General features: G+C 36.4%; 2 protein-coding genes across 2 annotated transcripts; one reads left to right on the top strand and one right to left on the bottom strand.

Annotated features, from left to right (window-relative positions):
- Positions 1–10,540: 10,540 nt before the first annotated feature.
- On the bottom strand, positions 10,541–39,264 carry LOC132559731 (WD repeat-containing protein 75-like). The gene is made up of 19 exons (XM_060224357.1): positions 39,161–39,264; positions 38,212–38,341; positions 37,660–37,725; positions 37,091–37,181; positions 36,533–36,645; positions 31,004–31,080; positions 28,996–29,085; positions 27,746–27,837; positions 27,310–27,465; positions 25,251–25,447; positions 22,966–23,153; positions 20,023–20,183; positions 18,502–18,682; positions 17,600–17,691; positions 14,385–14,471; positions 13,846–14,066; positions 11,503–11,640; positions 11,222–11,313; positions 10,541–10,780 (listed from the first exon to the last, which is right to left on the bottom strand). Exons 1-19 carry the CDS (start codon positions 39,262–39,264, stop codon positions 10,558–10,560), a joined length of 2,499 nt encoding a protein of 832 aa, XP_060080340.1. The 3' UTR covers positions 10,541–10,557.
- Positions 39,265–40,754: 1,490 nt separating this feature from the next.
- LOC132559727 (neuropilin and tolloid-like protein 2) lies at positions 40,755–51,604 on the top strand. Its single transcript, XM_060224355.1, has 5 exons — positions 40,755–41,016; positions 42,521–42,646; positions 44,061–44,214; positions 44,646–44,718; positions 51,254–51,604. Exons 1-5 carry the CDS (start codon positions 40,755–40,757, stop codon positions 51,602–51,604), a joined length of 966 nt encoding a protein of 321 aa, XP_060080338.1.
- The last annotated feature ends 9,344 nt before the right edge of the window (positions 51,605–60,948 follow it).

The raw sequence follows: 60,948 nt of genomic DNA, 5'->3' as shown, positions 1-60,948 counted from the left end.
GTAAGTAATGGACAGATCAATCAATATGCCTACTGCATTATATGACTTAAACCCATATTGGTAGAAACTAGTTGATGTATCTCATTTTATTCCCCTTTAGTGAAAAAAAATCCACTGTATGTTTTTCACTTAAGTAAAATTAATATTTCCATTATTTGCTTTTTCGACCTAAGTGAACAAAAAATCATTTCCATTATTTATTCGAGTTCTGGCTGGAGAGATAGTAAACACCACATGATTTGTTTATTATTGAACTAGTCCAAAGCTATTGAAGAGGGTTGGAGTTTACACACCCAAATGTTTGTTTAATTTCACTTAAGTGGAAAAGATTTTCACTAATGTGAAAAGAAAAATCTCGTAAAACTTACAAAATTTATTTCACTAAGTGAAATTCTTTTTCAGTTATGTGAAATAAAACAGAAAATAAATTTAATGTACATTTCACCTCAAGAGGAAACAGGACTAAATGTTAAAACGGTTTGCAAAAACTGCGAGTGAAATCACCAAACAAATATCAAACATAGGACTGAAAAAACAACATTAGAGCTTACAATTATCTCTGAAGGAATATTAATCAACACTATAGAATTATCAGTTCACTAATTCAAGTGTTGGTTGCCAAATCGATGTCGCAATTAGATCTATCAAAAACACACACGTTCATCAGAAAATCAGGCAGTTTACTGTCCTCTCCTATTTAACATATACTGCTTTCTTAGAATGTCAGTCAGCAAGTTGGCTTGTTCATGGCGGACATTCATCTGTTCATGAAAATATATACTCCATATTACTTAACTAACAAGCTTAATTTTAAAGAAAACTACCAAGATGAAAAATAATATCCTAGAAAAGGGACACAAAATTAACCCTTAGGAAACTGACAAGATTTAAATCACTCCAACATTTGTTTGTCACAGTTACCTCATACAAATTATGGTATATATAGATATAGTAACGCTGCAGTTAGATAGGAGCTGAAGAGTTTTTGAAACTTATCCAAAATGTAAAAAAAAAAAAAAAAAAGAAATGATAGCAATCAAAAGAGAGAACAAAAGCGTTTTACTTTCAAAACTGAAAAAAAGAAACCCCGGATGTATTAAGAAGTTGGAGCAAAAGTTTGACCGTCGGAACAATGTTACTTCATCTTGTTATCATTTTGTGAACGTGACACTACTCACTTGGGATGACCAAGGTTTACCTGGCGGGTGTCGTCGATAGAGCCAGAAGACGCTTACTCTTCCGGAACATCTAGTATTATTGTCCTTGTACTTTTCAGGAGTCTCCGTGTCATTTTTCATATTTTGCCCTAGTTTTATGGAATTTGAGTTAGAATTGTAATTATGTTGCCGTGTTGGTATTTTCGTGATTTTTCCCCCAGTCGATTACCGACTTTTGCGTCCTTGAAAATAACACGAACTTGACGTTTCACGCTAGCCTAAATTCACAAACCAAAGGTTTTCTTATATGGTCCTTCTAATTACCAAACACTATATAATAACTCTGCTACATAAACTACTGATTAAATTAGCACTTTAGAACCCTGACAGACTAATGATATTAAAACTGAACTTTTCATCAAATAGATCTCGTTCCAACATACACTGAAATACTTTTTGGACAGCTGTAAATCTCCAAATCTTACAAAACACCAGTTAAAAAACAGAGAGTCTCATGATCACTCCCTCCACCCGGCCTCCGGTGTGAGTGGAAGACAGTCCGAAAGAATCTTCACACTGGCAGTCGGTGATAGGTACAGATCTATCTGTCTTCGCAAATCAGCACGATCCCGGAAACATTGATTAAGTGTCTCCGCAAATCCGCACGATCCCGGAAACACTGATTAAGTCTCTCTGCAAATCAGCACGATCCCGGAAACACTGATTAAGTCTCTTCGCAAATCAGCACGCTCCCGGAAACATTGATTAAGTCCTTGATGCCTGAAAACGGACATGAAAGTGCAGAACTCACAGCGTGGTATAAAAGACCCTGTCTGGTCGAAGGCTACACACACAGACTACAGAAGGCTACACACACAGACTACCTGTACGTGATATCACTGATGTCGTTTATATTTTATCATTATTCATCTCATTAATAGCATATACAATTCTTAATGTCGAAGATATCAAATGTACATTGATCAGAAAACAATATAATTATTTACTGTTTATCCAATGACGCATTGGTTTTTATCTTTTTCCTGTGATAAAACTTGTCCTTCCGACTCGTACCCATTATGGATGTATTACATAAAAACAGCAGTCCGTCTTAATACTCATCGATACACATACTTTGATGCCGTGTTTACCTGTACAGCGATGCGACTTAAAACAATTTCAATGAAATGAAATTATGTGCCATTTTCACCTAAAAATGACACCACTGATTTTTAATTCAAGTTTGTCTATTAATGTGTTAGAAAGTCACTGTCCTTGATAGTCAGTGGTTACTTCGAGATTTATACAGAATATTGCTTTTATTTCACACTGAAGTTGTCAAAATAATCGTTTTGCTAAAAATGTGGTAAGACTATGAAGAAGATTCATGTGTAAGTTTCAACTAAAAATGACACAACTAATTTTCATCTAGAAAATAAAAGAATTATATATTAGTAACGAAGAAATGTTAAATTTACCTTTTAAATTGTTAATCTACAAAACGATTTATCAATATTTTTCTGAAATGCTGAAATAGTTTCATATTCAATCAAATCGCCTGTTTTAGCTTTATTTTTTTTTTCAATTAAGATGTTATCATTTTGCTTAATTTCGGAGTAAATAAAAAATTCAAGTTGAGCCAAATCGGCAACAAAGTGATATTGAGGCCTATGTTGATACCACAATGATCCTTTATACTTAATTAAGACAATGACCGTTAAGTTAGTGTCTCCTTTTTCTGTGCGTGACATAAAGCATGTAAATTCAAAATGTATACAATATGTCAACCAAATGGAAAATGTTTATTGTAAATGTGGGTCTACAAAACCAAATATCCTGACAAGGTATAACTTAACCATGTTACACATATTCCATAAGGCTTTGGAACTATCGATACTCAGATACTATATTTTACAGTGAAGACAACATCACCTCATATCAATTAAAAGATGGGCAACATGCTAATCTTCATTAAGTAATATAGAAGACAGTCGAAAGGACTCGTTACGGATGAGATTTAACGAGGTGACCAGTCACGTGTTACATGTCTTCAAAGCGGAATACTTGGGCTGACCATGTCTAACGTGTGTATTATAGCAATTGCGAAACAAAAGTTATCTTATTGATACTAATCATGCTTGATGGCCCGGATGTAAGCGTGAGCGGTCTTAATATAGGAGGATAACGGAGTACCGGGGGATAACCCAGATTCGGCCATGTGACTCCTTACCTTCTCACGTTCGGGGGATCAAACCCAGAACGTCGTGGTTGAAGGCGTTATCATTGTGCCATCCGCCCGCCCCCTGCAGTAAACAGTAGTACAGGAGGCAGACAATTATCATGTGATCTCGTTTGTCACGAGACCCTTGCTTGGAAGTGATATTCTAACAAAACTTTACATATTTTTCAAACTTTATGTGTATAGGTTACCCTTCGTCCCAAGTTGTACACATTCAGTGTTGGAATCTCTTGGTGTTGTCCACTAAAGTGACCGATAATACAGTTCACGACTATTTGGATCGTTTTGGAACATCATCATGTTTTTCGATTTTCATTTGTTTTGGCCTCTACGGTACAAGAAGAAACTTCTCACAGCAATATATGTCGTAATATTAATTATAACGACTAAGATAACGTAAAAATCTATATATAGTTGTAACATAAACAGGCTGAACAAGTACGTTGTATTTATTAAAACTTTAAAAAGATAAATAAAACAACTCATTAAGTAAGAGACCTGGACCGAAGGATGCTATTAGACATTCTAATCTTTCCCTATTATAGGTCCCTCATTAAGAAAAGTTAGTTGGTCCGTTTGAATGGTAGAGAATCTAACTCTTCTACAAATAAAAAAAAATCTGAATACAGATTTGTTTTCGGTTTTTTACGATGCTGAATTTATCAAAGACCTTATAAAAACTGGTCACAAAGACCTTATGAAGTCCTTCTATTTCACTTTCAGAATGTCTTGTCGTTAAATAACAAAATATCTATTGGTTATGCATCTCGTACACACATCAGCCGCTTACTATCTCGATTTTTTCCTACAAAGAAATCAGCAGGGACAGCTTCGCACCAAGCTCTATGATAAGCGTGATGATTTCAATTTCCCTGTTGTAAAAATCCACAACCTATGGTGTTTACATATCGCAGTGCTTGTTCTAAACATCAAGATTTTCGAGCAAGATATCGGCAAATTCACACCACAGGGTTAAAAACATGCAGTTTGATGAACATGGCGGGAAAGATTTATAGTTGTCCATAAGGTGCCTATATGACCGTCTGTTTATAACCAACACACTTGGCGTATAAACTTTTGATACACATTGCGCATTATGTATGAAATATAAAGTATTAATACCCCAATTACGTTAATCTATGTACAATTAGCATATTTTATATGTAATTGTGTTTCACCTTACCATCATATCACTAAAATCCTACGGTTTATGTATAACGGCCTGGTCTGTTCATGTTTTTTTTCTGAATACGGAGCGTACTTAATCATACACCATAATTACTTACCATATACTATTCCTTTCCTTTATTCTCTATATACCACTTACTAATCCCTGGTGTCACACTTGCTTGAATTTTTTCTTACTTTTATATTCTCTTCATCGATGGTGCATTAAGAGCATGAAGCTATCTTTGGTAACCTTGGTAAATGTATCTAAAGGTATTGTAATTCTGTTCCGCTTGATGGGAAGCTGCAGCACAAACCCGGATATACTTAGAAGTCGGTGTGCTGTTGATGTTTTATTGTAGAACACACTCTATCGGCAAACGGTCAAGTTTCCTTTGTCATTCTGTTCAAAATATGCTTGCAGACTTTAATCAAGAAATGTAACACTATTGTCGTTTTAGTGTTGAATTTTCTATCATTATCCAATATTTATCAAATTTCCAGTCCTACTTTGTATACAAGGATAAACGGACCTTTACTTCAATAGGCAAATACGCCAGTATTAACACTTCAATGACCTGTTGAGCGTTTTCTCTTATCTCGGTTCCGAATTTTTCAAGTTGTCTGTGATTCTACTGTTGTCTGTAGTGATGTATGTATGTAGATGTTGGATCTAATCCTGGCCCAAGTTTGAATAAACCTTCAGTTCTCCATCAAACTATCAGGAGTATTAGGAGTAACTTAGATATCAGACAGGTGAATATGATGTGGTATAGCGAAAGTCATTTGGATGACAGTTTACACAGGTGAATTACCTCTACCAGGATTTCACGCTTCTTTTAGATTGACTAGAAACTTTGCTGAAGGTGGTATTATTGATTATGTAAATGACTCTATAAAAGTGAAGCATTAATAGACTTTGAATACCATGGTGCTGAAGTAAATTGGATACTCGTCTTCTTCAAACATACAGATTTTATGGTATATGTACCATAATACCGATTCGAAAACTCAACCTAACCATTTTGGGAAAACTTACGGTAAGATCACCTTGTGGACTGGACAAACGTGGTTTTAATACCAGGGTGGTCTGAATAACGATTATGAGTAAGTATGTTGTTTTATGTAATACAATATTCAACACAGAAATTGCAGCTAGAAGGCCAGTTTGACACCTACAGATTGGACACCTGTTGGATGGAAACTATGTTTTTACGACTGGTCTGTTGTCTGAAAAGTGAGGTAACATTAAGTTCATATTGGTCTCTGGGACTTTTTTTTTGAATGATCATTATTTCGAGACGGTGTTAATAGTGATATGGTCTTAATAGTGAAATTCACAATACAAAAACAATTAAAAAAAATACGAACATGTCAACCTAATCGTGACAAATGTACCCTCCTTATTATGTATCAGATAATTGTCCCCTTGATTCTGGTAGCCATTATAAATACATCCTCCCAATATATCTGATCACTGTTCCCTATTTAAGATATCTACTAAACCTTACAACCTTCTTCTATCATTGCTGTCCAGTAATGTATGTATAGTCCTTTATGCAATAAACTTTCTCCTAAAATAGAAGGATGCTATTTTTCCGCGACGTTCTCTTTGGGTGTTTTATCGTAGGGTAGGGTAGACTAGAATGATAAAGGTTGTACATTCTAGGTGTGTCCTCTGTTGTGAGATAAAGGTTGTAGTACATTCTAGGTGTGTCCTCTGTTGTGAGATAAAGGTTGTAGTACATTCTAGGTGTGTCCTCTGTTGTGAGATAAAGGTTGTAGTACATTCTAGGTGTGGCCTCTGTTGTGAGATAAAGGTTGTACATTCTAGGTGTGTCCTCTGTTGTGAGATAAAGGTTGTAGTACATTCTAGGTGTGTCCTCTGTTGTGAGATAAAGGTTGTAGTACATTCTAGGTGTGTCCTCTGTTGTGAGATAAAGGTTGTAGTACATTCTAGGTGTGTCCTCTGTTGTGAGATAAAGGTTGTACAATCTAGGTGTGACCTCTGTTGTGAGATAAAGTGACCTCTGTTGTGAGATAAAGGTTGTAGTACATTCTAGGTGTGTCCTCTGTTGTGAGATAAAGGTTGTAGTACATTCTAGGTGTGTCCTCTGTTGTGAGATAAAGGTTGTAGTACATTCTAGGTGTGTCCTCTGTTGTGAGATAAAGGTTGTAGTACATTCTAGGTGTGTCCTCTGTTGTGAGATAAAGGTTGTAGTACAGTCTAGGTGTGTCCTCTGTTGTGAGATAAAGGTTGTACATTCTAGGTGTGTCCTCTGTTGTGAGATAAAGGTTGTAGTACAGTCTAGGTGTGTCCTCTGTTGTGAGATAAAGGTTGTAGTACATTCTAGGTGTGTCCTCTGTTGTGAGATAAAGGTTGTAGTACATTCTAGGTGTGTCCTCTGTTGTGAGATAAAGGTTGTACATGTGTCCTCTGTTCTAGGTGTGTCCTCTGTTGTGAGATAAAGGTTGTAGTACATTCTAGGTGTGTCCTCTGTTGTGAGATAAAGGTTGTAGTACATTCTAGGTGTGTCCTCTGTTGTGAGATTAAAGGTTGTACATTCTAGGTGTGTCCTCTGTTGTGAGATAAAGGTTGTAGTACATTCTAGGTGTGTCCTCTGTTGTGAGATAAAGGTTGTAGAAGTGTGTCCTCTGTTGTGAGATAAAGGTTGTAGTACATTCTAGGTGTGTCCTCTGTTGTGAGATAAAGGTTGTAGTACATTCTAGGTGTGTCCTCTGTTGTGAGATAAAGGTTGTAGTAGGTGTGTGTCAGATAAAGGTTGTAGTACATTCTAGGTGTGTCCTCTGTTGTGAGATAAAGGTTGTAGTACATTCTAGGTGTGTCCTCTGTTGTGAGATAAAGGTTGTAGTACATTCTAGGTGTGTCCTCTGTTGTGAGATAAAGGTTGTAGTACATTCTAGGTGTGTCCTCTGTTGTGAGATAAAGGTTGTAGTACATTCTAGGTGTGTCCTCTGTTGTGAGATAAAGGTTGTAGTACATTCTAGGTGTGTCCTCTGTTGTGAGATAAAGGTTGTAGTACATTCTAGGTGTGTCCTCTGTTGTGAGATAAAGGTTGTAGTACATTCTAGGTGTGTCCTCTGTTGTGAGATAAAGGTTGTAGTACATTCTAGGTGTGTCCTCTGTTGTGAGATGTTGTGAGATAAAGGTTGTAGTACATTCTAGGTGTGTCCTCTGTTGTGAGATAAAGGTTGTACATTCTAGGTGTGTCCTCTGTTGTGAGATAAAGGTTGTAGTACATTCTAGGTGTGTCCTCTGTTGTGAGATAAAGGTTGTAGTACATTCTAGGTGTGTCCTCTGTTGTGAGATAAAGGTTGTAGTACATTCTAGGTGTGTCCTCTGTTGTGAGATAAAGGTTGTAGTACATTCTAGGTGTGTCCTCTGTTGTGAGATAAAGGTTGTAGTACATTCTAGGTGTGTCCTCTGTTGTGAGATAAAGGTTGTAGTACATTCTAGGTGTGTCCTCTGTTGTGAGATAAAGGTTGTAGTACATTCTAGGTGTGTCCTCTGTTGTGAGATAAAGGTTGTAGTACATTCTAGGTGTGTCCTCTGTTGTGAGATAAAGGTTGTAGTACATTCTAGGTGTGTCCTCTGTTGTGAGATAAAGGTTGTAGTACATTCTAGGTGTGTCCTCTGTTGTGAGATAAAGGTTGTAGTACAGTCTAGGTGTGTCCTCTGTTGTGAGATAAAGGTTGTAGTACATTCTAGGTGTGTCCTCTGTTGTGAGATAAAGGTTGTAGTACATTCTAGGTGTGTCCTCTGTTGTGAGATAAAGGTTGTAGTACATTCTAGGTGTGTCCTCTGTTGTGAGATAAAGGTTGTAGTACATTCTAGGTGTGTCCTCTGTTGTGAGATAAAGGTTGTAGTACATTCTAGGTGTGTCCTCTGTTGTGAGATAAAGGTTGTAGTACATTCTAGGTGTGTCCTCTGTTGTGAGATAAAGGTTGTAGTACATTCTAGGTGTGTCCTCTGTTGTGAGATAAAGGTTGTAGTAGATTCTAGGTGTGTCCTCTGTTGTGAGATAAAGGTTGTAGTACATTCTAGGTGTGTCCTCTGTTGTGAGATAAAGGTTGTAGTACATTCTAGGTGTGTCCTCTGTTGTGAGATAAAGGTTGTAGTACATTCTAGGTGTGTCCTCTGTTGTGAGATAAAGGTTGTAGTACATTCTAGGTGTGTCCTCTGTTGTGAGATAAAGGTTGTAGTACATTCTAGGTGTGTCCTCTGTTGTGAGATAAAGGTTGTACATTCTAGGTGTGTCCTCTGTTGTGAGATAAAGGTTGTAGTACATTCTAGGTGTGTCCTCTGTTGTGAGATAAAGGTTGTAGTGTCCTCTGTTGTGAGATAAAGGTTGTAGTACATTCTAGGTGTGTCCTCTGTTGTGAGATAAAGGTTGTAGTACATTCTAGGTGTGTCCTCTGTTGTGAGATAAAGGTTGTAGTACATTCTAGGTGTGTCCTCTGTTGTGAGATAAAGGTTGTAGTACATTCTAGGTGTGTCCTCTGTTGTGAGATAAAGGTTGTAGTACATTCTAGGTGTGTCCTCTGTTGTGAGATAAAGGTTGTAGTACATTCTAGGTGTGTCCTCTGTTGTGAGATAAAGGTTGTAGTACATTCTAGGTGTGTCCTCTGTTGTGAGATAAAGGTTGTAGTACATTCTAGGTGTGTCCTCTGTTGTGAGATAAAGGTTGTACAGTCTAGGTGTGTCCTCTGCTGTGAGATAAAGGTTGTACTTTCTAGGTGTGACCTCTGTTGTGAGATAAAGGTTGTAGTACATTCTAGGTGTGAAGAAAAATAATGAGTGAAATGTCGACAATAGCAAAAGGCACAACTAGGGCTATGACTTAATATATACAGAAAGGTTTGTGAAGTTGAGTTGAACGGTTTGGAAGTTATAGCTCAGAAAAGCCCTCTTTTGGTGTTTTCTGACTATGTTTCCATGGTAACAGAAAAAAATATAAAAAGTGAAATGTCGACAATAGCAAAAGGCACAACTAGGGCAATGACTTAATATATACAGAAAGTTTTGTGAAGTTGAATTGAACGGTTTCGAAGTTATAGCCCGGAAAAGCCCTCTTTTGGTGTTTTCTGACTATGTTTCCAAGGTAACAGAAAAAAATATAAAGAGTGAAAAGTCGCCATTAGCAAAAGGCACAACTAGGGCACCAACTTAATATATATAGGAAGTTCTGTGAAGTTGAGTTGAACAGTTTCGAAGTTATAGCCCGGAAAAGCACTTGGACGGACAGACGGAGCCCAATTTAATAACCCCGCAAACGCTTTTGGTGGGGGATAATAAGAGAATTCAATTTACTTAGATATCTCTGAAGGGTTCGGGAAAGTAATAAACAAGTAGTTGTGCTGAGATATCAAGAAGGATTTTATGGTATTTATTTTGCCAATAGGAGTCAAATTCTGCTTTTCCATGCATTAATTGAAGGCTTGAGTTTGAATAATTTTTTTTCATAATTCAATTTAGGGATTTCAGTCAAGTCAACAAAAAGGTCTATTCTCACTATTATCTTCTACTGGTTGTGTTATAAAAACTTCTATTCTATTGACATCATCAACCTGAAAAAAATGTTCCAACAAATAAATGCATGAAGTTTGATCAAAATCATGAAGCCACTGGAGTGCCGACAAGGAGAAGTATTTATATATAGGAAACATCCCTATATCCTCAAGGAACATAATGAGGTCCTATTAACTTAGATGTTTAAAGTTGCATATCTAGATGACGGTTGTGTGGATAAATAGTTTAAATGTGTTTCTGTCTAGTCATTTTTGTTGACTTTATATACACCATATACAAATGTAATATAATCTACTTGAGAAGGTGGCAGCAGTGGATCTTGTAAGTTATTTTGAACCAACATTATCAAGCACAGCATTGTAATACAAACATCAGTTCTCTCAGAAATAATCCCTTCCTCCCCTGTCCAACAATAGAAACAAAAGCTTGCTTAGATTTAGATTTTATTTCAGTTTTGTATAGTACCAATCTAAATTTGGTATTTCACATAATACTTCTTCTTTCACATTAGCTGTTTTCTGTTTGGCCGCTTTCCCTAAATCAATTTTTGGCACAGATTCCTGTTTTCCATCAACATCCATGTCTGAATCTGATTCTGAGTTCGTCTCTTTTTCTTCCACATCTGACATATCATTGTCATCTTCGTCTTTTTTATCTAGAAGAGTGCTGAAATAGAAGAACCTCGTTATAAAATTTCTCAATATTTCCTGTGTAAAAAGTCCTTGTGTCCGAGCCACTAACTCTCATTATAAAACAATTTCCTGTCATCAGCATTATAATGTACCCTATTTATACTATATATATTGATGCTCCATAGAATTACATATGAATGCTATTTCATCCCTTAACATAGGTAATAACTTCCATGTAGGCCCTGAGTTTATTACGAGGGAAATATGGCATGTCTGAATAAGATTGTCAAGGAGATATTTGTGTTTAAGACCAAACAAAACACCATCTACAAACTCTTCAAATCTATCCTTAAATTCTGAGAAAACCCAGGAACTATTTTCTTTTGATTTTAGAATTGCTTTCATTGCTTATCTTCAAGGTGAATTTTGTTTTCATATTTCCTGAATATCTGAATGAGGTTTCATATACAATTACCCTGGTGATGTCTCACGGATCAGTAAGGAATGGATAAAACTGCCACACAGACTTGTCACAGGTGCCTGAACATGAGAGGCTGTCTCCAGCAACTGCAACATCAGTATATTAAAAGTGTTTCAACTATGTAGAACAAGCATCCAACACATTAAATATCTCTGTTATTGTCAGAGTTGTGTAAAATCACAATACTGATCACCAGCTTCCTCTGTACATAATTTACTCATTTTCTTCATTCACTTCTGCTGAATTGTATGTACGATTACCTGGCCCTGTCTTACCTGTGATGTGAACTGAGCCGCTGTCATGTACACCTTACTGTCTAACTCCTTGTACTCTGATGGTTCAAATCCTTTCTTACGTTCAGCTGTCAGCAGGAGGCTGAATGGAGTTTGGGGAAGGATGCCTTTCAAAGGTGTCTATAGCAGAATAACAAATTGTTAAAAATGGCATTAAAGAAAAACTTTCCAGAACTTAGATAATTTGATCAATCTAAGTGTTAAGATTGCTACCTTAAACTACTTATTATAAATGTATCATAAAAATGTGTTAAACCCAGAACACTTTACAGGTAATATCTAGATCATAACTTCATGGTGGTTTAAACCCAGAACACTTTACAGGTAATATCTAGATCATAACTTCATGGTGGTTTAAACCAAGATCACCTTTACAGGTAATATCTAGATCATAACTTCATGGTGGTTTAAACCCAGAACACTTTACAGGTAATATCTAGATCATAACTTCATGGTGGTTTAAACCCAGAACACCTTTACAGGTAATATCTAGATCATAACTTCATGGTGGTTTAAACCCAGAACACTTTACAGGTAATATCTAGATCATAACTTCATGGTGGTTTAAACCCAGAACACTTTACAGGTAATATCTAGATCATAACTTCATGGTGGTTTAAACCAAGATCACCTTTACAGGTAACATCTAGATCATAACTTCATGGTGGTTTAAACCCAGAACACTTTACAGGTAATATCTAGATCATAACTTCATGGTGGTTTAAACCCAGAACACTTTACAGGTAATATCTAGATCATAACTTCATGGTGGTTTAAACCAAGATCACCTTTACAGGTAATATCTAGATCATAACTTCATGGTGGTTTAAACCCAGAACACTTTACAGGTAATATCTAGATCATAACTTCATGGTGGTTTAAACCCAGAACACCTTTACAGGTAATATCTAGATCATAACTTCATGGTGGTTTAAACCCAGAACACCTTTACAGGTAATATCTAGATCATGATTGTCAGTTTTTCTAACTTATATAAATCACTCTGGTTGGCTCAGATGTAAGCGCACAAGGGGTCTTAGTGTAGGAGGAAACCGCAGTACCAGGGGAAAACTTACGAGGTCGTGCAAGTGACTCTATACCTTCTCACATCCATTCCGGGAATCGAACCTCAGACAGCTAGGTGAAAGGTGAGTGCATTATCACTATGCCCCCAACACCTCTAACTATACTCTAGGTATGCCTCTAACTAGACCCTAAATATGCCTCTAACTAGAGCCCTAAGTATGCTTCTACCTAGACCCTATGTATGCCTCTGACTAGACCCTAGGTATGCCTCTAATTAGACCCAAGGTATGCTTCTAACAAGAGCCTAGGTATGCCTGTGACTAGACCTTAGGTATGCCTCTAATTAGACCCAAGGTATGCCTCTAACTAGACCCTACCCTATGTATGCCCCTAACTAGACCCTAAGTATGCCTTTAATTAGACCCTTGGCATGCCTCTAATTAGACCCTAGGTATGCCTCTATCTAAACCCTAGGTATACCTCTAACTAGAACCTAGGTATGTCTCTAACTAGACCCTAAGTATGCCTTTAATTAGACCCTTGGCATGCCTCTAACTAGAACCTAGGTATGCCTCTATCTAAACCCTAGGTATACCTCTAACTAGAACCTAGGTATGTCTCTAACTAGACCCTAGGTATACCTCTAACAAGATCCTAGGTAAGTCTCTAACTAGACACTAAGTATGGCTCTAACTAGACCCTAGGTAAGACTCTAACCAGACCCTAGGTATGCCTCTAACTAGACCCTAGGTATACCTCTTACTAGACCCTAGTAAAGCCTCTAACTAGACACTAAGTATGGCTCTAACAAGACCCTAAATATGCCTCTAACTAGAGCCCTAAGTATGCTTCTAACTAGACCCTATGTATGCCTTTAACTAGACCCTAGGTATGCCTGTGACTAGACCTTAGGTATGCCTCTAATTAGACCCAAGGTATGCCTCTAACTAGACCCTAGGTATGCTTCTAACTAGACCCTACCCTATGTATGCCTCTAACTAGACCCTAAGTATGCCTTTAATTAGACCCTTGGCATGCCTCTAATTAGACCCTAGGTATGCCTCTATCTAGACCCTAAGTATGCCTCTAACTAGACCCTAGGTAAGCCTCTGATTAGACCTTAAATATGCCTCTTACTAGACCTTAAGTATGCCTCTAACTTGGCACTCGGTATGCCTCTAACTAGACCCTAGGTATGCCTCTAAGTAGGCACTTGGTATGCCTCTAACTAGGCACTAGGTATGCCTCTAACTAGGCACTAGGTATGCCTTTAATTTGGTTTGTTGGATGAAAACATACTGGCTTTGTCTGAGAAGGTTCATCTTCCTCCAAAGTCAAGGTCATCAGGTCTTGTTCACTTGTCATCCAGTACAACTGAGATTCAGTTTGCCATGAGAGTTGTCCCTTGTCATTGATGGAACTCTTCTGTTGTTGTGGAATGAAAACTCCACCTACTACCCTATGGCCAAGATTTTTGTGATGATACAAGTAGTTAGGGTTGGATGGTTTGAACACATACACTGAAAATGTCAGAAAATAATGATAGGATAAAAAGTGTTAGGATTAGACATTATGAAATGGTGCAGAAATCAAAGTCTATAAAATTTAGCAATAACAGGTGACATTTTATATGACGACATATAATCGTGGCGTACTCTAATTTTCCATGTGAATAGCATTAAATGTACGAGTTATGGAGCCCAATAAAAATTTTGATTTTAAGTTCATGTGGTATCATGTTGAAGATATTTTCTTTCATAAAAGTGTGCAAGCATGGAGAAATGCTCAAAGTGAACCTAGACACATTGGAACCTGATTACTTAATCTGTTTTACTTACGACTTTTATTTTCCTCAAACAGTACCATGACATCACTCAGAGGGTCAGCAACCAAATGTGTACTCTTAATCCTTGCAGTCCATGTAACTGAAAACATCAAGAAAAATTTGTAAAAGTTAGAGAGAAAGGGAGAGGTCAAAAGGTCACTGATTTCAAGGTTTTTTAATCATAATTCAATATCACCAAAAAAAAAAAAACATATAGGTAATGATAGGGTAATAGACATAACTATTAAGGAATTAAGACACAAAAACAAAAATTGTTTTACTTACTTGCCCAGGTGGAAAATTCAAAGACTGTCATAGGTTCCAGACTGTCACAGTTTACGATTTCACCTACCTGTACAGATGATAGGGTTCCAGACTGTTACAGTTTACGATTTCATCTACCTGTACAGATGATAGGGTTCCAGACTGTCACAGTTTACGATTTCACCTACCTATACAGATGCTCGGGTTCCAGACTGTTACAGTTTACGATTTCACCTACCTGTACAGATGATAAGGTTCCAAACTGTTACAGTTTACGATTTCACCTACCTGTACAGATGATAGGGTTCCAGACTGTTACAGTTTACGATTTCACCTACCTGTACAGATGATAGGGTTCCCGACTGGAACAGTTTACGATTTCACCTACCTGTACAGATGATAGGGTTCCAGACTGTCACAGTTTACGATTTCACCTACCTGTACAGATGATAGGGTTCCAGACTGTTACAGTTTACGATTTCACCTACCTGTACAGATGATAGGGTTCCAGACTGTTACAGTTTACGATTTCACCTACCTATACAGATGCTCGGGTTCCAGACTGTTACAGTTTACGATTTCACCTACCTGTACAGATGATAGGGTTCCAGACTGGAACAGTTTACAATTTCACCTACCTGTACAGATGATAGGGTTCCAGACTGGAACAGTTTACGATTTCACCTACCTGTACAGATCATAGGGTTCCAGACTGTTACAGTTTACGATTTCACCTACCTGTACAGATGATAGGGTTCCAGACTGTTACAGTTTACGATTTCACCTACCTGTACAGATGCTCGGGTTCCAGACTGTTACAGTTTACGATTTCACCTACCTGTACAGATGATAGGGTTCCAGACTGTTACAGTTTACGATTTCACCTACCTGTACAGATGCTCGGGTTCCAGACTGTTACAGTTTACGATTTCACCTACCTGTACAGATGCTCGGGTTCCAGACTGTTACAGTTTACGATTTCACCTACCTGTACAGATGATAGGGTTCCAGACTGGAACAGTTTACGATTTCACCTACCTGTACAGATGATAGGGTTCCACACTGTTACAGTTTACGATTTCACCTACCTGTACAGATGATAGGGTTCCACACTGTTACAGTTTACGATTTCACCTACCTGTACAGATGATAGGGTTCCAGACTGTTACAGTTTACGATTTCACCTACCTGTACAGATGCTCGGGTTCCAGACTGTTACAGTTTACGATTTCACCTACCTGTACAGATGCTCGGGTTCCAGACTGTTACAGTTTACGATTTCACCTACCTGTACAGATGATAGGGTTCCAGACTGGAACAGTTTACGATTTCACCTACCTGTACAGATGATAGGGTTCCAGACTGTTACAGTTTACGATTTCACCTACCTGTACAGATGATAGGGTTCCACACTGTTACAGTTTACGATTTCACCTACCTATACAGATGCTCGGGTTCCAGACTGTTACAGTTTACGATTTCACCTACCTGTACAGATGATAGGGTTCCTGACTGTTACAGTTTACGATTTCACCTACCTGTACAGATGATAGGGTTCCAGACTGTTACAGTTTACGATTTCACCTACCTGTACAGATGATAGGGTTCCAGACTGTTACAGTTTACGATTTCACCTACCTGTACAGATGATAGGGTTCCAGACTGTTACAGTTTACGATTTCACCTACCTGTACAGATGATAGGGTTCCAGACTGTTACAGTTTACGATTTCACCTACCTGTACAGATGATAGGGTTCCAGACTGTTACAGTTTACGATTTCACCTACCTGTACAGATGATAGGGTTCCAGACTGTTACAGTTTACGATTTCACCTACCTGTACAGATGATAGGGTTCCAGACTGTTACAGTTTACGATTTCACCTACCTGTACAGATGATAGGGTTCCAGACTGTTACAGTTTACGATTTCACCTACCTGTACAGATGATAGGGTTCCAGACTGTTACAGTTTACGATTTCACCTACCTGTACAGATGATAGGGTTCCAGACTGTTACAGTTTACGATTTCACCTACCTGTACAGATGATAGGGTTCCAGACTGTCACAGTTTACGATTTCACCTACCTGTACAGATGATAGGGTTCCAGACTGTCACAGTTTACGATTTCACCTACCTGTACAGATGATAGGGTTCCAGACTGTTACAGTTTACGATTTCACCTACCTGTACAGATGATAGGGTTCCTGTCACAGTTTACTTTCACCTACCTGTACAGATGACAGTGTTTTACGATTTCACCTACCTGTACAGATGATAGGGTTCCAGACTGTTACAGTTTACGATTTCACCTACCTGTACAGATGATAGGGTTCCAGACTGTTACAGTTTACGATTTCACCTACCTGTACAGATGATAGGGTTCCAGACTGTCACAGTTTACGATTTCACCTACCTGTACAGATGATAGGGTTCCAGACTGTCACAGTTTACGATTTCACCTACCTGTACAGATGATAGGGTTCCAGACTGTTACAGTTTACGATTTCACCTACCTGTACAGATGATAGGGTTCCACACTGTCACAGTTTACGATTTCACCTACCTGTACAGATGATAGGGTTCCAGACTGTCACAGTTTACGATTTCACCTACCTGTACAGATGATAGGGTTCCAGACTGTCACAGTTTACGATTTCACCTACCTGTACAGATGCTCGGGTTCCAGACTGTTACAGTTTACGATTTCACCTACCTGTACAGATGATAGGGTTCCAGACTGTCACAGTTTACGATTTCACCTACCTGTACAGATGATAGGGTTCCAGACTGTTACAGTTTACGATTTCACCTACGTGTACAGATGATAGGGTTCCAGACTGTTACAGTTTACGATTTCACCTACCTGTACAGATGCTCGGGTTCCAAACTGGAACAGTTGACTAACTTATCTACTTGTTCATGTGAAAAGGAAGATTATCAATTTTCACTGAACATCTTACCTGCACAGGTAATGAGGTCCCAGACTGTTAAATTGTATTTTGTAGTTGTGACCAAGTAGTGACTGCAAGACTTTTTTCCAAACTCCATAAACCTGTTCAAAGAAGAAAAAAAATTACATAAACCTGTCCTATTATAAACTTTTTCCATTAACCTGTCCAAACAATAAACATTCTCCATAGACCTAGCAAATCAATAGATGTTTTCCATTAACCTGTCCAAACAATAAACATTCTCCATAGACCTAGCAAATCAATAAATGTTTTCCATTAACCTGTCCAAACAATAAACATTCTCCATAGACCTAGCAAATCAATAGATGTTTTCCATTAACCTGTCCAAACAATAAACATTCTCCATAGACCTAGCAAATCAATAAATGTTTTCCATTAACCTGTCCAAACAATAAACATTCGCCATAGACCTAGCAAATCAATAAATGTTTTCCATTAACCTGTCCAAACAATAAACATTCGCCATAGACCTAGCAAATCAATAAATGTTTTCCATTAACCTGTCTAAACAATAAACATTCGCCATAGACCTAGCAAATCAATAAATGTTTTCCATTAACCTGTCCAAACAATAAACATTCGCCATAGACCTAGCAAATCAATAAATGTTTTCCATTAACCTGTCCAAACAATAAACATTCTCCATAGACCTAGCAAATCAATAGATGTTTTCCAAACAATAAAAATTCTATATAAACATGTAAAAACAAGGTATAAAGGTAATTGTTTTGCAATATATCATTTCTTAATGCAATATTTGATATAACATTTGAAGAAAGAATGACTTACTGTATACAGTTTACTGTGAAGGTATTGTAGACCAAGAAAAATCACCATATTCTCAGTTACAACATTTGGTTTAAAAATCACTGATGATAAGAAAGTCTTACTGTATTTGTCCTTGTTGACTGTTAAGTGTTTCCTTCAGTATATTGTTGTCTGGGTCCCACAGCGTGATGTTTGTGTCAAATGCGACTCCAAGCAGAGATCCATCAGCGGTAAAAGCACAGACACCAGCAGGTTGACCGTGGTAAAACCCTACAGACTCACAGCTCCATCTGGTGTTAGCTCCTTCAATATATAAAACAGACTCACAGCTCCATCTGGTGTTAGCCCTAAACTACACATTACAGACTCACAGCTCCATCTGGTGTTAGCCCTAAACTACACATTACAGACTCACAGCTCCATCTGGTGTTGGTCCTAAACTACACATTACAGACTTACATCTCCATCTGGTGTTAGCCCTAAACTACACATTACAGACCCACAGCTCCATCTGGTGTTGGCCCTAAACTACACATTACAGACACACAGCTCCATCTAGTGTTAGCCTTAAATTACACATTACTGACTCACAGCTCCATCTGGTGTTGGCCCTAAACTACACATTACAGACACACAGCTCCATCTAGTGTTAGCCCTAAACTACACATTACAGACTTACAGCTCCACCTGGTGTTAGCCCTAAACTACACATTACAGACTCACAGCTCCACCTGGTGTTAGCCCTAAACTACATATTACAAACTCACAGCTCCATCTGGTGTTAGCCCTAAACTACACATTACAGACTCACAGCTCCACCTGGTGTTAGCCCTAAACTACATATTACAAACTCACAGCTCCATCTGGTGTTAGCCCTAAGTTACACAATGCAGACTCACAGTGCCACCTGGTGTTAGCCCTAAACTACACATTACAGACTCACAGCTCCATCTAGTGTTAGCCCTAAACTACACATTACAGACTCACAGCTCCATCTGGTGTTAGCCCTAAACTACACATTACAAACTCACAGCTCCATCTTGTGTTAGCCCTAAATAACACATTACAGACTTACAGCTCCATCTTGTGTTAGCCCTAAACTACACATTACAGACTCACAGCTCCACCTGGTGTTAGCCCTAAACTACACATTACAGACTCACAGCTCCATCTGGTATTAGCCCTAAGTTACACATTGCAGACTCACAGCGCCACCTGGTTTTAGCCCTAAACTACATATTAACGACTCACAGCTCCATCTGGTGTTCATCCTAAACTATATATGAAACACACCTATTTTGTTTTTGGCTGTGTCACTGCTACTTTCATAATACTCTTACTTCAGTGTTACCTTTCTTTCTTAGATATTTTTTAATTTTTAAACTAAAATAAGATGTTTAAATTTACATTGTTTATTTAAAATAATACAAAACACCTTTATCCCAAACTGGCTATGTAATTTCCCTACAGCTTCCTAGCTTTGAGCTCAAATGTCCTGTTTATCATAAATATTGATTCTCTTTATGGTTAAACAGTTCTAATGCCTACCACACTGAACTTTAATAGTCTTTCAAAACTGATCAAACCGAATCACCGTCCAAATATAAATCAGTCTCATATGATCAATGATAGTGAACTCTTACTGTAGATGTTTGTGTCATCCATGTTGGACCAAATTTTGAATTTGCCATCCAAACTTGTTGTGACCACCATAGGATCTTCATTGATGGTGCCATCAGGGCGGAATCGTAAACACTCGATAACTTTATCATGTGGAACTTCAACTGCAGTGTTCAATGTGTAGCTGAAACAAGACATATTCTTTAAAATCTAGTCATAACTAGAATATATTGTTGTGAAAGAACAGTGAAAATACACATTCCTGTCTGGTCTCTGGCTTAATAATCAACCAGCTCTACCATCTAAACAAAAAAAGTATGCTCTGTCAGCTGAGTGACAGGGACCATATTTAACACTATATACAAGCCACACCAACCCACTCCTATAACACTACTCTCTCGTTTTTCTTGAGATTTTCCTTAATGTCAAACCGAGACTCCTAATACCACAACTCACGGAATTTTATTGAGCGCTAATGTGGAAAAACTGGGAAAATACACTTTCCTGTCCAGTGCCCTGACTAGAAATCAAGCGCGGGTCTCTGGCGTGATTATCGACTGAAGTGACAGAGACTGTATTTAACACTTTACAAGCTACACCAACCTGCTTTTATTACAATGTAATCTTGCCTTGAAAAATAGGTTTTTTTTGAGGCAAATTGAATATGGTATTATTGTCCTAATCACAAAATCATGTTAAAGTCTGTTCAAAATTTAGTAAAAGTTATTTCCTATAGATAGAAGTCCTTCTTAATGTACCTTAAAAGATTGGATCAAGGACACAAGCTTCAATACAAATTTAGAACTTGACAGAATAGAGCAAAAGACTTAATGAAATTGTATCCTACAGTAGTTTCTCAATGTAGGACTCGTCATTAGTGCTTATGGCCTTTACTGTTCAGACCTAAGAGGTCTGTGAGGGAAATCCAAAATGGTTGAAATAATTTCAAAACATGATAGATTGGGAAGTGCATTAAGTCCAGAATTAAATCAATCTTGATGGTTTTTGATATTGTAAAATTTCCAAAGGATGTCAAGTATATGTGTAATCTTAGCTTAGCTGTCACTGAGGATTAACACTTTAAACTTAATATTATCAGGTATGTTGTCCTGTATAAATCCCCCTAGTTACATTCTCAAAGATCTTTAGCAGTGATAGCGAACATTCATTTAACACAAACAGCCTTTCACATACTGCAATCAAGAATTCATAAATCAACTAACTATATTTTAATCATTGTTATCTAAGTTTCTTTTAATTTTTGTTTTCTTTCATCATTTTCAAATTTTCTTATAATAGTTTTCTGTTATCAATTAAAATTTTGTTGTCTTTTTTTTCTCATCATTATCAAATTTCCTTTTAATCATTGCTTTCCTTCATCATATTTAAATTTCCTTTTAATCATTGCTTTCCTTCATCGTATTTAAATTTCCTTTTAATCATTGCTTTCCTTCATCATATTTAAATTTCCTTTTAATCATTGCTTTCCTTCATCTTTTTTAAATTTCCTTTTAATCATTGCTTTCCTTCATCGTATTTAAATTTCCTTTTAATCATTGCTTTCCTTCATCGTATTTAAATTTCCTTTTAATCATTGCTTTCCTTCATCGTATTTAAATTTCCTTTTAATCATTGCTTTCCTTCATCGTATTTAAATTTCCTTTTAATCATTGCTTTCCTTCATCGTATTTAAATTTCCTTTTAATCATTGCTTTCCTTCATCGTATTTAAATTTCCTTTTAATCATTGCTTTCCTTCATCGTATTTAAATTTCCTTTTAATCATTGCTTTCCTTCATCATATTTAAATTTCCTTTTAATCATTGCTTTCCTTCATCATATTTAAATTTCCTTTTAATCATTGCTTTCCTTCATCTTTTTTAAATTTCCATTGCTTTCCTTCATCGTTTTTAAATTTCCTTTTAATCATTGCTTTCCTTCATCGTATTTAAATTTCCTTTTAATCATTGCTTTCCTTCATCGTATTTAAATTTCCTTTTAATCATTGCTTTCCTTCATCGTTTTTAAATTTCCTTTTAATCATTGCTTTCCTTCATCGTATTTAACTTTCCTTTTAATCATTGCTTTCCTTCATCTTTTTTAAATTTCCTTTTAATCATTGCTTTCCTTCATCGTATTTAAATTTCCTTTTAATCATTGCTTTCCTTCATCGTATTTAAATTTCCTTTTAATCATTGCTTTCCTTCATCGTATTTAAATTTCCTTTTAATCATTGCTTTCCTTCATCGTATTTAAATTTCCTTTTAATCATTGCTTTCCTTCATCGTATTTAAATTTCCTTTTAATCATTGCTTTCCTTCATCGTATTTAAATTTCCTTTTAATCATTGCTTTCCTTCATCATATTTAAATTTCCTTTTAATCATTGCTTTCCTTCATCATATTTAAATTTCCTTTTAATCATTGCTTTCCTTCATCTTTTTTAAATTTCCTTTTAATCATTGCTTTCCTTCATCGTTTTTAAATTTCCTTTTAATCATTGCTTTCCTTCATCGTATTTAAATTTCCTTTTAATCATTGCTTTCCTTCATCGTTTTTAAATTTCCTTTTAATCATTGCTTTCCTTCATCGTTTTTAAATTTCCTTTTAATCATTGCTTTCCTTCATCGTATTTAAATTTCCTTTTAATCATTGCTTTCCTTCATCGTATTTAAATTTCCTTTTAATCATTGCTTTCCTTCATCGTATTTAAATTTCCTTTTAATCATTGCTTTCCTTCATCGTATTTAAATTTCCTTTTAATCATTGCTTTCCTTCATCGTTTTTAAATTTCCTTTTAATCATTGCTTTCCTTCATCGTATTTAAATTTCCTTTTAATCATTGCTTTCCTTCATCGTATTTAAATTTCCTATAAATTATTGTTTTTGTTCATTATTTAAGAATTTTAATAATAGATTTTTTATATCAGTTTTAATTATCATTTATTGATCAATATTACATACAAACCTCTGTGTTTCTGTGTTGTACTGCCAAAATTTGAGTCGCATTTCAGGGGTCATGACCCCATTGTTCCAGTACTCCACGGTAACAAGCCATCTCCCTGTACTGTTGAATTCTGCTTTGATGACTTCCGTCACCGTCAATGGACGCTCCATGTTCTCCGATGAAATGTAATTTTGACACACAATATCTAACTAAAAAAAAAAATCCAAGGACCTATCTAAGTAAAGAGACGATATATACATGGGCTGTTTAACATGAACTAGTCATTATTTAGAAATGTTTGTTATTTTTGTGGATGAATATCAGAACATTTTGAAATTTTTGTCTAAATAAATTACAGTAATGATATGTGATACATTTAACAAACCACAGCAGTTCCTATTTTTTGCAAAACTTCAGTGAATTAAACTAACAAAAGGCAATCATTCTATTTATAGTACCATGTGACAGCTAAATTTTGTACATGTCATTTTGCCAACTCAAGGGAAACTCTCAATACAAAACCTGGCAAGCACAGATCACAGAATCAGAGATAAACCCTGACCACATTACAATGATACAGTAAGTGTAAGACCTGATCTTTGTACTAACATTGTACAACTTTGTATGATACAGTGACTGTAAGACCTGATTTTTGTACTAACATTGTACAACTGTGTATGATACAGTGACTGTAAGACCTGATTTTTGTACTAACATTGTACAACTGTGTATGATACAGTGACTGTAAGACCTGATCTTTGTACTTACATTGTACAACTGTGTATGATACAGTGACTGTAAGACCTGATTTTTGTACTAACATTGTACAACTGTGTATGATACAGTAAGTGTAAGACCTGATTTTTGTACTTACATTGTACAACTGTGTATGATACAGTGACTGTAAGACCTGATTTTTGTACTAACATTGTACAACTGTGTATGATACAGTAAGTGTAAGACCTGATTTTTGTACTTACATTGTACAACTGTGTATGATACAGTAAGTGTAAGACCTGATTTTTGTACTTACATTGTACAACTGTGTATGATACAGTAAGTGTAAGACCTGATCTTTGTACTTACATTGTACAACTGTGTATGATACAGTGACTGTAAGACCTGATTTTTGTACTAACATTGTACAACTGTGTATGATACAGTAAGTGTAAGACCTGATTTTTGTACTAACATTGTACAACTTTGTATGATACAGTAAGTGTAAGACTTACATTGTACAACTTTGTATGGTACAGTAAGTGTAAGACCTGATTTTTGTAATAACATTGTACAACTTTGTATGATACAGTAAGTGTAAGACTTACATTGTACAACTGTGTATGATACAGTAAGTGTAAGACCTGATTTTTGTATTTTGTACTAACATTGTACAACTGTGTATGATACAGTAAGTGTAAGACCTGATTTTTGTACTTACATTGTACAACTGTGTATGATACAGTAAGTGTAAGACCTGATTTTTGTACTTACATTGTACAACTGTGTATGATACAGTAAGTGTAAGACCTGATTTTTGTACTTACATTGTACAACTGTGTATGATACAGTAAGTGTAAGACCTGATTTTTGTACTAACATTGTACAACTGTGTATGATACAGTAAGTGTAAGACTTACATTGTACAACTGTGTATGATACAGTAAGTGTAAGACCTGATTTTTGTATTTTGTACTAACATTGTACAACTGTGTATGATACAGTAAGTGTAAGACCTGATTTTTGTACTAACATTGTACAACTGTGTATGATACAGTAAGTGTAAGACTTACATTGTACAACTGTGTATGATACAGTAAGTGTAAGACCTGATTTTTGTATTTTGTACTAACATTATACAACTGTGTATGATACAGTAAGTGTAAGACCTGATTTTTGTACTAACATTGTACAACTGTGTATGATACAGTAAGTGTAAGACACATTGTACAACTGTGTATGATACAGTAAGTGTAAGACCTGATTTTTGTATTTTGTACTAACATTGTACAACTGTGTATGATACAGTAAGTTTAAGACCTGATTTTTGTACTTACATTGTACAACTGTGTATGATACAGTAAGTGTAAGACCTGATTTTTGTACTAACATTGTACAACTGTGTATGATACAGTAAGTGTAAGACCTGATTTTTGTACTAACATTGTACAACTTTGTATGATACAGTAAGTGTAAGACTTACATTGTACAACTGTGTATGATACAGTAAGTGTAAGACCTGATTTTTGTACTAACATTGTACAACTGTGTATGATACAGTAAGTGTAAGACCTGATTTTTGTACTTACATTGTACAACTGTGTATCATTATGGACAGAGTAGAACTGTAGATGTCCTGGTTTGCCATTAAGCACCAGAGCTTTCGACCTGGGGTCAAAGTTCAGTTCAGCTGGATAAAAATGTTGCTGTTTGGTTGACAGTTGGGATTTGGTGAGGCCCTGGTACACTTGGGCCACTGAGAAGCTGCTTGTCAACAGGTGTATCACTGTAAAAGTCACAATTAATAGATAGGATCTGACAGAAGTTTTGTTTCATCTCAAGTGTACCACTAACTGTACAAAGCTTGCCTCACATTGTATTTCATTACAGCATACACTAGTATTAGGATGTCACCAACTGCAATATACTGCACTTTCAACGGAAAACATTCTAATATTTTGAGATTATTTTGCACACAAATAAGTCATATGAATACATCAATTTAAATGCAAAGAAAGACATACTTGTAATTATAGAAGCAAAATTTCTTTTCATTGTTCAATTATATAGGGGTTTACCAATGCCTTTCAACATTTGCACATAAACCTGAACATTAGATTTGACAATGGTAAAATCATTTTCAATTATGAGTAATTTTCCCCAAAATTATGCATTTCAACTCTGAGAAGTAATACCTGATCCCTAAAGAAACCCTGACACCTAATATCAGTATTGTAGTACAAGGAAGCCTCTCGTAACCATAACCTTACTGATGCCAACACCCGGGTGACATAATAAGCTCCCCATCTCTTTAAAAGGCTAGCTAAATTTCAGTTGTTTACAAAATACTGGATGATCTGTGAGTAAACATACCTTTTATTAACCAATCAGATGAGAGTATGACCAGCAGGATAATAGCATAATTCTGAAGACCTTGTATGTTTTAGTATCAAAATCAAGTTTTGACTTTTTGTTAAGTTACCAGCTTTCTCACCCAATTAAAAGGTCCATTACAAACACAAAAAATAGAAATACCCCTGGAGCCCCATAGTTGGACAAACTTCTGATGTACAGTGCAGTATAGAGTTAACTAGCCTGTTTCTTAAGACAGTCTGTACATGAGAAATGCAAAATAAATGTACAAATTGTCTTCTTATATCATAAATGTGAATGTTGAAACTTTGATTAAAATTGTGTAGTCAAGGCAACAGTAAAAGTCACAGAATGTAGCCTGTAGAGCAACAATTTTAAAACTTTAAAAATTTCAATTTAAAGTAACAGTCATTTATAGTACATGCAAGTTTTTAACCTCAGCAGATTGAAACAAGAATTTGTGCAAGAGGTGATGATTCTGAACACTTGTGATAAGTATCATAACAATTAGAAAAGAAATGCAGTGTGTATAGTGTTAATATAAAACTTTAAAAAATTCTGTAAATTTTTATCTATAGCAATTATGGTGTAGCTTTTTAGACGGCAGGTTGAAATGTCTTGCATAGGAGGTGATGTTAGTGAATATGTGTGTAAAGGCTTGTGACAATCCGAAAAAGAATACAGCTCATAGGATGGTGACATGAAAAATTTGATTTGTATTTTTATAGTAACAGTGACCTAGTTTTTAACCAAAGGCGGTTGGAAAACAAACTTGTACAAGAGGTGATTGACATTTGTGAACATGTGTGTGAAGTTCATGACAATAGGATGAGGAATGCAGCTGGAAGAGCAGTGACATTGTTTTGGACACATATAAAATATGTATGTACAGATTGGTAGCATAACAAAGACTGTCTAAGGAGAAGGGCACTGGATAAAATGGTGCAACGAGGCCAGGGTCTGAAGTTGTGGTGTTCTTAGTTAACTAGATAATACAAACTGGATAAAGTGGTGCAATGAGGCCGGGGTCTGAAGTTGTGGTGTTCTTAGTTCACTAGATAATACAAACTGGATAAAGTGGTGCAATGAGGCCGGGGTCTGAAGTTGTGGTGTTCTTAGTTCACTAGATAATACAAACTGGATAAAGTGGTGCAATGAGGCCGGGGTCTGAAGTTGTGGTTTCTTAGTTAACTAGATAATACAAACTGGATAAAGTGGTGCAATGAGGCCGGGGTCTGAAGTTGTGGTGTTCTTAGTTCACTAGATAATACAAACCATTGTCTTGGTGACTTGTGGCATAGTAAAGATTGTCCGGGGACACAGCAACATGACATAGTGGTGCTCCAAGGCGGGGTCTGAAGTTACGGTACTCTGAGTTGTACTGCCATTTGACTAAAACACACTCATGTCCACCACTGAGGAGGTAAGCACCTAGACCAAGGAACAATTCAGAACTGGTTGTAGTATTCATGTTGTTATATTTGTAAACAATATGTCTAGTCAGTAATCAATAGTTTATACCATCACAGTGATTCATCGGAAAATTTTGATATTGAAACAAAAAGATAAGAGAGTTAAGTAAAAACATAATTTTAAGACAACAAATTGAGAGGAAAGATACAATGTAATGAGATTGACATGTCTGTGTTTATAATAAAATTGAAATATATCTCCCATTTCACATTTTGTTGTTTTGTCAATTTTGTCTTACCTTCTGTTGTGAATGCAAGATCCAGTACAGGAAGGGCATGCCAGTGGAGAGTTGTCTTGACTACATGGCTAGGGTCACCAAGGAAATTCCACCTATTAACAACATATTAAGGATATGCAAAACACAATATCTCTCAGGTTTCCAAGGAAATTTAACCTAAAAACAAGGTATCAAAAATACACAAACACAATATCACTTTGGTCTCCAAGGAAACTCTTCTTAAAACAACAACACAATACACAAAACAATATCACTTTGGTCTCCAAGGAAACTTCACCTTAAAACAACATCTTAACACACAAAACACAATATCACTTTGGTCTCCAAGGAAACTCCACCTTATCACACTGTAAGAACTTTACTTCTTTATAGTGAATAAATACTTATGAAACCATGGATTTCTGCAAGGTGCTCTTCTGATTACTGGAGACTTCTCAACATGGTTTTATGTTAAAGATTTTGTCATTATACCCCTTTCTGTTGAGAAATAGCAGTGGTAACAAAATTTTTAATATGGTGGCCATAGCAGCCATCTTGAATGTGGCAAATATCTACATCACACAACATATTAGAGGAAGTCCTGTTTTGGACCTTTATTTATGGAAAGGTAGCAGAAACAAGATTTTCTAGATAGGTTCCACCCTGAATGCAACAAATTCCTCTTTTCAGAACCATTTGTGAACTACAGCAACTCGTTAGTGGCAGTCATGTCTAAACACAATATTCCTTCAGGCAGCTATTAAATATTCAGGTTGGTGACAATCTAAATTGTGGAATTGGCTGTTAATTGGATGCAAAAACATCAATAAATCAAATAAACCCAGCCAATAATCAGTTAGGACCATCTATGGCCCATAGACAACACATTCGTGGAAATTCTGTCTTCACCTCCAATTCAGAAGCAGTAGCAAGATTTCAAGATGGCGTCCATCTTAATCGTGGGATGAGCCTAAATTCATTCAGGACCATTTTTGGCCCACAGACAACACATTTGTGGAAATTCTATTTCAATATGGTATTTTAATCAGGAGAGGTATCAATAGGTTTTTCAAAATGACGGGCATAAATTTTTAATATGACACAGCTTCAAATTTCTTAAAGAACCAGCTAGGGACAAAACACTAATCACTAGTGGAGATTGTGTTTCTGTTTCATCATCTACTTAAGAGAGGCAGCGATAAGAAGATTTTGTTTAAAACTGGCAGACACTGGTTGCTGGACATGAACAAGATATTTGATACACCACATACCATAGGATTATCTTGCCACTCTTAGCTCCTGTGGCAATACAGTAGTCCACAGGATGACAGGCCACACACGTAAGTTCAGGATAGGGAAACCTGGAAACCAGACACCAAATGAAGTGTTAATATACCTATTTATTAGGACCGGCTTACAGCAGGACTGTTTACTCGTTGTTGAGCTGCGATAGTCCAAATGATTGATTGACACTCAATGAGTAAGTTCCAAGTTATCTATGTAATGATTTTCTATACATTGAGCGAGAGTGTGATAAACTTGTCTGTGAGTGTGTTAAACTTGTCTGTGAGTGTGTGTTAAACTTGTCTGTGAGTGTGTGTGTTAAACTTGTCTGTGAGTGTGTGTTAAACTTGTCTGTGAGTGTGTTAAACATGTCTGTGAGTGTGTGTGTTAAACTTGTCTGTGAGTGTGTGTGTTAAACTTGTCTGTGAGTGTGTGTGTTAAACTTGTCTGTGAGTATGTGTTAAACTTGTCTGTGAGTGTGTGCTAAACTTGTCTGTGAGTATGTGTTAAACTTGTCTGTGAGTGTGTGTTAAACTTGTCTGTGAGAGTGTGTTAAACTTGTCTGTGAGTATGTGTTAAACTTGTCTGTGAGTGTGTGTGTTAAACCTGTCTGCAAGTGTGTGTTAAACTTGTCTGTGAGCGTGTGTGTTAAACTTGTCTGTGAGTGTGTGTGTTAAACTTGTCTGTGAGTGTGTTAAACTTGTCTGGGAGTGTGTTAAACTTGTCTGTGAGTGTGTGTGTTAAACCTGTCTGCGAGTGTGTGATAAACATGTCTGTGAGTGTGTGTGTTAAACTTGTCTGGGAGAGAGTGTTAAACTTGTCTGGGAGAGTGTGTTAAACTTGTCTGGGAGAGTGTGTCAAACTTGTCTGTGAGTGTGTGTGTTAAACTTGTCTGTGAGTGTGTGATGTACATGTCTGTGAGTGTGTGTGATGAACATGTCTGTGAGTGTGTGTTACACATGTCTGTGAGTGTGTGTTAAACTTGTCTGTGAGTGTGTGATGTACATGTCTGTGAGTGTGTGATAAACATGTTTGTGAGTGTGTGATTTACATGTCTGTGAGTGTGTTAAACTTGTCTGTGAGTGTGTGTGTTAAACTTGTCTGTGAGTGTGTGATGAAGATGTCTGTGAGTGTGTGATGAACATGTCTGTGAGTGTGTGATAAACATGTCTGTGAGTGTGTGTGTTAAACTTGTCTGGGAGAGAGTGTTAAACTTGTCTGGGAGAGTGTGTTAAACTTGTCTGGGAGAGTGTGTCAAACTTGTCTGTGAGTGTGTGTGATAAACATGTCTGTGAGTGTGTGTGTTAAACTTGTCTGTGAGTGTGTGATGTACATGTCTGTGAGTGTGTGTGATGAACATGTCTGTGAGTGTGTGTTACACATGTCTGTGAGTGTGTGATAAACATGTCTGTAAGTGTGTGATAAACTTGTCTGTAAGTGTGTGATAAACATGTCTGTGAGTATGTGATAAACATGTCTGTGAGTATGTGATAAACATGTCTGTGAGTGTGTGTTACACATGTCTGTGAGTGTGTGATAAACATGTCTGTGAGTGTGTGTTACACATGTCTGTGAGTGTGTGATAAACATGTCTGTAAGTGTGTGATAAACATGTCTGTGAGTGTGTGATAAACATGTCTGTGAGTGTGTGATGAACATGTCTGTGAATGTGTGATGAACATGTCTGTGTATGTGATAAACATGTCTGTGAGTGTGATGAAGATGTCTGTGAGTATGTGATAAACATGTCTGTGAGTATGTGATAAACATGTCTGTGAGTGTGTGTTACACATGTCTGTGAGTGTGTGATAAACATGTCTGTAAGTGTGTGATAAACATGTCTGTAAGTGTGTGATAAACATGTCTGTGAGTATGTGATAAACATGTCTGTGAGTGTGTGATGAAGATGTCTGTGAGTATGTGATGAACATGTCTGTGAGTATGTGATAAACTTGTCTGTGAGTAATGTTCCTATTTAAATTTAGATTTACCTACTTTTTAGTTTTTGATGATTTTGATGTTTTTAATTTGATGTACAGGGTACTGCCATTAACTGCTGCGACAAATTTCCCCTGAAAGTAAATTTTATGAAGCAGTAAGTTATCACAGCTACGGTTAAATCATTAAACAAGAGAACTATATCATATACATAAACAATCTCAAATTTTAAAAGATGATTGGAAATTCTTCCTTTTACATAAGACAGCAGAAATAATAATACAAGTTAATTTGGGTATAAACAAAGGCTGCCAGCAAATATAGACAAAAAACCTACCTCATTACAGACAGCTACCTTATTACTGACAGCTGATATAGACAAAACACCTACCTTATCACTGACAGCTACCTTATCACTGACAGCTAATATAGACAAAACACCTACCTAATCACTGACAGTTAATATAGACAAAACACCTACCTTATCACTGACAGCTACCTTATCACTGACAGCTAATATAGACAAAACACCTACCTAATCACTGACAGTTAATATAGACAAAACACCTACCTTATCACTGACAGCTACCTTATCACTGACAGCTAATATAGACAAAACACCTACCTAATCACTGACAGTTAATATAGACAAAACACCTACCTTATCACTGACAGCTACCTCATCACTGACAGCTAATATAGACAAAACACCTACCTTATTACTGACAGCTAATATAGACAAAACACCTACCTTATTACTGACAGCTAATATAGACAAAACACCTACCTTATTACTGACAGTTAATATAGACAAAACACCTACCTCATTACTGACAGCTACCTTATCACTGACAGCTAATATAGACAAAACACCTACCTCATTACTGACAGCTACCTTATCACTGACAGCTAATATAGACAAAACACCTACCTAATCACTGACAGTTAATATAGACAAAACACCTACCTCATTACTGACAGCTACCTTATCACTGACATCTTATACAGACAAAACACCTACCTAATCACTGACAGCTAATATAGACAAAACACCTACCTCATCACTGACAGCTAATATAGACAAAACACCTACCTTATCACTGACAGCTAATATAGACAAAACACCTACCTCATTACTGACAGCTAATATAGACAAAACACCTACCTCATTACTGACAGCTAATATAGACAAAACACCTACCTCATTACTGACAGTTAATATAGACAAAACACCTACCTCATTACTGACAGCTACCTCATCACTGACAGCTAATATAGACAAAACACCTACCTCATTACTGACAGCTAATATAGACAAAACACCTACCTAATCACTGACAGTTAATATAGACAAAACACCTACCTAATCACTGACAGTTAATATAGACAAAACACCTACCTCATTACTGACAGCTAATATAGACAAAACACCTACCTCATTACTGACAGCTAATATAGACAAAACACCTACCTCATTACTGACAGCTACCTTGTCACTGACAGCTAATATAGACAAAACACCTACCTAATCACTGACAGCTAATATAGACAAAACACCTACCTCATTACTGACAGCTACCTAATCACTGACAGCTAATATAGACAAAACACCTACCTCATCACTGACAGCTAATATAGACAAAACACCTACCTCATTACTGACAGTTAATATAGACAAAACACCTACCTCATTATTGACAGCTAATATAGACAAAACACCTACCTCATTACTGACAGCTACCTTATCACTGACAGTTAATATAGACAAAACACCTACCTCATTACTGACAGCTAATATAGACAAAACACCTACCTCATTACTGACAGCTACCTTATCACTGACAGCTAATATAGACAAAACACCTACCTCATCACTGACAGCTAAATATAGACAAAACACCTACCTCATTACTGACAGCTAATATAGACAAAACACCTACCTCATTACTGACAGCTACCTTATCACTGACAGCTAATATAGACAAAACACCTACCTCATTACTGACAGCTAATATAGACAAAACACCTACCTCATTACTGACAGCTACCTAATCACTGACAGCTAATATAGACAAAACACCTACCTCATTACTGACAGCTACCTCATCACTGACAGCTAATATAGACAAAACACCTACCTCATTACTGACAGCTACCTTATCACTGACAGCTAATATAGACAAAACACCTACCTCATCACTGACAGCTAATATAGACAAAACACCTACCTAATCACTGACAGCTACCTTATCACTGACAGCTAATATAGACAAAACACCTACCTTATTACTGACAGCTAATATAGACAAAACACCTACCTCATTACTGACAGCTACCTTATCACTGACAGCTAATATAGACAAAACACCTACCATATCACTGACAGCTAATATAGACAAAACACCTACCTCATTACTGACAGCTACCTTATCACTGACAGCTAATATAGACAAAACACCTACCTCATTACTGACAGCTACCTTATCACTGACAGCTAATATAGACAAAACACCTACCTCATCACTGACAGCTAATATAGACAAAACACCTACCTTATCACTGACAGCTACCTCCTCACTGACAGCTAATATAGACAAAACACCTACCTCATTACTGACAGCTAATATAGACAAAACACCTACCTTATCACTGACAGCTACCTCCTCACTGACAGCTAAATATAGACAAAACACCTACCTCATCACTGACAGCTAATATAGACAAAACACCTACCTTATCACTGACAGCTAATATAGACCAAACACCTACCTCATTACTGACAGCTAATATAGTCAAAACACCTACCTTGATTATCTGACCTACCTCATCACTGACAGCTAATATAGACAAAACACCTACCTCAATCACTGACAGCTAATATAGACAAAACACCTACCTCATCTGACAGTTAATATAGACAAAACACCTACCTCATTACTGACAGCTACCTTATCACTGACAGCTAATATAGACAAAACACCTACCTCATCACTGACAGCTAATATAGACAAAACACCTACCTCATCACTGACAGCTAATATAGACAAAACACCTACCTCATTATTGACAGCTAATATAGACAAAACACCTACCTCATTACTGACAGCTACTATAGACAAAACACCTACCTCATTGACACTGACAGCTAATAATATAGACAAAACACCTACCTCATTACTGACAGCTACCTTATCACTGACAGCTAATATAGACAAAACACCTACCTCATTACTGACAGCTAATATAGACAAAACACCTACCTCATTACTGACAGCTAATATAGACAAAACACCTACCTCATTACTGACAGCTAATATAGACAAAACACCTACCTCATTACTGACAGCTAATATAGACAAAACACCTACCTCATTACTGAAAGTTAATATAGACAAAACACCTACCTCATTACTGACAGCTAAATATAGACAAAACACCTACCTCATTACTGACAGCTAATATAGACAAAACACCTACCTCATTACTGACAGCTACCTTATCACTGACAGCTTATACAGACAAAACACCTACCTCATCACTGACAGCTAATATAGACAAAACACCTACCTCTTTTCCGAAATGTTAATTTAGTTAATACTTGTTCCTCATTTCTGACAGCTAATATAGACAAAACAGCTACCTTATCACTGACAGCTAATATAGACAAAACACCTACCATATCACTGACAGTTAATGTAGACAAAACACCTACCTCATTACTGACAGCTACCTTATCACTGACATCTTATACAGACAAAACACCTACCTCATCACTGACAGCTAATATAGACAAAACACCTACCTTATCACTGACAGCTACCTTATCACTGACAGCTAATATAGACAAAACACCTACCTTATCACTGACAGCTACCTCCTCACTGACAGCTAATATAGACAAAACACCTACCTCATTACTGACAGCTACCTTATCACTGACAGCTAATATAGACAAAACACCTACCTCATCACTGACAGCTAATATAGACAAAACACCTACCTCATCACTGACAGCTAAATATAGACAAAACACCTACCTTATCACTGACAGCTAATATAGACAAAACACCTACCTCATTACTGACAGCTAATATAGACAAAACACCTACCTAATCACTGACAGCTAATATAGACAAAACACCTACCTCATCACTGACAGCTACCTCATCACTGACAGCTAATATAGACAAAACACCTACCTCATTACTGACAGCTAATATAGACAAAACACCTACCTAATCACTGACAGCTAATATAGACAAAACACCTACCTCATTACTGACAGCTACCTTGTCACTGACAGCTAATATAGACAAAACACCTACCTCATTACTGACAGCTAATATAGACAAAACACCTACCTCATTACTGACAGCTAATATAGACAAAACACCTACCTCATTACTGACAGCTAATATAGACAAAACACCTACCTCATTACTGACAGCTACCTTATCACTGACAGCTAATATAGACAAAACACCTACCTCATTACTGACAGCTAATATAGACAAAACACCTACCTCATTACTGACAGCTACCTAATCACTGACAGCTAATATAGACAAAACACCTACCTCATTACTGACAGCTACCTTGTCACTGACAGCTAATATAGACAAAACACCTACCTCATTACTGACAGCTAATATAGACAAAACACCTACCTCATTACTGACAGCTAATATAGACAAAACACCTACCTCATTACTGACAGCTAATATAGACAAAACACCTACCTCATTACTGACAGCTACCTTGTCACTGACAGCTAATATAGACAAAACACCTACCTTATTACTGACAGCTAATATAGGCAAAACACCTACCTTATCACTGACAGCTATCTCCTCACTGACAGCTAATATAGACAAAACACCTACCTCATTACTGACAGCTAATATAGACAAAACACCTACCTCATTACTGACAGCTACCTTGTCACTGACAGCTAATATGGACAAAACACCTACCTCATTACTGACAGCTAATATAGACAAAACACCTACCTCATTACTGACAGCTAATATAGACAAAACACCTACCTCATTACTGACAGCTAATATAGACAAAACACCTACCTCATTACTGACAGCTAATATAGACAAAACACCTACCTCATTACTGACAGCTACCTTGTCACTGACAGCTAATATAGACAAAACACCTACCTCATTACTGACAGCTACCTAATCACTGACAGCTAATATAGACAAAACACCTACCTCATTACTGACAGCTAATATAGACAAAACACCTACCTCATTACTGACAGCTACCTTGTTACTGACAGCTAATATAGACAAGCTTAAACATCTGCTTACTGGCTATGTTCACTATTGAGCTCTTCCCTCCACCCCCTCTTGGATCAGATGATACTCAAAATATGTCTACGTGACTCATCTTACAGCAGATGGCCAAGCACTGAGGATCATTGAATACCTGAGATTTGATTGAATGACTCATTCTCACTTTACAGCCAATGGTTGAACACTGAGGATCAGGAGGATGCGTGGCTCTCCTTACAGTAGATGGCTGAGAACTGAGGATTGGACGATATCTGAAATATATGTCTACATGACTCACCTTACATCCAATGGCTGAGCACCGGGGGTCAGAGGATATCCGAGGTATGTCTGTTACAGATGTGACAGATTCATCCTTAGTTGATGTCAACAAGTTAGAATGGACTAAATCATCTGTAAGAGCAAACGAGACAAAAAATATTTACAGAATACTCATAGATGGTATCAATGATAATCTCCGATCGCACTTAGTACAGTCATTGGATTATCAATGATGTCACAACTGCAGTATCCATTGTGTCACAATTGTAACTATGTGAAACCTCTGAAGATACTTATGTTTTGCTTATCTCTGTATTTCTTCTATATCTACTGGACACTATGATTTTAACATAATTCAAATAAACAGATATATTATTCAATGTATTTGACAAGAAGCTAATTTTACATATTTTGACATTTGACAGTTAAAGAATTTTCACAGAAAATCAGGAAGTATTTTGTTTGAATCTGTTAGACTGTCACCCTGACAGAAATGTATCTTGATAGGAAAACTTGTTCATTCTTTAGACATTGCTGAAACACTTTGATCTTCCTGACAGAAATGAATTGTGTTTACATGATTTTCCTCTTTTCTGCAGGACTTGTAAATGGTCCTGGTGTCCAGGTCGTATCCAGATCCCATGTAGAGGACCCTGTAATCTTATCCTCTGTAAAACAGACAACAAACACTGGTCATATCAGGTAATGATCATCTCAACATTTTATATTTAAACATTTCAACAACATTTCATCAGTAATATGTACAAAATAGTAATAGAATTCTCATTTTCTTAATAAGAAATGCTGTTTTATAAGTTGAACACTTTATATATACTTTACTGCAGGAGGTTATAGCAACTTCATTTATGAAAAGCTATTTCTTTATCTATTGTGTGTCCATTTGTATGAAAGTTGAGACAGAAAGTAGTTTATAGAAAAAAAGTTTTCCTTGATATTTTTTCCACATTCCAGGTGCATTATTTACCTGACAAAAGCTGTGTATACTCTATATACTCTGATAGAAAAGAACTAGTGTCTTCAGCATAACTTGGTACTTTCATATAAATAATGTTTATAAAGACAAACCAATAAACAGTATTATTGACTAAATGGTTTGTGCAGTCTTCAGAGACAAAGAAAACTTACTTTTAGCAATACACAATCAGCATAGTCCCAAAATATCACTGTTTGATCCAGAGAGCAGGATAATAACTGAAACAGTGTAAAGAAAATTCTGATGACAAGAATCAATCACAACTCCTGATATTCATAGCTGTATGAACAACACACTCATCAGCTAATGATGAAATTTCAGCTATAGATTTGTATAAGGATTTACAGTAATACTTGTAAATTATACCAGAAATAGTGCAGCATCAACAGTCAGTTCAGTGATTTTTGAGACTCTAATATCTTAACTCATGCTTTTTCTATCAGACTTTGGGAAGCCACCATTTCTATTTTATTACTGGACTCATTCAAGTTTTGGAACTGGTGCTCTGGACTCACCAGAGCTACGTGTTCTGGTACTTAACAATAATATACACTCTTATTATTGATGGCAAGCAAATATCAAAAGAATGAAGAACAAATGGATGTGTCAGTATTGGGTCTTCACGCAGAGTGATATAAAGAAAGTGACTTTGAAGTGTGAAGAAAAACAAGTAACTATCTATTGAAAATCAGTCCACTGATTACCTGAAGCTTGTTCTGGGAGTTGATCACCAGTCCTGTAGTTGTACTTGTGTGGCCTCTTAGATCGTGTACACATTCTCCACTTATGGTACTGTAAACCTTCACTAATGCCTCAGCACAGCAGAACAGGAATCTGGACATTGGAGCAAATTTTATATTAAAACATACAAGCAAGTCCCTACATGAGCATCAGACTAGTAAGCCAGAAGTCCTAGGTTCAAATTGTAGAGGAGACACTGAATTAAATATTGACATCTGTTACATTGGCGACCATGTAGGGACTCGGGAATAAAAGTAAGCATTGTCCCACAGACATTGCTGTAACACCTGTAAACTTGAAGGTGAGTTATTTCCTAGAGGGAGAATATGTAACCCTGGTAAATACTAGCTGCAATATACCACATAGCTTAGGAGAACTTCTACTAGTCATCAGACTAGTAAGCCAGGGGTCCAGAGTTCGAATCCTAGCAGAGGCATAGAAATAAATAATAACCTCTATTACATTATAAAGCATACAGATCTTCAACAGGTCCGTTACAATAGACCTATAATAGCTGTATCAACCTATGTCAAATAGCATTTTTATAAGGTATATATCCAGAATATCTCAGGCCTTTGTGGCTACATAGGATGATTGTACTAGACCTGAACGTAAGTAAATATGATATATATATATATATATATATAAATGCGACACCAGAACATTTGATTAACCCAAACCACATGCACCAGCTTGCATATTGTATGTAACTGGGTAATTATAATATGGTGTAGGTTGTGTTTACTTATATTGCACAACACCTCTTTAATATATAAACAAATGATAATTATGATAAGACTGGTACAAGTGCGTGTGGTCAAAACGAAACCAAAACGGTACGTGGCGTTGTTGTCTGATATATCAGTGTCAAATGATTGTGAATTATATCTTTAGAAAATATGTGTAGCTTACTTTGAGTCATGTGAAAACAGCGGCTTTGAATGGACCAGATTTGCGCCAGCACGCACAGAAGCAACAATATTCTTCTCGTCCACGTTTTCTGTAGACGCAGACATCTTGGAAAGTGACGTCATAACCAAAGGCAATGATAATTTCTGAATTTCTGGAAACCGGCGAAGAAATCCGGAAACAACCATGCTTTAGAATACTGAACTCGAGATCAGAGAACATGATATTTTGTGATATTTTGTTATCAGTATATTTTTACTATGCTATTTCTTTTTTTAAAAAGTATTGATGTTATCAGTTGTGAACTTATTATTTATTTTCTGTGTAATATCCTGCAGAGACGTATATATCGTGTTATATCTGTCTTGGTATCCTGTATATCAAAACACAATTCCTTTGTTGCCATGATAACGCAGTATACTAAAAACCATATGTCATCAATTCAAGACGTATTAACTTTTTAAGCTAATCTGAAATTATATATGTGAATAAATTAACCAGTCCTCTGGTTGTTTATGCCTTTGCAGCTCTGTCATATGAGGACAATGTTTTAGTTTGCTTGCATGTTTTAGATGATTACACGACCTTACAATAACCAGGGTTATATGATGATGTAGTCCGCTGATGATTGCACCACTGGCGGTTGTTTTTATAGTGCTATCACATTGAAAAGCTGCAACACGGACACGGTGTCATGGCATCCTACCATGTAGAATTATACTGACAACGGATTAACCAGGCCTGTTTGATCACACCTAATACTGAATTACACGGAAATGCGAAAAGAATCATTTCAGTGACTTTTGTATGTCACAAAGCTTTAAGACAGAACACTTAGCCATACCCAGTCTGACACTCTAAGCAGGGACGTATAACACTGTATTATACGTCCCTGCTCTAGGGCTTCTTGTCACATCTGGCACTTTGTCAACAAAATACTACGTGTGTATGTATTCAGTATGTATCTGATACATCTACAGGTTACCAACATATAGATTCATGTTTAGTAGGAAATATAAATAAATAACTATCCCAACCCCCAAACCCTTCCCCCTACCCACCCAACTTATCTACCATACTATCTCAACCACGACAGAACCTCACGACGTACACACAGATGTGCGATATTTAGATACCACAACTGTACTGTACTTATTCTATCTCGCAACAAGTTATTTACACTTCGCGTGACGAATCTTACCGTGCAGCGAGGAAACCCGAGTACCTAGGGAAACCCCACTTGGTCGAGTAGGTGACCCTTACCCATTCAACGTCCGTTCAGGAATCATTCAAAATTTAGCCTATTTCAAATCCCAAGTTTATCCAGACAATACCGTATTACTACACAGTTCATGCCTTGCTAGTGTTCGGTTTTATATTCACAATGATATCTCTTGAAGCAATTAATTTCTAGGTACGTTGTAGAGGTTGTAGTACCTTAACGGTAACACAGTTTAGGCAACGTCACCTCCACGGTTTGTAGATGGATATTTACTGATACAACATCCATCCTATGAAAATAGCGCGCAATATTGTCACGCTATCTTCCCCGCGCAACAATTATGACGTCACAAGATCGTTGGCGACCATTGCAAAAATGACGTCTTTCAAGAAGCGACGCGATGGCATAACTATTTTTTGCTTGTGTTTTACATTTTGTTTATTCATGCCATCTGCCGAATCCATCAATTTGATCAATGATTTCTATACCCAGAACGGTCAATTTGGAGCGTGTTCGGAGAGTATTACAGGAGAGAAAAGTGCCTTTTTGCGATCTCACGTCGGTGCCTACCAGTTTGGGAGTTTGATCGGATACCGCGCCAATGAGGACTGTGCAGTTGGATTTGACGCCGGCGAAGGTACTCTTGTATTGATACACGTATAAATTAAATTTTGAAGAGGTAATGAACTATCAAGAATAATTCGTGAACAATTTGACTGGTGCAAGAAGTGACCAATTTGAGGCCAATTGTACATGTGTATCATTACCTTATAGATCAGACAATACAAATGAGCATGTACATTTCTGCCTACTGGATTAATCTATACTATTAATCTTAAAATAACCTAGTTTCCATGCATTTATCAGTTATCTTATGTTATAATGGAATGCACAACGCAACACAGGAACAGTGATAAAATATATAGGCCTACATAAATATGCATGTAAGTACGGATAAGTCTAAAAATAACACACTTTTTGTTGAAGTCAATTTCCAACATTTTACACCTTGGAAATTTCTGTTTGGTTTCCCTTGAATATCTACAAGCTAAAAGTTTTTCTACCTCTGCAACATCTACAAAAGCAGTCAGAATTGTTCTTTTTATCGAGTCTCTGTTAAAAAAACCAAAGAACATATATGGAAGCGGGAGGTGGAATAAAACTTCAGTGACCGGTTTCATAGGTCTCGTATGAAAAGGAAACTCGTTTAAGACAATCTATTATCAAAAGGTGAAATTAAGTGCCCAGAGAACCTGATGCACTATAGAGTCTCCTAGTCAGTGTACATCAACTGTGCATGACATTGATTTCAATAAAACCTCTGTATGACATTCATATTGCTTATGGATGCCAAGCGAACACAGAATTCTATCTCATTACATAGCCTCTTTGAATTGTATACATTCATGCAATGACTTTATTACTAATACAATATTTGAATTTGCTATATTCTCACTCTGTCCCTTTTCTTTGTTGTCGTCACAATGCATATGGCGTCACGAAGTTATCACATCACACTGATGGAAACAAAGGGGACCTTCAGCCAATCAAATCTCCACTATGTCATACTACATGTACGTCACAACAGAAGTATATATAATGGGCATTATTATAGCTGAAAACAGACAGTTGTCTAATGAAGAGAAATCTCACGAGATGTAAAATCAAACCCAGGTCCCAAACTCGGGATGGATATTGACCTCATCTCAAGCTATCATTTGTTGGTCAGTATCATAAAGAGGCGATTGTTTAAACCAAACAGAGAAATGACACAAAGTTTCCGTAGAATGAGTAGATGTGTCCGTGGTTTCATTGTCCAGCCTTTGGACGAAAGATATCTTCATTGACGTCAACATAAACACAGTTATACGACATTGGATTTTCGAACTAGAACATCAAAATACAGCAGGGTATACTATTTAGTTTTATTCTTTTACAGAAACATTTCTTTACTTACATTTGACAAAAAGATTTTTTTCTATCTTTTGAATATGAGAAAGTTTAACTTCTCACTAGAAGAGATTATCATTCGCTTACATAATGCAAAGCGGGGTTTCCTTCCGGCTAATGTATCCCCCTTCTCCCAAATCCAAAACGCCATATTAAACAACTGCTACAAATGTTGCTCCTTTTGTTCCAAGGCAAACAAGTTTTGGTCCAGTTTTTGCGATTCAGCCTCCAGGAACCGACTAACTCCGTATGTGATGACTATGTGATGATCGACGAGCTAGGGCGGACTGATAACGCTACGTACTGTGGGAGTCAAGGTAGGGTGGTTGGAAAAACACCTGTATTATTTCGCAAAGAGAGGCAGGCGATATATGGTTTATCATTGTCATTTTGTTACTTGTTGACTGTATTAGAGTGTTATTGATCAGCTGATTTAGTATTGACCCAGTCTGTAAGTCATCGGTCGATCATATTAGGCTACCTTGGGGACCAGTATTGTACAAAACCGACTAGAAAAAATCTACTTGAGAAAGCTATAACAATGATGAGAAGTAAATAGTTAAATCGCCTTCGTTTGAACTTTGAATATTAAGTAATAAAAACACACCTTTCCAAATGTCAGGAACCCGTTCTTGGAAAGTACCGAGGACAGAAACATAGGGAGGATTGAATTCCCTATTCAAGGTATCAATTTTTGAACATTAGACATAACCATAAAAATCAAATGTGCCCCTCATTTAGCTGGCAATTTCGTTTTCATATAAAGCTTTATTTGCCAGATATCATCAGAATAAATAAGAAAGACATTTACAATTTACATTTCAATATGTCGATAGTGGGTTGTCTTTTAACACCAACAAATGTCATGACCATGTCGATTGTATACCAAGACAATCAGGTTATGACCCATTGTTCAACACTCTCGCTCATCTATGAGCCGAATTGACTACAGTTTATATTGTTCTCATTTGGTGTATTTCTTGTCTATAATCTGTTTACCATCTCGTCACACAATTTTCGACCTTAGTGTACATAGGATTATAATACAGCAGAAAACGTTGGTCGATTCCGTCCCACCTGTACGCTCCATACTGGTCATTTGTCTGAAGAAGGTGACCATGTAGTGATCGGAACGTCACACTCTAATTTTCTACTGGTTGTGTTATAAGATGAAGGAGACTTTGTAGTTATCGGAACGACACACTAATTTTCTAGTGGTTGTGTTATAAGATGAAGGTGACCTTGTAGTTATCGGAACGTCACACTCTAATTTTCTGCTGGTTGTGTTTTAAGATTAAGGTGACCGTGTAGTCGCCATGATTTTACGTAAGAATTTATAGCCCCGACCAACACTGCGAGATGATGGCGGTGTTGGATAACATCATCGCTTTTGCCACTGTTACGGTTTATTTTATTTTTTTTTTTTTTTGAAAACTATAACTATAAGTAGTGAGATGTTAAACGATGGTCGCAGGACAGACAATACTGGAAGTGCGACACCGCACGAAGAGGATTAATATGAAGGTTCGCTATAAGTTGACATATTATAAACAGTGATGATTATACGTAGTATACTGAATGTACCATGAATACAGATGATACGACGGAGCACGACAGCTTTACAAATATATAAATAGGTGTTAAAAATATTTAGATACATGTACATTTGTATGTATTTCAGTTTTCTAGATATGTTTCCTGTATCTCCATTAGCATGTTTCTACTTGACAGTCATATCTCCTTACGTATCTGATGCGGAAAACATCACCATAATCTTCTACAGTGACTCAACCACTGAGCTAAGCGGATTCAAGATCCTGTTGACGTCATTCCGAACGGCTGCAGGTGCTTGCCAACCAGGGGAATTCAAATGTGACGTCACTAGGTACTTTAACATCGAAGAATCAAAAAGGCATACACAACCATTTATCATGCAGTCTATAGGTTTAATGGATGCTCTTTTGGTTTATTTTTTACGTTGATAAAACATATTTTGTCCCGGGGACTTTTTGGTCGTTAGTTTTGTTTCCCACTCACATTAATATCAGAACAGTGTTTACCCTTAGGTGTACCCAAATAGTATACGTTTCTGATTCATTTTATTTCGAGATATTTTGAAATTTTCACAAACTGTCATTTTCCAATGCTGTACGAATATTGCCACCCAGTGTCAAGTGTTAACAAAATCTGCGATACCGTGAAGGATATATTTTATGAATACTTTCTAAAGATGATCGCTTTCCCTTTCTTGTCGGGGGAAACTGACCTTGTTGTTGTTTGTTTTAATGACTGAGACACAACACCTTCATTTTGTAGGTGTATCGACAATTCATTAAAGTGTGACGGAGTGACCCACTGTGTCGACGGTACTGACGAGGAAAACCAACAAGTGTGTTCAACCGAGATCATTTAATACCTGTAACAGATCATTTAATACGTGTACCCGATCATTTAATATGTGTACCCGGTCATTTAATACATGTAACATATCATTTAATATGTGTACCAGGTCATTTAATACATGTAACAGATCATTTAATACATGTAACAGATCATTTAATATGTGTACCCGATCATTTAATACGTGTACCCGATCATTTAATACCTGTAACGTATCATTTAATATGTGTACCCGATCATTTGATATGTGTACCCGGTCATTTAATATGTGTACCCGATCATTTAATACGTGTAACATATAATTTGATATGTGTACCCGATCATTTAATATGTGTACCCGGTCATTTAATATGTGTAACATATAATTTAATACATGTAGCAGATCATTTATACGTGTACCCGGTCATTTAATACATGTAACATATCATTTAATATGTGTACCAGGTCATTTAATTTGTGTACCCGGTCATTTAATACCTGTAACGTATCATTTAATATGTGTACCCGATCATTTGATATGTGTACCCGGTCATTTAATATGTGTACCCGGTCATTTAATACATGTAACATATCATTTAATATGTGTACCCGATCATTTAATACATGTAACATATCATTTAATACATGTAGCAGATCATTAATACGTGTACCCGATCATTTAATACCTGTAACATATAATTTAATATGTGTACCCGGTCATTTAATACATGTAACATATCATTTAATATGTGTACCAGGTCATTTAATACATGTAACATATCATTTAATACATGTAGCAGATCATTAATACGTGTACCCGATCATTTGATACCTGTAACATATAATTTAATATGTGTACCCGGTCATTTAATACATGTAACATATCATTTAATATGTGTACCAGGTCATTTAATACATGTAACATATCATTTAATATGTGTACCAGGTCATTTAATATGTGTACCCGGTCATTTAATATGTGTACCCGGTCATTTAATACATGTAACATATAATTTAATATGTGTACCCGGTCATTTAATACCTGTAACATATCATTTAATATGTGTACCCGATCATTTAATACCTGTAACATAAAATTTAATATGTGTACCCGGTCATTTAATATGTGTACCCGGTCATTTAATATGTGTACCCGGTCATTTAATATGTGTACCAGGTCATTTAATATGTGTACCCGGTCATTTAATACATGTAACATATAATTTAATATGTGTACCCGGTCATTTAATACATGTAACATATCATTTAATATGTGTACCAGGTCATTTAATACATGTAACAGATCGTTTAATACATGTAACATATCATTTAATACGTGTACCCGATCATTTAATATGTGTACCCGATCATTTAATACATGTAACAGATCGTTTAATACGTGTAACAGATCATTTAATACATGTAACATATCATTTAATATGTGTACCCGATCATTTAATATGTGTACCCGGTCATTTAATACATGTAACATAAAATTTAATATGTGTACCCGATCATTTAATATGTGTAGCCGATCATTTAATATGTGTACCCGGTCATTTAATACATGTAACATATCATTTAATACATGTAGCAGATCATTAATACGTGTACCCGATCATTTAATACATGTAACATATGATTTAATATGTGTACCCGGTCATTTAATACATGTAACATATCATTTAATATGTGTACCAGGTCATCTAATATGTGTACCTGGTCATTTAATACATGTAACATATAATTTAATATGTGTACCCGGTCATTTAATACATGTAACATATCATTTAATATGTGTACCAGGTCATTTAATACATGTAACAGATCATTTAATACATGTAGCAGATCATTTAATATGTGTACCCGATCATTTAATACATGTAACATATAATTTAATATGTGTACCCGGTCATTTAATACATGTAACATATCATTTAATATGTGTACCAGGTCATTTAATACATGTAACAGATCATTTAATACGTGTAACCGATCATTTAATATGTGTACCAGGTCATTTAATACATGTAACAGATCATTTAATACATGTAGCAGATCATTTAATACGTGTACCCTATCATTTAATATGTGTAACATATAATTTAATATGTGTACCCGATCATTTAATATGTGTAGCCGATCATTTAATATGTGTACCCGATCAATTATTACGTGTACCCGGTCATTTAATACCTGTAACATATCATTTAATATGTGTACCCGATCATTTGATATGTGTACCCGGTCATTTAATATGTGTACCCGGTCATTTAATACATGTAACATATCATTTAATATGTGTACCCGATCATTTAATACATGTAACATATCATTTAATACATGTAGCAGATCATTAATACGTGTACCCGATCATTTAATACCTGTAACATATAATTTAATATGTGTACCCGGTCATTTAATACATGTAACATATCATTTAATATGTGTACCAGGTCATTTAATACATGTAACATATCATTTAATACATGTAGCAGATCATTAATACGTGTACCCGATCATTTGATACCTGTAACATATAATTTAATATGTGTACCCGGTCATTTAATACATGTAACATATCATTTAATATGTGTACCAGGTCATTTAATACATGTAACATATCATTTAATATGTGTACCAGGTCATTTAATATGTGTACCCGGTCATTTAATATGTGTACCCGGTCATTTAATACATGTAACATATAATTTAATATGTGTACCCGGTCATTTAATACCTGTAACATATCATTTAATATGTGTACCCGATCATTTAATACCTGTAACATAAAATTTAATATGTGTACCCGGTCATTTAATATGTGTACCCGGTCATTTAATATGTGTACCCGGTCATTTAATATGTGTACCAGGTCATTTAATATGTGTACCCGGTCATTTAATACATGTAACATATAATTTAATATGTGTACCCGGTCATTTAATACATGTAACATATCATTTAATATGTGTACCAGGTCATTTAATACATGTAACAGATCGTTTAATACATGTAACATATCATTTAATACGTGTACCCGATCATTTAATATGTGTACCCGATCATTTAATACATGTAACAGATCGTTTAATACGTGTAACAGATCATTTAATACATGTAACATATCATTTAATATGTGTACCCGATCATTTAATATGTGTACCCGGTCATTTAATACATGTAACATAAAATTTAATATGTGTACCCGATCATTTAATATGTGTAGCCGATCATTTAATATGTGTACCCGGTCATTTAATACATGTAACATATCATTTAATACATGTAGCAGATCATTAATACGTGTACCCGATCATTTAATACATGTAACATATGATTTAATATGTGTACCCGGTCATTTAATACATGTAACATATCATTTAATATGTGTACCAGGTCATCTAATATGTGTACCTGGTCATTTAATACATGTAACATATAATTTAATATGTGTACCCGGTCATTTAATACATGTAACATATCATTTAATATGTGTACCAGGTCATTTAATACATGTAACAGATCATTTAATACATGTAGCAGATCATTTAATATGTGTACCCGATCATTTAATACATGTAACATATAATTTAATATGTGTACCCGGTCATTTAATACATGTAACATATCATTTAATATGTGTACCAGGTCATTTAATACATGTAACAGATCATTTAATACGTGTAACCGATCATTTAATATGTGTACCAGGTCATTTAATACATGTAACAGATCATTTAATACATGTAGCAGATCATTTAATACGTGTACCCTATCATTTAATATGTGTAACATATAATTTAATATGTGTACCCGATCATTTAATATGTGTAGCCGATCATTTAATATGTGTACCCGATCAATTATTACGTGTACCCGGTCATTTAATACCTGTAACATATCATTTAATACATGTAGCAGATCATTTAATACGTGTACCCTATCATTTAATATGTGTACCCGATCATTTAATATGTGTACCCGGTCATTTAATACATGTAACATATCATTTAATACATGTAGCAGATCATTTAATACGTGTACCCTATCATTTAATATGTGTACCCGATCATTTAATATGTGTACCCGATCATTTAATATGTGTACCCGGTCATTTAATACATGTAACATATCATTTAATACATGTAACATATCATTTAATATGTGTACCCGGTCATTTAATACATGTAGCAGATCATTTAATATGTGTACCCGGTCATTTAATACATGTAACATATAATTTAATATGTGTACCCGGTCATTTAATACATGTAACATATCATTTAATATGTGTAGCAGATCATTTAATATGTGTACCAGGTCATTTAATATGTGTACCCGGTCATTTAATATGTGTACCCGGTCATTTAATACATGTAACATATAATTTAATATGTGTACCCGGTCATTTAATACCTGTAACATATCATTTAATATGTGTACCCGATCATTTAATACCTGTAACATAAAATTTAATATGTGTACCCGGTCATTTAATATGTGTACCCGGTCATTTAATATGTGTACCCGGTCATTTAATATGTGTACCAGGTCATTTAATATGTGTACCCGGTCATTTAATACATGTAACATATAATTTAATATGTGTACCCGGTCATTTAATACATGTAACATATCATTTAATATGTGTACCAGGTCATTTAATACATGTAACAGATCGTTTAATACATGTAACATATCATTTAATACGTGTACCCGATCATTTAATATGTGTACCCGATCATTTAATACATGTAACAGATCGTTTAATACGTGTAACAGATCATTTAATACATGTAACATATCATTTAATATGTGTACCCGATCATTTAATATGTGTACCCGGTCATTTAATACATGTAACATAAAATTTAATATGTGTACCCGATCATTTAATATGTGTAGCCGATCATTTAATATGTGTACCCGGTCATTTAATACATGTAACATATCATTTAATACATGTAGCAGATCATTAATACGTGTACCCGATCATTTAATACATGTAACATATGATTTAATATGTGTACCCGGTCATTTAATACATGTAACATATCATTTAATATGTGTACCAGGTCATCTAATATGTGTACCTGGTCATTTAATACATGTAACATATAATTTAATATGTGTACCCGGTCATTTAATACATGTAACATATCATTTAATATGTGTACCAGGTCATTTAATACATGTAACAGATCATTTAATACATGTAGCAGATCATTTACTACGTGTACCCTCTCATTTTATATGTGTTCAGGATCATCTAATATGTGTACCCGGTCATTTAATACATGTAACATATCATTTAATATGTGTACCAGGTCATTTAATACATGTAACAGATCATTTAATACGTGTAACCGATCATTTAATATGTGTACCCGGTCATTTAATATGTGTAACATATAATTTAATACATGTAGCAGATCATTTAATACGTGTACCCTATCATTTAATATGTGTAACATATAATTTAATATGTGTACCCGATCATTTAATATGTGTAGCCGATCATTTAATATGTGTACCCGATCAATTATTACGTGTACCCGGTCATTTAATACCTGTAACATATCATTTAATACATGTAGCAGATCATTTAATACGTGTACCCTATCATTTAATATGTGTACCCGATCATTTAATATGTGTACCCGGTCATTTAATACATGTAACATATCATTTAATACATGTAGCAGATCATTTAATACGTGTACCCTATCATTTAATATGTGTACCCGATCATTTAATATGTGTACCCGATCATTTAATATGTGTACCCGGTCATTTAATACATGTAACATATCATTTAATACATGTAACATATCATTTAATATGTGTACCCGGTCATTTAATACATGTAGCAGATCATTTAATATGTGTACCCGGTCATTTAATACATGTAACATATAATTTAATATGTGTACCCGGTCATTTAATACATGTAACATATCATTTAATATGTGTAGCAGATCATTTAATATGTGTACCCGGTCATTTAATGTGTACCTGGTCATTTAATATGTGTACCCGATCATTTAATATGTGTACCCGATCATTTAATACATGTAACATATAATTTAATATGTGTACCCGATCATTTAATATGTGTACCCGGTCATTTAATACATGTAACATATAATTTAATATGTGTACCCGATCATTTGATATGTGTACCCGGTCATTTAATATGTGCACCCGGTCATTTAATACATGTTACATATAATTTAATATGTGTACCCGATCATTTGATATGTGTACCCGGTCATTTAATATGTGTACCCGGTCATTTAATACATGTAACATATAATTTGATATGTGTTCCCGATCTTTTAATTTGTGTAGCAGATCAATTAATATGTGTACCCGATTATTTAATGCATGTTCCCAATCATTTGATACGCATACTTTATCAGTAAATGCGCTATCCCGTCATTCGATACGTGTACCAAATCATTTAATGTGTGTATCTGGTATATTTTTTCGTCGTCCTTGTTTGTTTACTGTAATAACACTGTAACCTACATCTTTTCTAGGCTGGTTGTACTTGGTTTGATCATGTCCTTGGCGCAGTGCTGAGTCTCGGAGAACATACTATTCTCGCTATCGGCATTTTGGCGGGAACTGCAATAGTCGCTACAATTACCGCGGTAGTTGTGTACCACGTGGTCATCAAAAAGAAGAACAGAGTGATACCCATTCAACCAACAACCAAAGCGAAAACCACCTCGGTCGCCACCACCTCTGACCACTCGAAATCTAGCAAGACGGCCTCGTCTTCTAAATCATCTGACAAACACAAAAAAGCTACGGGATCGTCATCTAAAAAGGCGACAACGAAAAAAGCCAAGAAAGTAGACCAAGTGGAGGATGACGTTGACTGGTAGACTAATCAGGGGTGTTTCAGATAATAAATCCCATTTCTATATATCTGACGTTGTTTGTGTTATTATTTCAACATTAGGTGTAAACTACCTCGCTATAAAGATCACATCGGGTCCGGAAAAAGAGGTCTTAATAGCAGGGGGGGGGGGTTTAATAGCAAGTGGTCTTAATAGCAGGGTGGTCTTAATAGCAGGGTGATCTTTATAGCAGGGATGTCTTAATAGCAGGATGATCTTTATAGCAGGGTTGTCTTAATAGCAGGATGGTCTTAATAGCAGGGTTGCTTTAATAGCGGGGTGATCTTAATAGCATGTTGGTCTTAATAGTGTATACACAGTTATTGAATTATGTTGGTCTGACAATGATAAACACATATTAGTTACAGCTAGGAAGCCATTTTGATACCTAATAGCTTATTGATCTGATACCTGCCAGGTGTAGATGGTTGGATACACACCGGGTAACTTTATCAGTTTTTTTGACTGGTCAGAAGTCTTATCTATGAGGTGAACTTCAATTCAAAATTTATCTTTGGGACTTAAAACTGGTCTTAATTGTGAAGTTGTCTTAATAGTAACATGATCTTAACAGTGTAGTTTATAATGCAAAAACATGAAGAAAATTTTTTTCGGGTACTGAAATGAAGTGGTCTTAATTTCGAGGTAGTCTTAAGCGAGGTTTTACTGCGGTGGGATGAAGTATGTTAGTTAACCTGATAGAAGCTGGAATGTTACTCAATGAAAATTCATCATAAGTACCTTATTGTAATTTGAATATATAGCCACATCGTTAATGGTCCCCGAATATCCGAGCAGTGACGCGGATATCATTATTCTAGCTGAAAACATTCACGCGTAAAATTCGTGACACTTTTTATCATTATATTCATGAAAGAGCATGACTAACGGGAAGTAATTTTGTAGAATAAAAAATATATTCTACTTTAGTTACTAATACAGAAAACAAAACCTGTTCATATGTTTATATTCTTTACCATATCAATACAACTTGCAACGGTAATTTGCTTATGTAATTACAACAAAAATCGAGTTGACCATAAATAAAGGGGGCTATTGTAACATTATCTAAAGGTGATGTGATCTAAGTGATACAGATAATGATCCAGTCTGTGTTACTGTACTCCGTTACTGTACGGTCTGTAGGCTGTCGGGGTCAAACCCGAACACAACTCTGCCTAGGACAACATGTTTACATAGGAGGTCAGTTGTGGTGATAGTGAGTTAGTTTAAACATATTTTATTGCCAAAATAAATTTGAACAATGGAATTGGGCACAAGTTATTACAACTTCCATCATACATTTTCAAATACATGCTTATAAAGATATAGGCTTAAACATAAATTATACATATTAAGCATTCACACACAGACATAAATACATCATTGTGTAAGAATCTTTAAAACCTTTTGCTGGATTTAATGAAATTTTGCACATGAGTAAAGACAGAATAGTTTAGGTCCTCAGAAAGATCAATACTACCAAACAAAAGAAGCTCTAAATTCAAATCTACTTCTAATTCAGCCAGATTATAAAACAAACTGCGTCTTTCATTTCTGAAAGTTTGACACTCAAAGAAGAAATGATAGGCATTCTCACAAGGATAGCGAGTTATAGTCTGGTGCAGAATTGTTGTACAGGTAAATCAGATAATCAAGTTCTGATAACTGTTCAGAAAAATGTTAATAACTATAAAATAAAGCAATCAAATATAAAACTGTTCCAATCCCAAGCTGTTCAGTGGGAAATGTATTATCATATTTCAATCTGCACTTTGAAGCATCAATTTCTCATTGCTTGATTTATTACTTAACTTTTGTCACACATATATTAGTTAATCTTGAACCTTTGTCAGTTTAGCGTATATTATAATAACTGTTGTCATATTTATTAGCTAATCTTTTCAGCTTAGTGTTAGAGTTGGTCTTGTCATCTCTACATGGACAGTACGCGTTCTTTATCCAACAATTTTCAATGCACATAAAACATCTTCACTATTAAAGCCAAAAAATCCCGGTTGATGTCAGAATAATATGTTTTCTAGAAAAACCAAAGCGGTCTTTGTATTATTTTCCTGATAGAGACAGTATCATACCGTAACACTGAAGTGACTACTCTTACACTCCCCACTCAGCTAGCAAATATTACAGAGAACTTAGGATATGAACAGGTATAAATGACTTTGTCTGGAGTGAAGAAATTCATCCTTCGTCTCTATGTTAAATCACAATTAAATCGCAGCGATTTAACTGAATGTGTACGTTCCATCTTGAAGAGAGGTAAAGACAGGAAAAATAATGTCCAAAGCGATGTACCAGGGTGACGATAGCAGCAATACCAGGGAGTCAGCTCCAGTGATGAATCGGCTCTGACTATCTTTACTCGCACAAGGCACACGACACGAAAGTCATAATGGACCTTACACCAATTGTATGGACAACGACATCTCAACAAAATCTTGATTCAAACAGAAAGACTGAATGTTCCAGAAGGGTAAGCGTCTTTGGCTTCATCGACGACACTCACAATGTAAATCTTGGTCAATTCAAGCAAGTAATGCCATATTAACTGAACAAAATGAGAAAAGGTTTATCAGAGCGGAACCACCATGTAGGTACACCAACGAGTGAACTTTAAACACGTCAAGCTTCCTTTCACACAAAGAAATACATATTTTCTATAAAGATCATTCAGATCATTATGACGATCGTATAACAACCCCCACTAGTCTATATCAACCTGTATCTTTGGAATTGTGAATTTATGTAAGGGTCGACACAAACAATTAAACAGGGATTGTATAAAAACAAGACGAGAGTGTTCTGAAGAAATCGCAAGAGATCTTCAAACTGGTGAAGGTATGTAAAATTGGTTGTTTTTGTACATATTTTCGGCGTCGGAACATTGTTTATCATGACTATTGTTTATAAACAATGTTCTGACGCCGAGTGGGTCACATGGCTTGTCACGTGACGAAGTCATTTACTTTCGCCGCAAAGAATAAATGGATTACAAGGAAAGAGTAAACAAACGCACATGTCTTTTGTATGACACTTGCTTTTGCGCCTTTCTGCTAATTCTTGTTTGCAGTAAATGATTCTACAGTGTTATAATATATATATACAATCAATCTTAGTAATTCTAGTGAAAAATATCACTTTGAGGATTGACCAATCAGAGAGCCCGATACAAATCACTGGGAACACAACCTTCAACTCCACCGTAAATTTCCATGTTCATGGCAGTCAGCAGACGATGCAAGCCAGTAACTCTACCTATGTTATCAGTGGTCAAACCCATCCCGGTTCTGAGAGTCTTGAGTGTGGACCAAGGCATTTTAAAAGAATCCGTGTCATTGATAGTGACAGATACTAGGATGGCGCCATACTTTTTCATGCGCGGAAGAATTTATCAAACATTGTTTTTATTTTTTCAGTTAACGTTTAAACCATTGTATTGTGTATATGTGACATCAATAAATTACAAAATCCATGTCCAAACACAAATAGGCCAGCTTTCTGTAGTGTTATGATGGACAGGCTTGAAATTTACGTTATTTGTATGATTAAAATGGTAACCGCATGTGAAATTAAGTGAAAAATAATCATTAAAAATTGTAAACTGTATAGTACATTTTGACGCGAACAGGCGACAAGGACCTAAAAGTTACCTTACAGAAAGTGCCAGAAAGCGTAAGAGGAAGGAGTCAGACAGAGGACAGTCAAGAATTTATATTAGACAGGAGATCGATAGATGGCAAAAGATGAATGAGGACCTTTGACTGAATTCGGATTCGGAATTTGCAAAGCTGCTGCTTGACTGGTTTAGCTTAACGTCAGCCATATAATCATAACGTATCCGCCTGTCATTGACTACATATAGGATATTTAATAGTGTCTTCAGTAATAACAAATATATTTCACTCGCGTGGCTAATTTTTTGGTATCTTTCACGAGTGCGAAGTGTGAAATATATTTGTTATTACTGAAGACACTATTAAATATTCTGTTTATTACATTTTCATCACAAAAATAAACCAAAACAATGGATATTGCCAGTACAGATCTCCACTGTACAAACTATATAGAGAGGCACACACTGATAAGCCCGGACTAAAGCAAGCCCTTGTAAACAAGTACCTGCCTTCAGCTTTGTGTGGCCAGGCTATCAGCACCAAAGGAGCCAGGTTACTTCTCGGACACCTGAATATACCTGCAGGAGCCAAGAGTGGAATGCAGCGACAGGCAAATCAAGTGTCCAAGGACATTACTGCCCTCAACAAAAAGGACATGTCCGAGAAGACCAGACTGGCGGTGGAGGCCAACACCCCGAGAGGAGATGATTCCCCGAGCACCATCAGACTAGCTGTGTATGGGCGGTACAACAGCACCTCATTTGGAAGTGCTAAGAAGCCAGGGATGAATGCCTCACATGGGTTAAGTCTGGGTATCGAGACATCTACCCCTAAGAAGTAGATACTTGGACGTGCCCTCCACAACAAACTTTGCTGGACAGGTGTTTGGCTGAAAGGGAAAGGATATGATGTCACCTGTTCTGGTGGTCATCCTGACTGCACAGCCAGCACTGACCGATACGACGGCTTGTCCGGGTATGCCATGGGAAAGGACATTGGGGATCAACTGGCTAGACAAGACGTGCTCATAAAATATGCCACCACAGATGGAGATGGAACTGGACCCCAAGGCCTGCAGGAAGCCGTGAGAGCCTTACATCCCATGTGGAAAGTGTAGAGACTGGCTGACCCAACTCACCTAGGCAGAGCACAGTTCCGGAAATGTAACAGTGCTAAGTGGAGCGAGTCAATGTTTCCTGGTACCAGACTGATGAGGTCTCATGCTCAGAAGGTATTTTCTGAAGACTTGAAAGTCCGGAGCAGTCTGATTTTCAAGGAAGTGATGAAGATTCACTCCAGAAACACTGAGACTATCACGACTTGTTTACCTACAGTGTTAGATGCTACTGTATCCTGCTACACAGTGACTGTTCTAAGTGCAAGCAGCATTCCGTGGTGTGCTCTGGTGGTGACATTGACAACTGGTGGGTGCGATCAATGTTCCTTAGTTCGAACCAGATCAACTTCGAATGACATCGGAGGACGAGATTTTGGTGTTGGAGCTCCTGAAAATGAAACTCAGCACTGATGTTGTTCGATCTATGAGACTCAGCACATCTACACAGAAGAACGAGGGTTGTCACAGAAGTATCATACTGATATTTTTCTATCTCGCCTAAAAATCAAATAAAACCTTTTTATTTTAAATCTATTTCAATGTTTCTCTATAAGTACATGTATTTGGTAAGTTTTCCTTTTTCCTATAAAATAACTAACTTTATTATTGTAAAGAGTTCTGACATCTGTCACTTAGCTATATATTTACGTAAGAGTTCAAATGAATGTAATGCCCAAATTAAGTATCACCTATACCAAGCCACATCATTTGAAGGCTAAAAAGGTCTCGCAAACAAGATTTACTTTCTTACAGTCCAGTCACTTGTTCACTGCGGCCAGTCTATGTGATCTTGTTAATCCCAGCTGTCATACCAATTAAGAACTCAGGTATAGGCTTTATTCAATCGTTCGTCCTTTGTTAAAGAATTATCGGCCGTGTCACAGTCAATTAGGACTCAGGTAGGCTTATGTAACAAACCTGCTAGAAAGATGTTTTTCACATTTTTCTTTGTCCGAACCCACGCTATGTCTTGACCAATCAATTTGAAAGGTTCCAAGATCTGACCAATCAAATTCATGGAGACTCCTGAGTAAGTTTGGTAGTATCGCGTCACACTGGTGACTTGAAGCCGTGACGCCAATAAAGAATAACGAACTTAACAGGCTGTCTCCATAATCTTTTCAGATTGTTTTTGTGTGGTTGGAAGGTTATTTTTGTTTTTGTTGGAATCTGAAAAGATTATGGAGACAGCCTGTTAAGAAATCTTTCTAGCAGGTTTGTTACATAAGCCTACCTGAGTCCTAATTGACTGTGACACGGCCGATAATTCTTTAACAAAGAACGAACGATTGAATAAAGCCTATACATGAGTTCTTAATTGGTATTGTTGTGTTTTTGGGTGATCTGATCACAGAATCACAAACAGTAAACATGGCTGATCAACACATGGTTTTTATTTTCCCACAATGCAATTTTCATATACAGACGTTGTACTAAGTACCGAATAGTAAACAGACTTTTCAGACCGACAAACAGTGACATGTAGTATGATTCGCATATCATATCAAATACACTACATTCCTCCACCTTTAAGTAAAGACTTTAACACCGTTCAGAATAGAGTCTGAAAATAGAATTATAAGCATTTCAAATCACATTTGAATTATACTAATTCTTGTTGTAAACTAAATGTATGAATTACTGTCCATTGTCTGTAAATGTCACTGAACTATATGATAAAACTGCATTTACTGAATTAAATGACTTTTAACTTCAAAATGAAATAACGTTGTTTGTTATTATTAATTATAAACTTCAAACAGTCTTTTCAAAAATGTACCACCGGCACATTTGACTTAACTAGGAAATTAACAGTTCATAAGAAAACTTTCAAAACAGTTAACTGCAATTGGTACAAATTATTATTTGCACAAATTTTGAATGTGTTCACTTTTGAGTCACATAGTCCTTCAAGTACGCAGGCTTGCCTTCACACGTTGCGGTCTGACAACTGGCACAACAGACGATTGCTTTGTCTGTTTTGGACTGGAGCCTTCCTTTTCCCCCACGGATGGTGAAGAGTCCTTGGAGTTGGTTACCACGTCGGAAGCTGCAGTTATGACTGGATGAGCGTCCGGCTCAAATATTTCCTGGTGAATATTTGGCTCAGCGACTGCAAAACAGTGTCTCTGTCTGATATGATCTACGTGCCGTCTGGCCCTGACACCATTTTGACCTTCGACAATGTAGGAAACAGGACTGTTCTTAGATACTATTTCTCCAGATTTCCATTTTGGTCCTGAATAAAAGTCTTTAACGAAAACTTGGTCTCCTTCCGTAAATACACGTTCTTTAGCGTGACTGTCATGATAGTTTTTCTGAGTTTGTTTTCGCTTGACGACTCGTTCACGAACGCCGGGTTTAACTAAATCTAGCTTGGTTCGCAACTTGCGATTGAACAAGAGTTCTGCAGGTGAGAGCCCGGTCGTCGTTTGCGGTGTTGACCTGTACGAGAGTAGGAAACGACTTAACTTAGCTGCGGTATCACCACCGGAAGTGCCCATCTTTTTCATTCCCTCTTTGAAAATGCGTACTGAACGTTCCGCAAGTCCATTTGTAGCTGGATGTTGTGGTGACATTTTCACGTGTTGAATTCCATTTTCTCTCAAGAATGTCTCAAATTCTTCACTTATAAAACATGGACCATTGTCTGAAACAAGTTTATCTGGTAGACCGTGTTCCGCAAAGATTTGACGCGGTTTCGCGATTGTCACTGTAGATGCTGACAAATTTGTTGTTACGACTTCAAACCACTTGCTATACGAGTCCATGACTACAAGAAACATTTGCCTGAGGAAAGGGCCCGCGTAATCCACATGGATTCGCGACCATGGCCTGTCTGGCCAGTCCCAAGAGTGAAGCAGTGCCACCGGTGGTACAGGTCTCTGTAGCTGACACTCCGTACATGCCTGCACTTTATCTTGGATGACGGAATCTATTCCCGGCCACCACATGTGACTACGCGCTAGCGCTTTCATCCGTACAATTCCTGGATGTCCTTCATGCAGGAATTCTAACAATTTGGCGCGTCCTGGTTTCGGTACAACCACGCGATGTCCATGAAGTAACACACCTTCATGACAGGAGAGTTCAGCCCTCCTATTGAAGTATGGTTTAGTCCCTTCGCTTGCACATTTGTTCCATCCAAACTGCACATGTGCTAGTACTTGTATAAGAACTGGGTATTTCGCGGTCCATTCCTGAATTTGCTTAAATGTCACTGGAGTTGTGTCCAAGTGTTCAAGGAGTAATAGGGTCTCTCCTGGTAAAGGAACGTTAACCACGGTTTCACTCAACGGTAAGTGACTCAGACCATCAGCATTACTGTTCTTAGTTCCTGGTTGATACCGCAAATCATACTCATATGTAGCTAGTAGCAGAGCCCACCTTTGAATGTGTGCCGATGCCATGATCGGAATGGCTCTGTCTGCTTTGAATAAACCAAGCAGCGGTTTATGGTCCGTGTAGACAACAAACTTTTGTCCAAAAAGATATTGGTGAAATTTGCGTACTCCAAATATCAACTGCACCTTCTTTGTCAAGCTGCGAGTAATTTTTCTCTGCAGGAGCATCGATAATACTGTTGTCCAAATCATGCGAGATACTGAAAATTTCATTCCAGTCGAGCTGAATGTGCTGTAGCCAATCTCTTCCCAGCAAGCACGGATTGTCTCCCTTGACAACTTCAGCTTGTAGTACCCCGTCAAATTTGCCATAGTTCACAGGAACTTCAAAACTTCCCAAAACAGGTACCATTTCACCAGTGTAGGTTTTCAATTTGGTATTTGACGGTTTTAGTGTTGCTTTGTCGCATTTCAACGTTCAAATGCAGGCTCGCCCACCACCGTTTTAGACGCCCCCGTATCAATCTCCATTTGTAACGGAATACCATTGACTGACAGTGTTACTGTATAGGGCTCTTTGTTAGACGAAGACACTCGAAACATTGGATAAATGTCATCATCATCGACTTCCTCTAAAGCATTGACCTTATTCTGTTTTTTCCTGTCACTACTGTGAGTAGCTCGACCCCTTTACATTCAGCAAGTCTAGTCAAACACTTCTCAATAATGTGTCCTTTCTTACAATAAAAACATTCAGAGTCTTTAAACTTACAGTTCTGGGGTTTGTGTTTACCTCCGCACCGGAAACATTGTTTCTGAAGATTACCTTGGTTATCCGGAGCCTGTGCTCTGTGACCCTGTGTTTGTTGCTAAGACTTGGGTCTCTGTTGACCCCGTTTCGGTTGACTGACTTTATGAATTTTTCCCGCACCCGCATGTGTCGTGTCCTGTTGTAAATCGAGAACATTCTTGGCTGCGGTCTCCATAAAATAGGCAGCATATGGCTGCTTAAGAAGTGTTGCAATGCGGCGGCTTTGAAATGGAGAAATGTTAATTGTGTTTTGAAGGAATATCGAATGCTTAGTATGATTATTTGTGATAGAAAACTGGTCCCATTCAATATGAAGTGTGTGAAACACTCGACCTTTGAGTGTTATACTAGAAACATTAGTTGGAGGGATTATTGTCCAGTTATCAGGACAATATAGATATTGCTGAGTAACATGAACCAGA

The sequence above is a fragment of the Ylistrum balloti genome, unplaced genomic scaffold (assembly GCF_031769215.1).
Source record: "Ylistrum balloti isolate Yb309-2 unplaced genomic scaffold, AGI_CSIRO_Ybal_v1 Utg370960, whole genome shotgun sequence".
Taxonomy (NCBI): Eukaryota; Metazoa; Mollusca; class Bivalvia; order Pectinida; family Pectinidae; genus Ylistrum; species Ylistrum balloti.
Note: the sequence above shows the minus strand (reverse complement) of the source record. Positions and strands in the feature narration are given on the sequence as shown.

Excerpts from the sequence above, each read along its gene's own strand:
- LOC132559731 (XM_060224357.1), bottom strand. The coding sequence starts at position 39,264 with ATGTCTGCGTCTACAGAAAACGTGGACGAGAAGAATATTGTTGCTTCT. Across the intron at positions 36,646-37,090 it reads GCAGAAAAGAGGAAAATCAT|ATGATTTAGTCCATTCTAAC; the intron begins GTAAACACAATT and ends TTGCTCTTACAG. Across the intron at positions 20,184-22,965 it reads TACAACACAGAAACACAGAG|CTACACATTGAACACTGCAG; the intron begins GTTTGTATGTAA and ends GTCTTGTTTCAG.
- LOC132559727 (XM_060224355.1), top strand. The coding sequence starts at position 40,755 with ATGACGTCTTTCAAGAAGCGACGCGATGGCATAACTATTTTTTGCTTG. Across the intron at positions 42,647-44,060 it reads TACGTACTGTGGGAGTCAAG|TCATATCTCCTTACGTATCT; the intron begins GTAGGGTGGTTG and ends TCTACTTGACAG. Across the intron at positions 44,215-44,645 it reads TTCAAATGTGACGTCACTAG|GTGTATCGACAATTCATTAA; the intron begins GTACTTTAACAT and ends TTCATTTTGTAG.